Genomic DNA, 72089 nt, shown 5'->3' with positions numbered 1-72089 from the left:
GTTCTCCACGTTGTCCCTGTGGGCCTAGCGGAGGGCTTATCAGAGGCAGCCCGGCCTGGAGCTCCCTGTGTGGAGACCGTGCAAACCTGATCTCATGGAGCCTTGGCTCCCTGGGGTGGAGGGTGACCCAAGAAGGGGACAGGCCCAGGAGGCCCCAGGGGATTGGAATCAGAGCCAGGCTGACCCAACCCAGAGCCTGTGCCACCTGCTCCCCATCAGGCTGTCCCCTCACCCCACAGCCTGTCAGATCTGCTCATCTATTCCTCCTCCTTCTCTGGAGTAACTTGGGTCCTCCTCCCGATACTTGTTCCAGATCCCACCCCCACCCACTGCCAGACCAGGTTCCAGTCTGCCTCCCCCAGCTGCTGCTGTTCCTTGGTTGTGTATGTGGGGCTCTCCAGCCAATTCCTGTGAATCCTGGTTTTCGCAGAAGTCAAATATAAACCACAGAAAAAAGAAAAGACCCAGAAATAAATCTATAAGAGGTCAGCCGTGATCAACTCATTCATATAAAACCTTTTCTTTGTAGCCATGTGTGCGGGTGTGTGTATTTACACCTATATTTATATAATTTTATGTATAGTTTTATGCAGTTGAATCTTGTTTCCTTAGCCAGACTTTAATTGCTTTGTTTGATATTACTATGCCCACTCCATGTGCCTAGCACACTGTAAAAATCTGTCATGGGCTGGAAAGAAATCACAATCTAAAACCTGTGCATGTGCCCATCTCTGCAGGAAGGGGAGGGGAGCTAGGTGGGAGAGAGAGGTTTTCACACTTTACCTTACAGACTTTAATGGTTGTATCTGTATTTATTGTACAGCAAGCAATCTCAAACTCTTGTAATCTTCTCTGTGTTCTAGGTTTGAAAGGACTCAGGCAATGCCCAAGGATGGATGCCCCCATGGAAATCCCTAGATTCCCAGCTCTGGGATGACCCCACTTTACTAGAGTCAGTCCTGCTTTGGAAGCATCTGATACTGACTCTGCATGAGCCTCTTGATGAGGGTGAAAGAGGAGAGTAAAAAAAAATAACTTAAAACTCAGCATTAGAGAAACTTAAGATCATGGCATCTGATCCCATCACTTTACGGCAAATAGAAGGGGAAAAAGTGGAAACAGTGACAGATTTTATTTTCTTGGGCTCCCAAATCACCGTAGATAGTAACTTCAGCCATGAAATTAAAAGACACTTGTTGATTGTAAGAAAAGCTATGACAAACCTAGAAAGGGTATTAAAAAGCAGAGACATCACTTTGCCAACAAAAGTCCATATAGTCAAAGCTATAGTTTTTCCAGTAGTCATGTATGTGAGAGTGGGACCATAAAGAAGGCTGAGCGCCGAAGAATTGATGTGCTGGAGAAGAGTCAAATTGTAGTGCTGGAGAAGAGTCTTAAGAGTCCCTCGGACAGCAAAGATATCAAACCAGTCAATCCTAAAGAAGATCAACCCTGAATATTCATTCGAAGGACTGATGCTGAAGCTGAAGCTCCAATACTTTGGCCACCTGATGCAAAGAGCTGACTTATTAGAAAAGAGAAAAGACGTTGATGCTGGGAAAGATTGTGGGCATGAGGAGAAGCAGGCGACAGAGGATGAGATGGTTGAATGGCATCACTGACTCAATGGTCGTGAGTTTGAGCAAGCTCTGGGAGACAGTGAAGGACAGGGAAACCTGGCATGCTGCAGTTAATGGGGGGACTTGGATGAGGAAGGGCTGACTGAGCTGTTTGGGGAGCACCCGTCTTAGACTCTAAAAGGTCACTCCCTGTGTTAGCCCCAGCTTTTCCTCAAAGCAAGAGTCAGTTCAGGAATATTACTGGCTGTATTTGAGTGTATTTGACATCCTGGAGCCAGATAGGGGTGACACTCTGGCAGGCAGTCCATCTTCATGACTGCTCCCTCCTTCCCACACAGTCACTAAAGTTCCTAATCTGAGTTAGATGGCCTTGGGTTCTGTCCCACGTAGAAGTGTGGTATGAACACCCGAAAGGAGTGCTGAGCGCAAGACCAAAGCCCCTGCTCCCAGCCCTCCTGTCTGCATGTTGCCTGGGATGCCTGACTAAACAGCCACCTGCCCTGGGAGACTGGCAGAGCTGGATCTGACTTACTCGCCACTCCCTCAACACCAGCCTGGTATCTAGCACACAGCAGAGGCTCAGTGCACTTTCCATCATGATAAACACCTAGCAGGTCAGGGCACCTTTGGAGCTGGCACACTGCACAAGCTTGGGGGTCTTGCCCGCTCTGGGTCAGGTTACCAGCCCCAGGAAGGGTGCAGATTCTTGCTTTTGTTTTCACTTTAGTCTTGATTAGTCGTTGGACCTTGGGCAAGGGCTTTAACATCTTCCGGCTTTGGTTTTCTCCTCTGCAAAATGTGTCCATGGAGAAGAGAGGCCCTTCCCTCCCCGCCACCCGCTCCCCACCTAACAAGAAGGCTTTTTTTTTTTTTTTAATATTTATTTATTTGGCTGCACCGAGGTCATAGTTGCAGCAGCTGGGATCTAGTTCCCTGACCAGGGATTGAACGTAGGTTCCTTGCACTGGGAGCCTGGAGTCTTGACCACTGGACTACCAGGGAAGTCCCCCGAGAAGGCTTTTTAAGCTGGGTAGCACAGGCCATGTGCACGCCTCGGCTGGCATGGCAACGGACATTCTGAAGACTGCCCATGGAGCCTCTGGCTGGTCCGTAGGACATTTCTGGTGGTGCTGCAGATGGAGTGAGGCGGAGGGACCCTGTGCACTCGCTTTGGCTCTGCCCTCGCGCCCGCCCACCCCCCGTGACCTCCGCTGCTGGGTCTCACATCTCACATGCTGCTTTGCAGTGTTTTTTCAGGTGTTCCATCTCGGCTCCCATCTGGCCTGTGAGCTCCCAGAGGGCAGGTCCCCTGGGGTCTGCTGAGCTCCGGGGCTAACTCCAACGTGGCTGCAGGGGCTGTAGTTGTACGAGGCTGTGGCCTTCGGCTCCTGAGGGTACAAAAGTAAGGGGGCGCAGCACCCACCCCAGATGCCGAGACACAAGAAGACACGGGAGGCTGTCCAAGCCAAAGTCACTGTCTAGTCCACCAGCTCTTTCTGGAAGACTCAGTGGGGTTTCTTTCAGCGCCTGCAGATTTCTGTCAACTGATTTATCTCAAGAGGAACTAGAGGGCTGGGGGATGAAGAGAGGGGGGCAACTGACAGCTTCTTCCAGAGCCTCAGTTTTGCCAGCAGTGAAATGGGGAAAGTGGTACCTGCCTCCTACCTTCTTCCTGGGGGTTCTTTGATAGTTGAAACTTTTCACTTTTAAAAGGCTCAGATGAAAGGCACTGATGGGATGAAAGGGTCTTGGGGCCACATTAAGTTTCTCCACAGTTTTTGAAGCCTGAGAGGAGCGGCTGGAGGAAGTGGTCAGCTGACAGGTACTTGTGAAGCCGCCCAGAAGGTGATGCTGGGCAGAATTAGCATGCCAATCAGCCACACCTAGGGCGTGAGGGCAGCAGGGAGCGGAGCCCTTATCTGGGGCAAAACCTGTCATTTCCCTGAAGAGGGGGGTTGGGGCAATGTGCTGAGGGAGGTGGACAAAGCCCAGACAGGCAAAGCCTCGGGCAAGCCCTCCCCTCTCTGGGCCTCAGCTTCCTAAGGTGCAAAAGGAGGAAACCGAGGACAGAAGTGGCCCCCAAACCGGGCTGTGTTCACACTGTGATGTCATCTCCTGGGGACATCTTTAAAACCCTGACTCCAGATTGTTCTTCAGATGGAATAAACCTGAGCCTCTGGGGTGGAACCCTGGCATCAGAAGTTTTTAAAGCTATTGGGTGATTCCAACGTGCAGTCCAGTTTAAGCTCTGGAATAAAGGATTTCCAGGAGTCTAAGGTTCGCTGAGCATAACTTTCCCACCACTCAGAGAGTCTCTGAGGGATTCTGGGGAGGATTTGAAAATTTAACTCACATGTCTGAGTCTTTGGAGCCCTCTCTGTGTGGAGAACTCAAGTTATTAATTTATTTCCAACCACTTCTCAAATATAAAACTTTCCTAGTGTTCTTTTTAGTCAGGTTTCATTTACTTCCTCCCAATTCTTTTTTTAAAAAACAGAGGACCTCCCTGATGGTCCATTGGCTAAGACTCTGTGCTTCCAATGCAAGGGAGCAGGGACTTGATCCCTGGTGGGGAGCTAAGATCCCCCATGCCTTGTGGTGTAACCAAAAAACTTTTAATTTAAATTCAAAAAAAGAAAAAGAACAATTGCAAGGGGAGAGGAGCAATATAGGGGTACCGGAATGAGAAATACAAACAGGGGTAAAATATGCTACAAAGTAGATAACCAATGGGCTTCCCTGATAGCTCAGCTGGTAAAGAATGCCTGCAATGCAGGAGAACCCAGTTCAGTTCCTGGGTCGGGAAGATCCACTGGAGAAGGTTTAGGCTAGCCACTCCAGTATTCTTGCCTGAAGAATTCCATGGACAAGGAAGCCTGGCGGGCTACAGTCCATGGGGGTGCAAAGAGTCAGACACGATTGAGCAGCTAAGCATAGCACAGCACAGATGACTAAGAACTGACTGTATAGCAGAGGGAACCCTACCCAATACTCTGTAATGACCTATATAGGAACAGAATCTAAAAAAAGAGTGGATATGTGTATACATATAACTGATTCACTCTGCTGTCCAGCAGAAACTAACACAACACTATAAATCAACTATACTGAATAAACATTAATTTAACAAATAAAGTGGAGTGACATGCTTTGGACCTTGAAAAAAAAATAAAAATAAGCTACAAGGTTATATTGTACAACATGGGGGATATAGCCAATATTTTATAGTAATTAAATGGAGTATAATCTTTTAAAAATTGTAAATCACTCTATTGTACTTCTGTAAAACATAATATTGTACAGCTATACTTCAATTTAAAAGAAAAGGTTTAATCATTAATTAATTTAATTTTAAAAACCAGAGTTGCAACCGCACTAGACTATTTGAGTTTTCAATCTCCTGTCATTTTTCCTGACCCTCTTTGGTAGAAACCTCGGTCAGCAGTGAGATGGACTCCAAAAGCCAGCAGCCAGGAGAGAGGGAGCAAGAATGACAGACTCTCCAGGCATCACCAGTAGGAGGGGTTTCTGCCTGATGCCAGCTCCTCTCCCTCTCTCTGCCACAGGGACTCCATCCCCACCCAGCAGAAACTTGCGGGGCAGGGACTGGTTTCAGGGTCTCACTGAGTCCCTTGAGGGGGCTCTGGACCTACCCCAGGGTCATGGGTACAGAGAGCAAAACTGTAGTGCCTGAAGGTGACGAGGATCCTGTGTTTGGCCTAACTTTAATCAGATTCCTAAAACTTTTCCTGGGCTCATCTGTGCACTTGAATCCAGTTTTAGCAAGACCCGGGTTCGATCCCTGTGTTGGGGAGATCCCCTGGAGAAGGAAATGGCAACCCATTCCAGTATCCTTGCCTGGAAAAATCTCATGGACACAGGAGCCTGGTGGGCTGCAGTCCTTGGGGTCTCAGAGAGTTGGGCACAACTGAATAACTAACACTTACTTACTGCTAAGTTAGTTTAGCAGGAACCCCCCCACCCACCCTCCATGTCTGATCAGGTTCCCCATCCTTCACTGTCCCCAGGTGATATCTGGTCACCCTGGCCTGTCTTCAGCAAGAATCTTGTTAGCTTGACTAGCCAGAATACCCCTTTCCCCTGATGTAATTTTAGTAATTACCTCTTAGTAATTTTCTGTCCACTGATTCCCATCCTGCTCCTTGCTTAAGTTGTATTTGGAGCTGAGACCAATCTCTCTCCTTCCCTTGCAAAATTCGGTGATTGTGGTCCCTATATCTATCAAGATGTTCTGAATAGAATCGACTCTACCATCTTTAACAAGTAGAATGAATACATTTTTTTTTCCTTTAACATGCAGGCTGTTCAGAGGGGAAAGGACCTCGGAGGTGTGCCCATGACTGCACACTATGCCGGGCCCTCGGGACTCACAGCAGCCCGCAGGCTGTCACCCCAGACATCACGGGAAAAGAACAAAGAGCTAGTGCTGTGTTTGGAGTTGCAGGGACCAGAGTGGCCAGATATCCAGTGGACTTTTCATCTGTACCAAGTTCTCTGGCCCTTGGTCCCTCATATGCTAGGGTCACTGCCTGCCCCCTCTGCTGACCCAGACACTCCCCCACCCCACTGTCTGAAGCTCTGTAGCAGTCCCTGAGTCTCATCCTGCTTGTGTATCGTGTCCACCAGAAGGCCTGGCAGAGAGGAGGCAGCAGCCCTCAGCCCCACCCTTCTGTTGGGAAATGCAGCCATGGTTTTATTAGACTGCTGATAACAACCCGTGGGACACAATATGTTGTTGTTGCTAAGTCAGTCCAACTCTTTGCAACCCCATGAACTGTAGTCTGCCAGACTCCTCTGTCTTTGGATTCTCCAGGCAAGAGTACTGGAATGTGTTGGCATTTCCTTCTTCAAGGGGTTTTCGCAACCCAAGGATCAAACCCAAGTCTCCTGCATTGTAGGCAGGTTCTTTACCGCTGTGCCACCTGGGAAGCCATGGAACACAATACACTGGCCTTTTATTGCAAATCTTTTCATAGCCTCTGACCAATAGTGTACTTCATGTGTGTGCATGCTTCAGTCATGTCCGACTCTGTGCGACCCTATGGACTGCAGCCTGCCAGGTTCCACTGTCCATGGGATTCTCCAGATTCTCCAGGGCAGGGTTGCCATGCCCTCCTCCAGCGGATCTTCCCGACCCAGGGATTGAGCCCGCATCTCTTATGTACTCCAAGTAGACCCACATTAAACCCTCTTATGAGACTTCGCTCTCATACATATCTACTTAGAAACAGAGACTCAGTACAATCCAGTTAGGCCCTCTTCAGCCCCACTGAAAGGAGGAGGAAGGAGTGAGTATCCATGCTAGGCCAGGACCTTTTCTAGCTGCCATGCACCTATTACCTTAATCCATTCCTCAATAATCCACACTTTTTGTGCCTTTTCTCCCATTTTTCTTTTCTTTTTTTTTTTTTTTTTTCTGTTGCCTTTTGGCTTATTTAATAGATAAGGAAACCAAGACTCCAAGAATGTAGATGATCAACCCAAGATCTCACAGCTTGTATGTGGTGGGGATGGATCTGCCTACACCTCCAAGCCCCATACAGTTCCCACTACCATCCTGCAGCTGGTACTCCTCTGGAGACAATGGGAAAGTCAGAGCCTTCTTCCTCAGCTACCCTGCCCTCTTTCATCCATCTAGGAACAGCTAGGCGTCAAGCAGATCTCTCGCAGGAACTCGAAAGGGACTGAGGCTTGAGATGACAACCCTCTCTTTCAGACAGCCACTCAGGACAAAACAGATGTTCCCCGACTTTTCTAGAGCCTGTTCTCTGCTGAGGGTGCCCTCGCTGCAGTTCTTTCTCAGCACACTCACCTCAGAAGTTTAGGATTTCTGAACCCCCGACGTCCCTCATGAGCCTCAGATACTTTCTGGCCCTGAGCCCCCTGCCCTGACACAAATATCAGGGGAGGCACGCTGGCCTCCTGCCCTGACTCATTCAGAGGGGTTCCAGGGTACCTTCAGCCCAGCACTGTCCCAGGTGCTGGAACACAGCAATGCACCAAACAGCAAAACTCCTGCCCCCATGGGGTCCTAACTGAGAGGAGACAGACAATGAGCAAAAGAAGTGATTGATCAGATATGGATTTGGGATGGTGTAACTACATAGTTTGGTAGAATTGGTATAAAGAGTAAGCTAGGAACATAGGGTGGGACATCTCTGATGGTCCAGTGTCTAAGACTCCATGCTCCCAATGCAGGGGGCTCAGGTTCGATCCGTGGTCAGGGAACTAGATCCCACATGCTGCAACTAAGACCCGGTGCAGCCAAACAAATAATTTTTTTTTTTTTAAGAAGTCACTGTGTAGCAGACTGGTCATGGAAGCCTGAAACAAACAGTGAAGATGATGGCTGTGAGTGTCTGGAAGGCCAAAGCTAATGCAGAGGCCCTAGGGAGGCAGTGTGGCTGGTAGGTTGCAGGAACCCTAAGTACAGTGTATGCAGTAGGGGAAACAGTAGGAAAACAGGCCAAGGAGGCAATCGGCCCACATTAGGTCAAAGATGGAGTAAAGACTTTGGCTTTTCCTGGGAATCCAAGCCCTGGAAGGCTTTGTTCAGAAGAAGGGCTTTGTAACCACAGCTGACACTAATTGAGTTTTCTGTGCTGAATTCTGCATTCAATGCTTTCTCTTCTTTATCTCACTTCACTTTCACAGCCTCCCTATGTGGTAAGTACAGTTACTGTGACCATTTATTTTAAGGAGTGAAATTCACATAACCTAAAATTAACCACTTCAAAGTATACAGTACAGTGGCATTTAGTGCATATACAATATTGTGCAACTATTGCTTCTATTTCCAAAGGATTTCATCACTCCCTGGGGGAGATGTCGTGTCCACTAAGCAGTTACTCCTCCTCCTCTCCTCCCCCAGCCTCTGTAGCTATCAGTCTACTTTCTTTCTCTATGCATTTGGTTATTCTGGATATTTTATAAAAGTCAGATCATTCAGTATGTGATCTTTTGAATTTGACTTCTTTCACTTCAGTGTAATACTTTAGAGGTTTGTCTAACGTTGTGGCATGTATCAGCACTACATTCTTTTCTCACAGCTGGGAAATATCCCATTGTATGGTTATCACTAGTTATTTCATGGATGAAGAGACTGAGGTTTGGGCACAGGACCGAATAACTTACTCAAGACCTCCTTACCCAAGCTGCTTAAGTGGCCCGGCCTGGACCCAAGTCCAGGTCTGCCTGACACCACAGTCTAACTTCCTCACCATGGCAACACGCCATCACTCTATTCTCTCAATTCAGGCACATTTATAACCTTCAGCAAAACGATGCATGGTCTCCTGTCATTCTCCCCACCCCATACACCACCCCTGCCAGCCACACAGTGCTGGCATTCAGGATCTTAATTCCCCCACCAGGGATGGAACCCACGCTTGCAGAGTCTTAACCACTGGACTGCTGGGGAAGTGCCTCCTCTCATTCTTGATCAGCGTTTGCAGATGTTTGGCTTCCGGAGGACAGGAGCTGTGACCAGCATTCTGCCCTTCCCTCAGCACATGCTGGACTCAGAGAAGGTACAGGAAATATGGACTGGGTGATAGCTTAACCCCTTTACAGTTGATCTGATTACAAGCCAGCCCCAGCAGAAGGTTGGCTGGATAAATTATGGTACATTCATAATATAGAACATGATGCAACCATTGAAAATTGTGTTGTGATATAACATTTATTATCATGAGAAAATGATATATAGCCCCCTCCACCACAAAGGGGGAGAAACAAGCTGTGTGACAAAACTATGGAAAATATATCATTTTCTGAAGATAAAAAGCACACATACACATATAAATTCACAGAAAATTTCTGGTGGGCATCTTTGAAAATATTAATGCTGCTTCTTTTAAGATAATGAGATCATAGGTTGTATTCACTTATTCAATATGGGGGGAAATACTCCAATAAATCTGTTATTTTAAAAATTCATCAGTCAGATGGATTCACTCCCCAAAGAAGCTACATCAAAGGCCGCTTGCTGCCCTGACCCCTAGTTCTTAGAAAGGCTCCTCTCAGCAGTTTTCAAAGCTCTTCCCAGACTGAGAAGAGGAAGAGGCCAGAGTGGTGGAGTGTGGGGTGGGGGGATCGAATCCATAGGGAGGGGTGGTGGGTCAGCTGCGCTGGGGGACTTTGGGTCAAGTACAGGCATCCCTGGTAGCTCAGCTGGTAAAGAATCCATATGCATTGCAGGAGACATCAATTTGATTCCTGCATCAGGAAGATCCGCTGGAGAAGGGATAGGCTACCCACTTCAGTATTCTTGGGCTTCCCTGGGGGCTCAGCTGGTAAAGAATCTGCCTGCAATGTGGAGACCTTGGTTTGATCCCTGGGTTGGGAAGATCCTCTGGAGAAGGGAAAGGCTGCCCCCTCTAGTATTCTGGTCTGGAGAATTCCATGGACTATACAGTCCATAGGGTGGCAAAGAGTCAGACATGACTCAGCGACTTTCACTTTTACTTCTCAGGCTTTTCCATCAGCTGGTGCTGGCTTGGGTCAACACACCCCTCAAGTTTCTCATCCATATGATCTGTGCACTGGACTCTTTGTTGTTGTTGATGTTTAGTTGCCAAATCACAGCCAACTCTTTTGTGACCCCATAGCCCACCAGGCTCCTATGCCTGTGGGATTTCGTACACAAGAATACTGGAGTGGGTTGCCATTTTCTTCTCCAGGGGAACTGGAGTCTTAGGTCCCTTGCGATTCCAGGACTCAAACCCCTCCCCGGCCTTGCAATGGGAGAAGAGATAATGACACACAGCAGCCACCTTCTGGAAGGCGGTCCCTCCGCCCCACCCTTCCCTGGATGGGTGCAGGGCTGCATGCATCTTGTCAGGCTTGCTGTGCCCTCCACCGCCCAAGTTTCCAGACGGTGCCTATAATCCCTGATTTAATAAACTGGGGTACATTGCTTCAAAGGCGATCTAGACCCAAGCAAAAAGAATTTGTATGAGTTGGCCAAAAAGGTTGTTCAGGTTTTCCCATAACATGGTTTGGACAAACCCAAATGAACTTTTTGGTCAACCCAGTAGCTCTAAAGGTACTGTCTGGAAAGAACTGTGAAATGAAAAAAGGAAATTGCCAAACAAGTCTATGTGTGCTGTGTGTGCTGTGCTTGGTTAGTCGTGTCCCACTCTTTGCCACCCCATGGACTGTAGCCACCAGGCTCCTCTGTCCATGGGGATTCTCCAGGCAAGAATACTGGAATGGGTTGCCATGTCCTCCTCCAGCGATCTTCCCAACCCAGGGATCGAACCCAGGTCTCCCACATTGCAGGAGGATTCTTTACCGTCTAAGCCACCAGGTAAGCCCGATGCTACTTTAAGCACATGTGTATGTTTCTAAAGAGGTTCTAGACTGTATATACATGAATATATTCGCGTATGCATAGAAAAAAATTTCAGGGAAGGATACTGGAGAAACTCTGACCTCTAGAAGGTGGGACTGGGGAGGAGAGGGGAATTTAACTTTCCACTTTATATCCTGCAGTACTGTGTGAATATATTTTACCACGAATCTGTGTTATTTTGTGATCAATTTAAAAGTAAATATATTAGAAAGAAGTCAAGAGAAATGAAGAATATTTCTTTAAGAATTAATAACTATTGGTATTTATATAATTATTTTAATGATTATATTATAGCAATATGATGTATTTGGACTTCCCTGGTGGCTCAGTGGTAAAGAATCTGCTTGCAATGCAGGAGATGCAGGAGATGCAGGTTTGATCCCTGAGTCGTGACAATCCCCTGGAGGAAAGTATGGCAACCCACTCCAGTATTCTTGCCTGGGAAATCCCATGGACAGAGGAGCCTGGTGGGCTACAGTCCATGGGGTCACAAAGAGTTGGCCATGACTGAAGTGCCTGAATATGCACACACGCACATGATGCATTTATCTTTTTAAAAATGCACCATATATTAAAGTTTATAAATTATAATTAAATATTAATACATAAACTTCATAAGAAATAAAAATAATAAGAAAATATTGCCTGATCGCACTGTCTGTTTTTTGACCACTGAAATGTTCTCTAGGGCTCTGAAGAGTTGCCAGCATCACTCTGCTTCTCAGGCAACTTAAAAAAATTTGCGTTTTTAAATAAATAGATATAGGCTGGCACACAACCCTATGACATGGGGAAGGGCATACGTAGCTGGCATGTTCTTGGTACTTATTTTAAAGCCCTTTGTGATGGGGGTTTTATTTGATTATCACCTTTACATCTGCCTCAGCCAGAATCCTGCTGTCTGGCACCTGGAAAGCCTACACCCGGGTCCCAGCGCTGGGGCTTGCACACCACATTTTTCCTGGGTGTCGGGACTTCCTGCAGCTTGAAGATATGCAGTGTGACTGGGCTGGTTCTCTGCACCCTCCCGTGGCAGCTTCTGGACCTGGTGCTTTTAGTGTCTTCCCTTGAGCATTTCTGCTTTTGTCACCCAAGCAGACAATGAACCTGGCAACTCCTGGGCAGGGCGGGGACACTCCACGTCCTTCAGCTCTCGGTCAGGTCACCCAACTCCCACGTCCCACTGGGTGGTCATGAAGACCAAATGCCAGTCTGCATTTATCCAAGCACAGACCCTGACTTTCACAAAGAATCACAGTGAACTTTTGCACCAAAATTTCCAGGATAGTACCTATGCATAATTTCTTTTCAAGAGTCATTCATAATTTCAAAAAGCTTATTGCCAATAGCAACAACGTCGTCCATCTGTATTTATAGCAGATGTTTTCAAGGTGGTACTATGTATGCATGCAAGTATCTGACCACTTCATTATTGTTCGAGAAGTCATGCTTAAACAACAACAGTTTTATTATTAATCGCTTTCCCTGCATTTCTCCTTTATATTAAATTTAAGACATAAAAAATGACTGTATAGATATGCCATTTTATCAATGGATTTCCTTCAGATAGGAAGAGGGATACTAAAAATGATTTGTTTTAAGAAGAGGCGTGGGGTCTGATAGAGTTGAGATTCGTGGCCTTTGACCTCCAGGTCCTTTAGCGCAAAAACCACGTCTGTTTTGCCCCTGCACCTGGAATACATGATAGATCCTCAGTAAATATTTGTTGACTAAATAATAAATTATCAAAGTAATTGAGGGAAGCTAACACCAGCCCCTTGCTCTGCCTTGTACATACAGTAAGTGGCCAATAAATAGTTCCTAAATGAATGTGTGAAAATGTACTTTTGGGTAGAATACCAAGGCTGCAAAGGTTACATTTAAGATTACTTGCTCTGGGACTTCCCCAGTGGCCCAGTGGTTAAGACTCCATGCTTCCAATGCAGAGGGCATGGGTTCAATTCCTGGTTGGGAGACTAAGATCCCATTCACTGAGAGAAACGCACTCCCCGCCAAAAAAAAAGAATAAAATAAAAAAGATAACCTGCTCTTCAGAGACTATGGGAGAGCTTGAGGGGCTTGGCTCCATAAGTGCAGGAATTTAACCCAGGAAATGTTCTCTGAAGGTAAACAAAAGTCAGAAAGATGGGGCTTCCCTAGCGGCCTAGTGGTAAAGAATCCACCTGCCAATGGGGGAAACACGGGTTCGATCCCTGGTCCGGGAAGATCCCACATGCTGAGGAGCAACTAAGTCCATGTGCCACAGCTACTGAGGCCCACCCACTTAGAGTCTGTGCTCCACAAGCAATAAGAAGGCCACGCACCGCAACAAAGAGTAGCCCCTGCTGGTCACAACTAGAGAAAAACCCTCGTGCGCAGCAACAAAGATCCAGCACAGCCAAAAATAAATAAATAGTTTAAAAAAAAAAAAAAAAGTCAGAAAGATATGCCTCCAACATATTCATCGAAAGTATTCATCCAATGAATAGTTTACTCAGTATCTACTATCCGCCAAGCACGAGGAGGGGTGGTAGTCGTGCTAGCAATAATGGCTATCACCTCAAAAATTCCTAAAATGGTCTTTGAATAAATGTTAATTTTTATGAATTCTATTTTACTGAAGTATAGTTGACTTACAATGTTGTGTTAATTTCTGCAGTACAGCAAAGTGATTCAGTCAAACATATATGCATGTGAAAATGTTAATTTTTAATATACAAGAATAGATTATTTGTAAGAGTAGAAGAGCCATGTATTTTGACACAAGAATACACAACAGATAGGTTTTAAAAAATAAGCCATTATCTTCCTTCCCAGATGACCCTCAGTGGTATTTTAAAGTAAAGCCCATATAAGATTAGAACATTCAAACAGGACAGAAAGGTAGAAAATGAAAGGTTAAAAACCTCCCTCGTATATCCCATATATATCAATTTCTTTAGCCACATAAATATTTTAATCTAAAAGAACCATGCTATAAATGTGGCTCTTAACACAGTAATATATTTTTGAAATCTTTCCATATTGGAACATTCTTTTTAATAGTTACTAGAACTCTACTGAATGGATGTACCATTATGTATGTTGCTTGTCCCTTATTGCTGGGCACTTTGGTTGCTATTAATTTTTTTCTACTATAAGTGCTGTTGTAATAAACATTCCTGTGCCTGTGATTTGGTACTCTTTTGAGGGACTCTGCACCTCTTGTCAAGAGGCCAGACTCACCCTGTATTCAAACAACCTTAACTACACCTTATGTCTTCTAATATTGAAAGATAAGCAAGGTTGAACCTGATTAATACCTGCATGGGAAGCCAGCTTCAAATCTTGTCTTGCTTGGCCTGCCCCAACCAAAATAAGGGCACTGGGAAAGGGATTTTTGTCCTGGAGGGAGGATGTGCCAAAAAACTTTGCTGCTTCCTTTTTTAAAAAATAATTTATTTTTATGGAGGTAAGTGGATGTGGGTTCATTCCCCAGATCTGGAAGATCCCCTGGAGGAGGAAATGGCAAACCACTCCAGTATTCTTGCCTGGAAAATCCCATGGACAGAGGAGCTTGGAGGGCTACAGTCCATGGAGTCGCAAAGAGTTGGACACAACTAAGTACCTAGCCATCCACAGGTGATTTACAGTATTATACTAGTTTAAAGTGTACAACATAGTGATCCAAAATTTGTATAGACTATACTCTATTTAAAATCACTATATTCCCTATGCTGTACAGTATATCTTTGTAGCTTATCTATTTTAAACATAGTAGTTTGTATCTCTTAATCCCCTACCCCTATCTTGCCCTTCCTTGCTTTTCTCTCCCCTCTCTACTGGTAAAAAACCACTAGTTTATTCTCTGTATCTGTGAATCTGTTTTGTTATATTCACTCATCTGTTTTATTTTTTAGATTCCACATATAAGGGACAACATACAGTATCTGTCTTTCTCTGTATGGCATTTCACTAAGACTAATATCCTCTCGATCCATCTGTTTTGTTGCAAAATTTTTTGTTCCTTATGTTTGAATAGTATTCGTGTGTGTGTGTGTGTGTGTGTGTGTGTGTGTGTGTGTGCACCTGTGTGTATCTTCTTTATCCATTCATCTGGTGATGGACACTTAAGTTGCTTCCATATCTTGGCTATTGTAACTAATGCTGCTATGAGCATTGGGATGCATACATCTTTCTGAATTAGTGTTTTCATTTTCTTTAAACACATACCTAGCAGTAGAATTGCTGGATCATATGGCAGTTCTATTTTTAAGTTTTTGAGGACCCTCCATGCTGTTTTCTTTAGTGTCTGCACCAATGTACATGTCCACCAACAGTGCACAAGGTTTTTCTTTTCTCCACATCCTCACCAACATGTGTTCCTTTTTATTTACTTTTATTTTGACCATGAGGCACGGGTTGCAGGATCTCAGTTCCCTGACCAGAAACTGAACCCGGATCAGGATAGTGAAGTGCTGAATCCTAACCACTAGACCACCAGGGAATTCCCAACATTTGTTATTTCTTGACTTTTTGATAATAGTCATTCTTACAGATGTGAGGCGGTATCTTGTCGTGGTTTTGATTTGCAAAACCCTGATAATCAGTGATGTTGAGCACGCTTTCCTGTCCCTGTTGGTAGAGCTTACCAGACAGAGCCTCTTCAGGGGAAAGGCTGTGCATATTCTGCATATGAAATGCAAGCGTCGATGGGCCAGCAAGATGCAAGAGATACTGGCAGAGAGGGCCGGAGGAACTGGCAAACCTCTAGGGTGGGGTCGGCTGTGGCTTTGGTGTCAGACAGCTTTGGGTACAAATCAAGGCTCCTCCACTTGCTCTGAACAAGGGTTTGTGACCCTATGCATGTGACTTAACCTCTGCAATTTTGTTTCCTCATTTTAAAATGAGGACAGTGATGCCTATTTCAAACAGCTACTGACTGTAAGGCTTCAATGGGAAAGGTACATCAAAAGTTTAACCTAGTCCACAGCACATACAACATGTTCAGTAGCTATTATTGGTGTTATTCAGCTGTCAGTTCTAATTTTTAGAAAGTCCTTCCTGTTATTGAGCTGAAATTGGTCTCCTGTAACTTCTTTGCATTGCCATGAAATCTAATTATGCCCTTTATGTTTTTTTAAAAAAATATTTATAATGTTTTTTATTGTGGTATGTTCTTTCAGTCATTCAACAAACATGGATTGGTTGTTTCTTGCCTGCCAGGGACTGGGCCAGGCCTATGAGCACAAATGAGAAAAAGGACCGGTCCCTGTATGTGGGAGAAGTACCCCTCCTCCACATGAGAGTCACTGGAATATGTGAGGAGAACCATCACTTCTTCCTTGACATACCTTTTTCCCAGACTCAGCCCCCCTCTCCCACATCTATTTAGCTGTACTTCTTGCTCTTGTTGCTTGTTGATTTCAATCAAGGCTCAAAATCATCCCTTCTCCAGGAAGTCTTCCCAAACTGCACTCAGCAACCATATCCTCCTGCCCTAGTTACCCTAGCAGCACGTGAGGACCCAGTTTCCATTCTCCCTGTTTGTTTGCACTTGCCAGTTTTCTGGTGTATGCCCACTTCTTTGGAGAGCAACCTAAGGCTCCCAGGCACGGTGCTAGGGAGGGGAAGGCAGCAGTCACAGCCAGTGTCCCTCAGGAAATCTCAGGTCAGTCTTCGGCTTGGCCACCAGGGAGCTGAAGCGCATGTGCAGGTAAAGTAAGTTTTCGCTGAGCCGAGTGTGTTGTGAAGCTGGAAGGAAGCACAGGTTGGATCCGAGATACAGGACAAGTGACCAAACCATCCCGGAAGTTGTGTCTCCAGCTTCAGTTCTATGCTCTTTGAAGAGCAGCCCTCCAGTGCAACAAGCAAGGACACATCCTGGCCTGAACCTTCTTCAACTTTGGGGGGACAGGGAACTCTTAAAGAAAAAAGATAAACAACTAGGTACAAAAGTGAATGCTTAATTATACTGAGAAATGAAATCACAGTGAATCACAAATGTTAAAAAAACTGACAAGCAATGACAAAATTCAAAGGACACACCTACAACAAAAGTCAACAACAGCTATTACTATTATTACTACTAATACTGTTATTTGATTCCCTGACACATCCTACATTTTTTTGGCTGCATCCTCCTTGTCCTCCATTTGATAACAGTTTCATAGTTTAATTTTTTACTGAGAGCATGGAAAGTCTTTTCCTCTAGCATGGCTGATCAAATTTTAGGTTTTATATTCATCATTTTGAAGTGTCATCATCTAGGCAAACCTGCCCAGGGCCCCAAACTTCATCCTGGCTCTGCAGCTCCCAGGTGGGGCCCCAGCAGCTGCTCCACTGTGTGTGTTAGCTGCTCAGTCGTGTCTGACTCTTTGTGACCCCATGGTCTGTCCATGGAATTCTCTAGACAAGAGTACTGGAGTGGGTGGCCATTCCCTTCTCCAGGGGATCTTCCTGACACAGGGATTGAACCCGCATTCCCTGCATTGCAGGCAGTTTCTTTGCCGTCTGAGCTACAAGGGAAGCCCAGCTCCTCCCCATGACTGCCCTCATCTCTATCCCCCAACCTAGGAGATGGTTACAGGGCCGTGGATGCGGAGGCAAGTCTGGCAATCCCAGGAACACCAGGTGTGGACAATGAGCCCGGCTCAGGCAGCGCTACCTCCTCCCGCCAGCAGGTGGGGCTGAGGGGCCCTGAAGCTTAAGCATTAGCTTCGCATTTTTTTAATAGATCCCTTGCAATCAGGGCATCGATCTTCCTGAACGTTTCACCTCTCCTTACTATAAGTGGAGAATATTAGTTTATAATCATCACCATTGTTATATGAATATTATTATTTGCAAGACAATGAAATAATGTACCCCACATTGCTAATACTGGTTAGATCTCAGTAATGGTATTATGGAAGAGTTATATTTTTACATACAAAAATCTATGTCTTTGACTTTTTTTTAATGGAGCAAAAAAATGCTCTTTTATTAATCCAATGTCCATTGAATATCTTTGCAGCTGTTCATGAATATTAGGTGTTTGGCACATAAATATATACACACTCCACAATTGAAAGATTTGTGCAGTACACCAGTCATCATTGTCTTTGACTTCTTTTATTAGACTCACTTTTACTTTTGAACCTGAAGAAATATACATTATTTCATAATGGAAAGTGGCCCTAAAGTGTTTTGGATGTGGAGGCCTAGGAAGAATGGTAGCAGCTGCCAAGCTAATCATATCTTATCTGTTCAGGAATTTTACAGTTTCTAAAGCACTTTCACAGTATAATTTAGGCCTTTTCACATCTTGATGGATTTTGAAAGGCCAGAGCAGAAACAACTTCTACTTTTTTAAAGATAAAGAGACAGAGGTCCAGAAAATGGCCCTAAGTTCACAACACCTAAAAAAGTGATGGATTCGGGCCCTTGCCCATACCAACTCTGACTGGCTCTGTTGTACATCTCTTTGGAATCTGTTTCTTCCTTGCCATCTCCTTAAGCTACTCCTCTTCAGGACGACCTGGGCTTCACCTGGGCTAACAGCAGCTTTTTTCTGAGCTCCCTACAGCCTGCCTCCCCTCCAGGTTCTCCTTCCACCACTGACTAAGTTATTTGTGAAACTCCCTTGCATAAAATCCTTCAGTGACTCCCCACCAGCTTCAAGACTGCCTCTGACCTACCCTTCTAAGCTCTGCACATCTGACGCCTCCTTTCTCTTCAGGCTTTTCTCCTTCACTTCTCTGAGGCTAACCAAATCTGCCAGCTCTCTTAACCCTCAGGAAGTTAGCAAATGGTATCCCCTCTGCCTAGAATGTCGTTTCTACTTTCCTCTAATGTAAGCATGCACAGTGATCATACTTATCTCCTCTCTTAGGCCATCTCTAAACCCTCCTGGAAATATGTCATTCTGCATTAGGAAGTTCCAAACACAAATGCCTACAACAGCCAGGCAAGTAGCAATATAAGCAGAGTCAATATAAAATGAGCAGTAGCCCAAGCTACAGGCCCACACTAAACACCAAGAACAGTGTCTGTCCCAATGAGCTGGTGGGATTGCTGCAAACTTGAGAGCTTGTGTCCCTCCTTAAGAAGGCAGCTTGTACAAAGTTCTAGCTCATGGTTGTCTAGCACCAGTGCCAGGCCAGTGCCGCCAACTTTCTTAATTTGTTCTCCAGGTGCTTCCAATCAAGGAGCACAAAATAATTACCACTGGTGGCTCAGATGGTAAAGAATCTGCCTGCAATGTGGGAGACCCAGGTTTGATCCTTGGGTCAGGAAGATCCCTTGGAAAAGGGAATAGCAACCCACTCCAGTATCCTTGCCTGGAGAATCCCATGGACAGTGGAGCCTGGTGGGCTACAGTCCATGAGGTTGCAAAGAGTTGGACACAACTGAGCGACTAAGCAGCAGCACTATAGTATTTATCATTAACAATTTGTTTTATTATTTTTATTTTTTTGCACTGGGTCTTTGTTACTGCTTGTGGGCTTTCTCTAGTTGTGGCGAGCAGGGGCTATTCTTCATTACAGTGTGCAAGACTGTCTCTGACCTCCGGGAGACAGGATTCTCATTGCAGTGGCTTCTCCTGTTACAGAGCCCAGGCTCTCGGCCCACGGGCTTCAGTCGGTGCAGCACTTGGGCTCAGTAGTTGCAAGCGCGCAGCTCTGAGGCATGCGGTCTTCAGTAGCTGCAGCTCTTAATCTCTAGAGCACCCGCTCCGTAGTTGTGGTGCACAGGCTTATTTGCTGTGGAATCTTCCCAGACCAGGGATCGAACCCATGTCCCCTGGACTGGCAGGTGGATTCTTATCCACAGGGCCACCAGGGAAGTCCTTAATTATCATTACTAAATAAGACTAACTCCAAAATTTCACCAAGGACAAATAATGAAGTCACCAGATGAAGCAGGAAACATACAATTCAACCTAGTCTCTGTCTGGTGATCTAAAAGCCTACAGAGAAGATGAAAATATGTGGAGAGAACAAAGGGAAAGGTTGATTTTAGGGAAGAAATTTCAAAGGCATTTGAAATTTTTGGTAAATTTCAAATGGTAATACTTCATCTAAATGTGATGGTGCTTAACTGAAATCCACACAACAAAGTTGGTTGGTTAAGAAGCACTCTTTTGTATAGAAACAGACTTAGGGAAGATATTCGAAAGGTTTCAGAAAATATACCTTTTTGCTAAGTCTGTGTCTCCTCATATATAAAGGACAGGAGTGTGGAAATAGAGGTAGTTCCCTTAAACTGTTTATAGAAATCAGATTCCACTGTGACGAGCACATCCTAACAACTATTTACTGAGATGTCTTGGGGAGGGAGGCGTTAAAGAAAGGGTGATGGACATGTGTGTCATCTTCATTGTGGTAATGGGTCTGACAGTTATTTGCATATGTTGAAACTCATCAAATTGTGAACTTGGAATATTTGCAGTTTATTTGATGTTAATTATACCTCAATAAAGCTATGAGAAAAAGTTTCCTAAACACTTGAGATGTAGTCGACACCAGCATCAGCCCAGAAAGCTTATGAGAAATGCAGACTCTTGGGCCTCCCTCCTAAGTCAGAATCTGCAGTTTAACATGACCTGTGTGTGATTCTCATACATGTTAAATTTGACCTCTTGTAGTGAATGTCTGGAACTCATTTCCCACCATGAGTTGTTAACGGAAAATTATAGTCCCTACTCTGTCACTAAGAGCAACTCCCTACTGGGCATTCTTTGATGGTTACATTAAGAGGATTACATGTTTGCTCTAGAGGATGAGAAGATTTTCAAGAATTTTCAATATGTTAAAGTCCAAACCAATTTTAAAAAGTCAGTAATTACTAGTGTATCATATTTTACCTGTCCATCTTTCTAGGTGTGTTCTATAAGCTTTAATATTTACAGTGCTTTGGAAAAAAATTATTTGCTGATTATGAAAGAAATGCTTATTATAGTAAACTTGGGAAACAGAATCTGTAATTCTAGGAAGTAGAGTTATAGTTAACCATCTCATTAGGTTAACCTCAAAAGTTACTGAATACTAAAGGTAGACTACAAAAAGGTAATGTATATATGACTTCTTGGAGGCAACGCCTTATATTCTAACATGCATATTTTTTAAATAATTAAAGCTAAATCTAAAGATCCCAGCTAAGTGGAAAAACTCACTGGGCTTGGAATAGCAGAATTCATTTTGAGACATGGGTTTACCATAGATTAATGAAGCTTAAGCTTCAGGGTGCCTCACTTGCACGGGTCACTTCCAAAGCCCTTGGAGAGATCCTGGCAATATATTCACTAGGTCAAAAGTTTCTGTAAAAGTTTCTAAATTAAGATATTTAAGACCATCATCACATTGTATTCAAACTTCCATCATTTCTCTTCTGCAGTAAATGGTGCAGGAATAGCTACTGGCTTTTTTGAGACCTGGCTAAGGGAACAATGATTGACTTAGGGATACATTTCATTTGGGTTTAGAGACATGCATTTATGGTTTGCAGTCATTTCCGTCTACTGTTAAATTATTATTCACCGTGGGTGTAGGAATGGCTTTCTGGAATTCACCTACTGCCCATTATGCCAACTCAGCCAGCACCATGTCACAGAGGTACAGGGCTAGAGGCAGAAGAGTTGTGATGCCGGGCACAGGAAATACATGGGTGACAGAGGAGAAACAAGGTTTGAAAGAAAAGGAGAAACTAGCCCATTAAAAAATCCTTCCCACTCTCAAAAGTAAAAAACTCTTAAGTGGAGGGATCAGTTTTCTCAATGCCTAACCTAAAATGAAGGTTCTCATTCATCAGGAATCTAAGTAATGTCATATATTCAATTGTAAGTGCACTGTATTTTTGTTTTTGTGTGAATCATACAAAATGGAATATATTGGAATTCTTATATCTGTGGAAAACAAACTTGCAGTTGTTTTGCCGAAAGGTATGCGTGGGGAGTCCAGCTGCTCGGCACTCAAAAGCCAATCAACAGGCCAGGTTGGTAGAAAAGAAAGTTTGCTTTATTTCAGATGCTGGCGACTCAGGGGGAGGGTGACAGACATCTGTCCAAAGACTGACTCCCCCCCTAACAAGCAGGGGGTGAGAGCATTATAGACAGAGTGGGCGGGGGCTGGGGGGGCTACATGCAGAAACAGCACAGTCATCTTCAAATTGGTCATCAGTGGTCTGACTAGCATCATCTTGGTTGTTTTAGGTACAGTTAATCTTCAGTTCTGGGGTGCACTTGTTCCCATTTCTTTGGGGACATTTCTCAGAATTGTGGCAGCTCAAGCCCTAGGTGCAGTCTGGTCATCATGTAGTTAACTTCTCCTGGTGTTTTAGTATCTATAAGACAGCTCACAGGATATGGCTCAGAATATTATCTATAGCCCTTGAGAAAGAACTAAAGGTCCTTGAGTGTGCTTGATGACTACATTATTATTATTTAGTCTCCTTATACTGTTTTCCTTTGTTTCAGCATTTCTCACTTCTCAGATTAAACTTATTCTTTGACTAAAGTTTTCCACAGAAAAAAGGCAGGCATATGGCCCTGCTCCACTGCAGTTGTACTATAGTAAGTCTGTATGTGAAGTCACATGTTTTATTCATCTTGATTAAGGAGACCCTGTCTTAACATAGATAAATCTTGCCCTGAAGAGTACTAGAGATCCAAGAAAAACTAAGCAATAAATTGCCATTGAAACAGCCAAACAGTCCTGAAATATTATAGCTCATATATGAGAGACGCTTCATACATGTTCTCCCAAATTTCACAATAATCCTAAAAAAGTAGTAAGTTGTGAATCTAAAATTTATAAACAATAATAAAAAACAAATTGTGATCACCATGTTAAAAAGACAATACTGATTTTTCTATTTTCTTTATAGAAAGCATTAAAAAATAACTGTCATAGGAAAGTGATCAAAAGTATACAAAAACAGTGGGAAAAATGATTGTAAACGGTGCCCCAAAAATCTTCATTTCAGTTCAGCTCAGTCGCTCAGTCGTGTCCGACTCTTTGTGACCCCCATAAATCGCAGTACGCCAGGCCTCCCTGTCCATAACTAACTCCCGGAGTTTACTCAAACGCATGTCCATGGAGTAGCTGATGCCATCCAGCCATCTCATCCTCTGTCGCCCCCTTCTCCTCCTGCCCCCAATCCCTCCCAGCATCAGGGTCTTTTCCAATGAGTCAACTCTTCGCATGAGGTGGCCAAAGTATTGGAGTTTCAGCTTCAGCATCAGTCCTTCCAATGAACACCCAGGAAAGTCTAGAGACATAGGTAAGTAAATATACGTAGTTGTCAAGAGCATTTTTAATCTTAAAAAAAAAAAACTACGTTTCTGAATTTTTTGACACCCTGTAGAAGTGCATCAGGCAGTTACTAAAAAATTTTATGGTTTATCTGTGTGACGTTTGTGAGTTTTGCTAACCTTTCAAATGTCACTTGTGAATTCTTTCTCATTCTATATATTCACTTCCCTAACTCTCTGCTTCTAACTTTTTGCTTTTTAACTAAATAGGGACCCCACAAATTGTATGAGCTTCAGTTCCCGCAAAACCAGGATGTGCTCTACGCGTCTCAGAAACCTCGAGATTTCTTTGCAGCCTGTTTCTTGCTCAGAAAAAATAAAAAAGGCATTTGCTCGGCATCTCCTTAAGAGTTACCAACAGTTTCTCCAACCAAACCACACAACTCTACAAATGGGGAGGGTCTGACCCGAAGGGTAGGGCGCCCGCCAGGAGTCACCCTCTTCGCACAGACTGCACGCGGGTCCCATCCGACCCCGCCCCTGCTGGACACCGCGAGTTGCGGCAAAGAACCGCAGGGCCGGGGCCTCTGGGCGTCGCACCAGCCCTCCGGGAAGAACGAGGGCCGGAAGGGAACCGGGTGAGGCTGGGGGGCGTTCGAAGGCCGCCGGGATGGTGGGCGGGGCGGGTGGTGGAGGAGCGCAGCCCACCGACGACCCCCGGGTTGGGGGCGGGGCACCAGGCCGCAGCCCCTCTCCGGGAACTCTATCGCCTACTCAGCGGCGGAAGTTCCGGTGTTGGTGAGCGGAGGTCAGAGGTCAGCAGGAAGTCGATACGTGGCCGCCGCCTGTCCCCGCCGAGGAGGCGCAGCAGGCGGAGATGGCGGCGGTGCTAAACGCAGAGCGACTCGAGGTCTCCGTCGACGGCCTCACGCTAAGCCCGGACCCAGAGGAGCGACCCGGCGCGGAGGGCGCCCCGCTGCTGCCGCCGCCGCTGCCGCCGCCCTCGCCTCCAGGGTCCGGCAGGGGCCCGGGCGCCGCAGGGGAGCACCCGGAGCCTGGGGAGGCGGTGGCTGGGGGCGCGGCGGAGGAGGCGCGGCGGCTGGAGCAGCGCTGGGGCTTCGGCCTGGAGGAGCTATACGGCCTGGCGCTGCGCTTCTTCAAAGGTGAGCTGGACAGGCCCCACCCCCGCCGCCTCTGCCGGGCCTTGGAGAGACTGGACCCGAGTAGCCCTGACCTACCCGTGCGGGACCCCGGCGACTGGAGCTGGGCTCTGTCCTTGGGGGTACTCGAAGTTTGTCACTATCCGCTTGGTCACTAGGTCACACCCCTAGGGGCCTGGAACCTTGGTTTAGCTTTCCGGGTCCTGCCTCCCGGAGGTTACCAGGCATCTTACCTGGATTTAGCTTCTCGGTTTTCCAGGATCCTGGAGGGAAGAATGAGTTCTCTTTCCCAGAGGTTCCCTGTGTGGGATTTTTTTTTTTTAACCGTCGCATTCCTTTTCTTTTTTCTTGTGTATTTGGCACGTCAGAACCACCGGTTTTTGCCCTTCTATAGTGGAAGAAATTTCTTTATGGGTTCCATTCTTAAGCTCTCCATTCATTCTGGGGATCCATAAACTCGAAAGGGCTTAATCACCTGGCAGTATTGATGTGGCAGAGAGAAAGAAGTTAAGTATTCAGCTAATCCCTTCTAACTTGTCAAACTCTTAAATTAGAGAAGGGATAGCTGCTGTGGCCTAGCGACTTCTAGATGGTTAAAATTTTTCCAGTGTCCAAGAGTGGATTCTCAGATTAAGGCCTAAAAGTAGCCTCTGTATTTCTCACCAAATTTGTTGTAGTAAATCTTGTCTTAGAGCAAAATTGTGGTCTTGGATTTGTTTTGTTTTTTTTTGGGGGGGGGGGTGATTCACTTAGTCAAATGGTGAGTCACATGACCTTGTCAGTGGGAAAGACTGATGAGATATTTAGATCTCGTGGGGCAGACGAAAAGGGAGAAATTTCGGCAAATGAAACTTTAAAAGTGGTTGCTAGGTTCTGTATACATTCCAGAATAGCATATTTATGACCTTTTCCCAGAGGGAGTACCTTTTGGAGTACATATTTTACTAGCTGAGGTTGAGTCCTTGAAACTAGTGATACATTCAAAAGTTACTTGTTTTCTCTGAAAATAATTGTGCAAACTGATGATAGTCTTTCTTGTATAAATTTTACAGAAAATTTAGTTGTTCTCCATTCATTGCATTTAAAAAATTTTTTTTATTGGAGTAAAAAATGGTTTTAAAAATGTTGTATTCGGTTCTGTTGCACAGCAAAGTGAATCAGCTGTTCGTGTGCATATATCCCCTGGTTTTGGGGTTTTCTTCCCCTTTAGGTCACCACAGAGCATTGAGTAGAGTTCTCTGCTCTACAGCAGGTCTCGTTAGTTATTTTATATACTGTAATGTGTATGTGTCAGTCCATTCTCCTAATTCATCCCACCCCCTAGCTCCCCTTCTGGTATCTATACTCCTTTTTCTATTAAAAAGTTTACCCTTTAAATATTCATGGTCGTTGGGCCATGAGTTCAGCCCTCTGCTAGTTTGGGGAATTGGTAATGGCTACTGAGTTTTGGAACACTTGACCCTTAGATCACTGGCTTGAATTTAGAGTTTCCTGCGGTGAGGATGTACTACCGCTTACGTAAAAACCTGGTGGTTTCTGTACAATTTATGTAACTATATTTTACTTTAAATTTTTATTCTTGGTACTGATTTTTCCAGTGTATGATAAGATTAAAGTGTATCTTAGCAGAACAATGTGTAAGAATAGAGAAGAATGAACTTCTAATCCTAACTTTTGCCATATGACTGACAGAGAAATAAATGGATAATTTTATCTTCTGAGTCTGTATTATTTGAAGGTAGTAGTAGTAATTTTTCTTCTTTGAAAAATTAAAACACTGTTAATGTGCAATAAATCTAGCATTATTTGGAAGTCAAGAAGCTCTGGACTCTTTTTTTTTTTAAGTCGTTCAGTCACGTCAGACTCTTTGCGAAACCATGAACTATACAGTCCGTGGAATTCTTCAGGCCAGAATACTGGAGTGGGTAGCTTTTGCCTTCTCCAGGGGACTCTTTTTTTATTTTTATTTTTTAATAACCTGCGTGATCCCAATTCCCCAACCAAGGATTGAACCCAGGCCACAGCAGTGAAAGTACTAAGTCCTAACCACTGGACCGCCAGGGAAATCCCTCTCAATTCTATTAACCTACTCCTAGCCAATTAACTTTTTTCTTTCAGACTCAATTTGTTTATAGATAAAGATACATATGGCTGGATTAAATGAAATTTGACATCTCACATTTACAATTTAGGACTCTAAACCTCCCATTATTTTAACACGTTTGTCAGATGGAAAGACTCCTAAGGGAACCAGTAATTTAGGAACCTAGTTATAGTCACCTTAAAGGGAAAAAGCTGCATTAATAGATAACGGTTCAGGAAGTTCCAAAGTTAAGCTCTCAAAGTGGAATCCAGGTACTTAAAAGAGAAATAACAGTCTGGCGATTAAAAGCTACATTTTTGCATGGATCATTACATAGTTAGCAGTGAAGAAGCTATTAGTATATGAGGTTCCTGATATAGGTTGGGGGGGAGGGAGGAAGGATCTTAAAGCAGTCAAGGGTTATGCAAAGTGGGGTGAGTCAGGTGTTGCTGCCTTTAAATTAATGGGTGAAAAACCCTTTTTCCTGCATAATACTTGACATTTTTATCAGTCTTGGGGCCTTAATAAATCACTATTTTATGGTTTTGTATCTCACATGGATTAGAAATTAACATTACAGTTTATCTGCTGTGGAATAAATATGAATCTTGAAAGCATGGGCATCTTTTTCAATTGAAAATAACTTGGATTAAGAATCAGGAACCCTGTTTCTTATTCTGTTTCTATCACAGTGATCATAGGCCAGTGACTGAACCCATTGTGTCAACTGCCTATCCTCTTAGTTTTTGATGGTAAAAGTGAAATAATAGGTGAAAATATCGGCAAATGTAAGTTAGCATTTTATCATCTAAGCTGAGTTGTTGAATCCTTACTATGGATAAAGTTTTATCCATAATCTGTTCTATCCATCACTGTAAATGAATAGTATATTCCCTTTTGCTATTACAAAATTTATAGTCCAAGGAATTAAAGCCTCAGTGGCAACTACAACACAGTGTGGAGGATCCAGAGGGCAGATGCCCTTCCAGGGAAGGGAAAGTTCTGTGTGTCTAGGAAATGGCAAGTAGGGATTAGGTAATTTGATGGAGAGAACTGGGAAGCTAAATTGGTGTCATATCCATGTAAGAACTTGAATGGCATTGTAAATAGCCTGTTTGTCAGACCGTGAGGAACCATTGAAGGTTTTTAAAAGGAGGAGCAAAGTTGCCCTACTCTAGGTTAGCAAGATTAAGCTGATTTTCTTCTCTCTTTGGGTTAAGGACTAAATCTGTTGCCTTTACTGAAGCCTTTATACTTCTTGGATATAGTTAACCTGGGAAGTTGTGTTTTGGTTTTTAGAATTCTTAGAAGTGAGGTTTTCCTTCTCTAATAACTTTATTACCTCACTCCATTAGCTGGTAGGTGGTTGCATTCATTTAAAATTCTAGACTAATAATTACCACCAGTTATTGAGCAGATGTTTGCTAAATATCAGGTACTATTTTGAGAGCTCTTACTATTGATGCTCAAATTGTACCATCTTTAGCAAGTGGTAGGTCTCTTCAGATTGGCTCCTAAATTCCTTTGACATGACTAGTAGTCTTCCATAGCTTCTTTGCTCTCTGGTGTAATGAAATAGTTCAGATTCATCATATGCATTTCCTGCCTCCATTGGAATCAGCCATTTCTCCAAAGAGACTTGGTTCCTTTAGTGGAAAGTGGCATTTGAAGAGCCGTAATCAGGATGTTAGCAGTGGGCACTCATTGCTACTAGATTGGTCATTATTTCAGTAGACAGGTCTAGGGAGGTGGGTGCGTGGAGTGATAAGTTTTTGAGAGTATGATATGTAAAAGGAAGCTGTAGTCGAATTTGGAGGGAACTAAAGTTTTAGACTCAGCTTTTCTATGGAATTGTTAATACATTTCCACTAACATTGCTATCTATTACATGGTGTTATATTGCTGATAACAGAGAAGCAATTATATGGACATACTGAATGGTTCCATTTTCTTTTGTCCTTAAACATACGTACTTGCAAGAACTTTTGTAAATGGCTCCATTAATGTTTTACTGTAAAGCTGTAATTTATTCTTCGGTGACACATATAATTAATGTCTGCCTCCTGGACTTAAGTGGACTAGCCTCAGATAATTTCAGGTTTAATTGTTACTACTGAATATCTGTTAAATTTTGAGTATATTTTCCTCTTCCTTATTGTCTTTAGGTATAAGTGTATAGCATAGGAGGATGTATAGACGAGACAAAGAAAGAAAATTATAACTACCAGGAATATAATGCCTTTTAAACATCTTCTTATTTGCTATTTCATATTAGATTTGAACTGAACTAAAATTTTCCTTTGAATATGGGGTATTCAAGGATATATGCATATACATGTTTATACTTATGGATGTTTTATTGTGATTTTAATATTTACCTGAGGCCTCCCTTTTGTTTACTACCCTTGCAGAAAAGTATACAAATCATAAGTAATGCTTGATGAATTTTTGCAAATGAGTACACTTTGGGAACCAACCCTCAGAAGGAGATAATGTTTACTTTTATCAGTTTGCTAAAATGAGAGCTTCTCTGCTTCACTATTTAGGAAGTTGAGCTCTGGAGTGAATACTACTGGGATTCAGTTCAGTTCAGTTCAGTCGCTCAGTCGTGTCCAACTCTTTGTGACCCCATGAATTGCAGCACAACAGGCCCCCCTGTCTATCACCAACTCCCAGAGTTTACTCAAACTCACGCCCATCGAGTCGGTGATGCCATCCAGCCATCTCATCCTCTGTCACCCCCTTCTCCTCCTGCCCCCAATCCCTTCCAGCATCAGGGTCTTTTCCAGTGAGTCAACTCTTTGCATGAGGTGGCCAAAGTACTAGAGTTTCAGCTTCAGCATCAGTCCTTCCAGTGAACACCCAGAACTGATCTCCTTTAGGATGGACTGGTTGGATCTCCTTGCAGTGCAAGGGACTCTCAAGAGTCTTCTCCAACACCACAGTTCAAAAGCATCAATTCTTCGGCGCTCAGCTTTCTTCACAGTTCAACTCTCACATCCATACATGACCACTGGAAAAACCATAGCCTTGACCAGACGGACCTTTGTTGGGATACTACGTCCTAGTTCTGTCACTCAGTTGTTTAAATTCTGCCTTCCTTTACTCAAATTATTTATAAACTCTTAGCAGAGTACCTAGCAGTTGGTATCCTGTGACTGCTTATGTTGTTGAAGAGGAGAGGTTACCAAGAATTTATTATGGAGTGTGTTGAATTTAGAGGAGGAAATCAACTTTTATTAAGCACTTCATGCAGGCTAGGCAGTTTACAGGGTTGCATATTCATTAACTCAGAAATACTGCATTTATTATACTTTTTTATAAGTAGTACAAGAATATATCTGATATATAAAAAATATATCACTTTTTTTCTTAATTGAACATGGGAGAGATGTGGTTTTAATTTTAATATTTCTGAAAGATGGCTTTTATTCGATGTGTATTCTCTGCCAGGCAACAGTGATAGGGCCACAAAAGAAAACAGGTTTGAGCTTCGGTTGCTTTGGTGGAAATACAGTATCTGGAGTGAGAGAGGAGAGAGATGGTCCTGCTCTCATCCACACAGTTCAGACAATCGCTGGTTGCTGCTTTCAGCTTGAGGTATCATTCATAGAGTTAAAGACAAAATGGAGCTAATTCAGAAGAGAGCAACTTCTGTATTGTGGAATTTGAATCCCCCCCATCATCACAATAGCTGCTGCTTAGTGAATGTCTGCTCTGTGCAGGCACTGTGTCAAGACTTTGGAACACGTTATTTCCACCCCTCACAAGAAAGAGAAGTTATTTTCTTCATTTTTTGATGGCAGAACTGAGGCTCAGAAAGGTTGTCTGTATTTTGTACTTAGTAAGTAACAGAACTGAGATTTAAACATAAGTCTTTAAAAGTTACGTATGAGTGAATAAGCTGAAAATATTTTGCCTAAAGAATAGAGAACTCGGGGCAAGTATGATATGTGGTATTTTGTGGTGTTTGTTTGTTTGTTTTTGAGGTCTGATCTGTTAGATGTGTTTTATTTAATGCCAAGGACTAGAAATAGACCCTATGGGTAAAATTGAGAAGAATCTCATTAGAATAAAGAGCTAAAAATTAGAGCTATCCATCCAAACATGGAATAGACTGTTTGAGACAATGAATTCCCGTCACCAGGAAGTGTTCAAGCATATGTTAACAATTGCTAGGTGGCTATGCTTTTGATTGCTTTATCATAATCTTTTATGTATCTACCTCATTTTTTTCTTTGCTATTACTGTGAGGCATATATAAAATATTTTATAGTTACACTGTCTGTAACTTCCATAGCATACAGAAACTCTATACTTTCATTTCTCCCTTCCTCACATAAGTTATATAATATGTCCAATAACAAATTATTGTAGGCCAAGTGGTTATGTAGAGAGGATTTGAACTTTGATTGTGCAATTCAGTCATCTATCTTTAATATCCTTTTCAACCCATAGATTTTATTAGCTTTCATTTCATAAGATAAAGGCTAGAAAGAACATTGAAATAATTTGTTATGTTTCTCTCTGTTTCCCTCCAGAGAGAAGAGAAAAATATTTCTCAGTAAACTTACTCTAACAATTGATGTGTGAGACTAATAATCTTTTGTATAATTAATTTTGGGTGGAAGGGTAATCATTCAGTGCTTTGGGCTTGGTGGCTGTGATTATAACACTATTATCAAAATTATTTATGCTGTCTTATTAGAACTGTAAAGTTAAATAGTTAAAATTTAATAGGAGTGTAATCTAGAAGCCTTTTCATACTGTCATGGGGTTCTTTTGATGAGGGTGAAAAAGCTGGCTTGAAACCTAACATTCAAAAAACTGAGATCATGGCATCTGATCCCATCACTGCATAACAAATAGAAGGGGGAAAGGTGAAAGCACATTTTTATTTCATTTTCTTGGGCTCCGAAATCACTGTGGACAATGACTGCCGCCATGAAATTAGAAGACGTTTGCTCCTTGTAAGAAAAACTATGAGAAACCTAGACAGCGTATTAAAAAGCAGAGACATCACTTTGCTGACAAAGATCCATATAGTTAAAGCTATGATTTCTCCAGTAGTCATGTGTGGGTGTGAGGGTAGGACTGTAAAAAAAGGCTGAGTCCAAGAATTGATACTTTCAAATTGTGCTGTAGAAGACTCTTGAGAGTGCCTTGGACTGCTGTCAAAACCTGTCAATCCTATAGGAAATCAACCCTGAATACTCATTGGAAGAACTGAAGCTCCAATACTTTGGCCACCTTATGTGAAGAGCCTACTCATTGGAAATGAACCTGATGCTGGAAAAGATTTGGGGCAGGAGGAAAAGAGGGTGGCAGAGGATGAGATGGTTAGATAGCGTCACTGATGCAATTAAAATGAATGTGAGCAAATTCCAGCAGATAGTGGAGGACAGAGGAGCCTGGCATGCTGCAGTCCGTGGGGGTCACAAAGAGTCAGAAATGCCTTAGTAGCTGAACAACAACAAATCTAGAAGCCATTTCTGTCTTTATTAACTTGGGAAAATGTGTTACCACAAATGTAGTGGCTTGAAACAACACATACTATTTTGTAGTCCTGGAGGTTAGTAGTTCAGAGTGGGTCTCACTGGCTTAGGATCAAAGTGTCAGCTGGGCTGTGTTCCTTCTGGAGACTCTAGGGGAGAATCTGTTGCCTTGCTTTTTCCACCTTCAGAAGACCAGCTGCATACTTTCACATATGACCTCCTCCTTCCATCTTCAGCGCTAGCAGTGTAACGTCTTCATGCTTCCTCTGTCTGTTCTTTCTCTTCTTCCATTTACAAGGACTCTTGTGATTGCTTTATGCTCATATGGGTAGTCTAGGGTAAGGTCAGCTACAACCTTAATTCCCCCTTTTCATGTAAGCTAATATATTCACAGGAATATACTATAGATTGTGGGGATTTGGATGTGGATTCTTTTGAGGGGAGTAGTATGCCTACCACACGTTGTAATTGCTTGTGAACTGATTACTGAAATGGAGCAAATGTGTTTATTCATTTTACCTTTTTATCAAAGTGGAAACCAAGGCAATTATGCCAAGTTGTCATATAAAATTTATAATGAAAAATAGCCATCCCCTGTTTCTTTTCCCATCTCCAAGACCCTCTCCCCCAAGGCTGCCACTTTCCATTATTTTAACTGTTTCTCCTGGTATTTTATTTGTCTTCACTTTCCTGCCTTTTTTTTTTTTTTAAAGCAACTTATATATATGTGCCTCTCTCTTCCTCCTTCCCAGACACCCAATTTTATGATACCACGTTTGTGATTAAATCAGAGTTGTTTCTATTTGTGTTATTTACAGCTGAGACAGATCACGCACTTTGATTATATTTTGGTTCTTATGCAAACTCTTTGTCTTTTGTGTGGTTAGAAGTAATTACCATTTGTTTTCTTTGTTCTTAGGTAAACTCTTTTTTTAAAAAACATCTCTCCTAGATGTTCTTAAATTTTTGATCCAGTCTTAGCTTTCTCCTTTGTTGAGTCTCTGCTTCTTGTCATCCTGAAAATTTCTTTCACCTCTCTGTGATGTTGAAATTTCTTCTGGAATGCCTTTTCTTTTAGACTTTTTTTTTTTCCTATTGGAAAATTTCTTTTACACGCCCCCCACCCCCCCCACCATGTTCAGAGCTTTCTCAAATGTTGGGTGATCCTTGGGCATTCATTCTTGTTAAAGAGTTAGGCATTGGAGAGCCAACTGTAACCTTGAGTACAGCTTTTATTGTAGGTGATGCGGCGAAAGTTTCATTGAGATCTCTAAATATCAGTACTTTTCAAACCAGTACGTGCCGGTCTTTTATCTTAGGCCAGTTTTTTTTTTTTTTTTTTCATGAAAATATTCCTTTCTCCTGCCTGGAGTGTATGAATCTAGCTGCCAATATTTTGGCAGTAGACAAGAGAAGGAAGCATGGGTGGAAGTCGTTTACCATTTACTAGGGTAATGTTCATTTCTTTTCTCTTTTTAGTCCTTCAGCTTACCCTTAGGCTGATGTCCCCTCACCTGAGTATATGTGATTTGTGTTCTCGAATATACCCGTCTGCTATATATATACTGCCTCTGCTAAAGTGAGGGCAAGGAGGCCGTCTGCCTGCTTGGGGTTGCCAAACAAAATGGGAGGTAGGGGTACCTGCTCTTTAGATAATTTTTAAGCCAGAATCCTTATTTTTATCTAGACTCCAGCTTTTAATGAACCTGGTGTCTTCAATTCCTGAGCCCTTTCAGTGTTCTCTAAATTAGCTTCCTTATTCTTTTAGTGGGGTATCATTGAGGATCAGATGTAATTGTGTATATTCAGTTCACCAGGTTTAACGGAAGTTTGTACTCAGTTGCTGAGTTGTGTCCGACTCTTTGCGACCCCATGTACTGTCGCCCACCAGGCTTAGACTTTGTCTATGGGATTTCCTAGGCAAGAATACTGGCATGGAAATTTAACTGTATGTTTTCTATCCTTTATTTTGAGTTTTTTAAATTCAGTATTTAAAATATTGAAGTTAGTTTGGCTTTTGCATTTCTTCCTTTAGTCCAGGGTCAGCAAACATTTTCAGTAAAGGTCAGATATAAATATTTTAGACCTTAAGGACCGTATGTGGTCTGTCTTCGTATTCTTTGTTTTTTGTTTGTCTGTTTCTGCTTGTTTTTAAAAGATTTCTTTTAAAAGATTTTTTAAAAAAAATTCTTAGCTCACGGGTCTTAAAAAACAGTTGCGGGGCGGAGGAGAACGATGGCTGAGTATGACTAACTACTAGTTAAAGTGGATATTACCCAAACCGATGGGAAAAAGTTAAAGATATATGAATTTAAATAACTGTGGGCAGAGTTGGTCTAGTTAGCCGGTCCCTGCTTTAGTCTGTCTCCTTTAGGTAAAATAGATTTTTTTTTTTTTAAATATGGAAAGCTTCACGAATTTGCATGTCATCCTTGTGCAGGGGCCATGCTAATCTTCTCTGTATCGTTCCAATTTTAGTATATGTGCTGCCGAAGTGAGCACGGTAAAATAGATTTTTTACCTGACTTTTGGTCTTCAATTTTATTGAAAATAAACTTTTTCTAATATAAGTATTGCTGGACAGATGCTAACAGGTGATCCCTTTTAGTCCATTTGATTGAAAATGGCCAGCTTTGTGCTCAGCTTCTCCAGGTAGTAGTAGTCATTTTCTGCTTTTCATTGATGTGTTTTCACACGCTTGCATCTGAACAATAGCTCTGCAGCTTCTTTCCAGCATAATTTATATTTGTCTTTTTGGTAGAAGGCAGTTTTCCAAATTGATAGGATTAATTAACTCTACAAATGCAGGGACCAAAGGTGACGGCTCTCTTCCTTAATGGCAGGACTGAAAGAGCTTTCCTTTAGGACTGTGGCCCTCGCTAAAGATTTTTGAGTTTCAGCAAGACTTTTTCTGTCTATGCAGTTATGGTAGTAACTTCTTTTCTGCTATGTTTTAATGCCTTTGGAACCAAAAATAATTTAGGAGAGAGAATTCCCTGGCGATCCAATGGTTAGGATGTGGTGTTTTCACTAGTCAGGGAACTAAGATCTCACAAGCCTCAGGGTACAGACAAATTTAAAATAAAAGTAATAATAAATAAAATATAGTTAAAAAGTAATTCAAGAGAAAATTATTTTCATCTAATGCAGAAAACCTAAATAAACCCTCCTAATGTGTGAACTAGAGCCATCTGAAAAGTGAGAGGTAACTTTTTTGTAACACTATAATAGTCTGCCTAATGTTACTGACCTGGGTGGGGGGGGTTCACTTTCTGTTCTCTTTGAGATTTAGAATGTCAACATGATGTGGGTTGTCCTATACTAAAGGTGGTTGGGATTCTTGGTTTATCCTCCTGGGTTTTGTATAGTTCTCAGGATAAAATAAATGATCTGTTAGTCTCATCTTAAAGGCTGAAAGATTAAGTTGCCTTCACATTTTAAAAATGTTTGCTATAAAAGGAAAAAAGCGTATGTGCATTTGATATAAAAGTACATATGCATATTGGAAATCAGAAAATAAAAGTGAGAGAAGAAAAAAATCTGTAATCCAATCTTTTAGTATGAACTTTTGGTATCCCCGCCACCCCCCCCCCCCCCCCCCCCCCCCCGCCCGCCCTGCCCCGACGTGGCTGGGCTTTTCCCTGGTGGCTTAGCATTAAAAAAGAAAGTATCTGCCTGCAATGCAGGAGCCACAGGAAACACAGGTTCCGAGCCCTGGGTCAAGAAGATCCCTGGAGAAGGGCATGGCAACCCACTCAGTATTCTTGCCTGGAGCATTCCCATGGGCAGAGGAGCCTGGCAGGATAGAGTCCGTAGGGTGTCTAAGAGTTGGACAGACTGAAGCAACTTTATAAATTTTGGAGACTAATCCCTTAGCGGTCAATATAGTTGCTTATAGGAGTCTCTTAGGATCCTTGGTATTTCTGTGGAGTCACTTGTAACTTCTCCTTTTTCATTTCTGATTTTATTGGTTTGCGTTCTCTCCCTTTTTTTCTTGATGAGTTTTTCAAGGTTTATCAATTTTGGTTGTCATTTCAGAGAATCAAATAAGAGGGGAAAAAAAAGAAAAATTAGCAAATGTATAAAGATTCTGTGGAAATACCAGTAAAATTCATGAGAATGGATGTACTGTTTTATTCTCACAGAGATTGACCTTTACAGTCAGTTTCTTCTTTAGAGAGATTTATTGGGCATGGTTTTGGTGTGGTGAATGCCTATTAACAAAGTTTGTGCTTAGCACTGGCGTTCATGGTGGTGAGCAAATTTGAGTGCTTGACCAGAACTTACACACTTAAAAACATATTCCTCTTTTAAAAAATCCTTTATGGATTGGCAGTATATTCTTAATCCTGTCTGGCATATAAAGGGCAGATGTTAAAATGGCATCTAAATATCCTGAAACCCCCCCTCCCTCTGTTGATGAGTCACCTTTTAGGGTCAAGGTTAGACTAACACCTTGCTGAATAATGGGTAGTTTCCTTGTTGACTCACCCCCTCCTGTGGCCCGCTAATTCCAGTTTGCATTGCCGAATATTTGAAGTAAAGGAGCAGATTTATCTCTTGGTAAGAAATGGACCCTCCCTCCATTAAAGTAACTTTATAGTAGCCATCTTTTTAAAAAATACGTGCTTTTAATTTTGATTTTGTTTTTGGCTGTGCTGGGCCTTGGTTGCTGTGCGGGCTTTTCTCTGTTGACAGAGCGAGCTCCTCTCTAGCTGCTGTGCCCAAGCTCCTCGCCGCAGCGGCTTCTGCTGTTGCAGAGCAGGGGCCTCGGGCACACGGGCTTCAGTAGTTGCGGCTCCTGGGCTCTAGAGCATGGGCTCTTAATAGTTGAGGCACATTCACTTAGTTGCTTTGCAGCGTTTGGGATCTTCCCAGATCAGGGATTGGACCCATGTCTCCTGCATTGGAGGGCAGATTCTTTACCACTGAGCCACCAGGGAAGCCCTAAAATACTTTTTTCATACCCACTAGTCCTATCTGTTAGCTTCAAATCATCTCCCTGAAGCAAATAAGAATTTGTGTGTGTGTGTATTTGAAAATTGCTGTATTACGTGACTGATCAGTAAAGTGGTCTTCCAGTGAATAAAGTTTCCATTTGATGTTATCTTTATTGATTTTTATCTTTATTGAGGGAGTCAAAGCAACCACTTTAACAGAATTTAGGCTTTTTTTTTAAGGAGAAACAAAATTCCAGGGATCCTGATGGAACAAAGCAAAGAGTCTACCCTTGAGGGTATGCTGTCTACCCTCACTGTTTCTCAGGCTCACTGTATCTTCTTTTTTTTTTTTTCTCTCAGATCACCAGCAGCATATTTTTCTTTTGTAAGGCTCAAGATAACATGAACAGCTAAGTTGGCACCTTTTTGGTTTATCTTTCAACTCATAAGCTAAGATCAAGGTTGGGGTTGTTTTTCAAATCATCACTTTCGGGGGGTGTGGGAAGAAAGTTGTCTGGGCTATGTTTCTCTGAGAGGTAATTAGCATAAGAAAACTTTTGGTGACTAAAATGTACAAAATTAAGGTAGATGCTAAAAGAAACTTACGAGCATCTTGAAAATTGAAAAAGGCTTTTTGGTTAAAAGTTGCCACTATTTCACATTTTTTAACACTATTAGAATACAGAGTTCTGGCAGGCTAATTTTGTTTTTAAAAAGAAATATCTATATGTGTAATCACCCATTTTTGCATGGTTGTAAGCATAAAATTATTTTTTAGTATCTTTTTATTCTGCTTGTTTTCATTAATACATCATAAGTATTCTCTGAAATGAGATATAGTCCTTATATTGTCATTTTAAATAGCTGTATAGTCTGTTCAGCGGATTACTGTAATTTAAGTATTGTGTTATTGTTGAATAATTAGATTTTAAATAATGCAGCAGTGAACAGGTGTAACACCGTTTTTCTTGCTAAGATAATTTTTCAAGGCAGTATTTAGAAAAGAATTCATTAGACTTGTTGGTTTTTTCATGAGAGATATGTAAAGATGTATCTTGGTTTTCTACACTTATCTATTTTCCTCTATTTTTATTATATATTACCTTGAAATTAAACGTAACTACTGGTCCAGCCTAAACAGTTGGAACAAGTCATGTTATTACCTTTTTGACATTTTTTTCCTAAACTCTAAAATAATTGTTCCTTTATCTCAATATAATTCTTAATAATTCATTTGCAGTGTATTTATATCAGAAATATACACCTGGACATAATATATACTGGATTGCCAAGTTACCCATTTTTAATTGAACTCAGTGATTTGTAAACTCCAGGAGGGTGATGAATCCTGGTGTCTAGCACTATGATTTGCATGCAAGGGCTCAATAAATATTTACTAAGTTGAACGAATGAATATACAAAAGGTCTTGTAGTGTTCATAATTGAAACAGACTTCTAAGAGTTAGATTTTGAAATGGGAACTGCCTTTTAGTTGGTATATATAGACTTATGCATAATCCTGTTCTGAAAACTTTAGAGGAAGTTCCTACTTCTGGTGCTAATTGTTTAGTGACACTGTTTGCTCAGTAACGAAGACAGATGGCAGGTCCACAGGTTTCTGAGTTGTTACAAATTTTATTAAATATAAATAAGGTCAGTGCCACAGTTTTGTCTTTTTTCAAGTATTGATGAGTTCTTACTGAAAAAAAATTCAGATTGAAGTATAAGTATATATAATTATATAGCAGTACATAGATGTAATTCTTTTCAGTCCCCACTCTCTTTAACAGTTTGGTTTGTTCTTCCGAATATTTTCCTCTGAAAGATTAAAATATTTCTAGTTTTAAGTTCTCTGATCACTACTCCTCATCTTCATCTTTTTAGTGTGACTCCATCTAGATCTTTTTCTTTGCATTTACATGCATGTAAATGTACCCATAGAATATATATGTGGGTGTGCTACATGCTGTATTTCATCAATCCTAAGACTTACTATTACGTACTGTAAAGAAAGAAAAACTGCCAGTTACAACTATAAAATACAATAGATGTAAAAACGAATCTGATTTTAGAGATGTTAAAGTGTGGGTTGGGGGAGTACTTAGAATTGAAGATAATATATTTTGTGCTGTGTGATTGTATATAGTTTTCTGCAGCTTGATTTTTTTCATTTAACTGGGTTTCCTTTGTGCTCAGTCACTCAGTTGTGTCTGACTCCGCGGCCCCACGGACTCTAGCCTACCAGGCTCCTCTATCCTGGGGTTCTCTAGGCAAGAATACTGGAGTGGGTTGCCATTTCCTACTCTAGATATTTCCTTTACTTCATTTATTCCATAGACTGACTATGCCACATTATTTAGCTGTTTCCTTATTGATGAACTTTTAAGTTGTTTACAATAATAAGAAAAGAGTGCTGCAATGAAAATGCTCCTGTGTCCACCTCCTTCTGTGTATATGGGAATGCTTATCAAGAGTAGATGATTAGAATTGGCATTACTGGACCATAGGGCATCTGTATTTACAATTTTGGAATTTATTGCCTGATTTCCCTCTAAGATAACTAACAATTTATACTTTCAACATTAGTGTATTGAGCTTGGGTACCTGTTTGTCCTGTTCTTACCAACTCTTGATGACCTAACTTTTTTGACCTATCTGATGATGGTAGACAGCATCTTAAGTATCTAATGTTTTCAGTTTCCATTTCCTTGACTGGTGAAATTGAATGTTTTGGGATGCTTATTGGCAGGTTGTATTTTTTTTTCTCATCTTAAGATTCCTTGAACAGTATATGAACTATTCTTTAAACCATATTCTTCTCTTATCATGAGTAATTTTCTTTTGGTGACTGCTCTGTACATGGATAAAATTTGTAGGCAATAGACACTACTTTTTACCTCCTTTTTTGTTTTAAAATTTGGAACCAACCAGTAACTAACACTTCCATTTATCACAGAAGTAGGATTTCCTGTTTTGTCAGCACCCAGTCTCATACTACTTTTAAGTGTTCTGGTGGTAGTTAAGTCTCTGTGGGTCATACTGGCTTCACTGTAATTGCCCATTGGCAACCTGCCAGAGCAGCAGAAAGATCCAACAGTTATTACCATTAATACTGTCCTGCTATCTCTGAAGTAGAAAAGACTCTATTGATTAACAGACTAAGAGTTTCAGTGGTCCTGTAGCTAGGAAGTGTCTGAGATAAGATCTAAACCTAGGATGTCTGATTCCAAAGTCCCTTCCACCACATTGTACTGTTTCAGTGGGATGGATACATTTTGAATATAGTCTTTCAAATTATATGTAATCTCCTATGCATATATCTCTTATTTAAAATGCTTGATATAAAAAATTTTGAACTTATTTTAAAAAATGGTTTCTGAACATTTTTAATATTTGAAAAAGATGTTAAGTGGTACACTGGTGTGTGTATGCCTTACTGTTGCTTGACATTGGTTTCTCTTTAATAGTGTTTTTTTTTTTTTTAATTGATTTACTCTTTGTAGTAGTTATAACATAAATATTAGTATTTAACTTTATTTTAAAAATTTAACTCAGCATGCAGTTTTTTTATCTTGGCTTTGATTATTAAAATTTAGTACTTGAAATAAAAATCTTCCTACAGTGGTTTTTATAAGCAATATAAATTTCACAGACAATTTGTGATATACTTTATACCAGAATTTCAACATAGAGTGCTGAAAATGTAGTCTTTTGCCAGTGCTAATTGTTTTTGTGTTTGTTTTTGTTATAGAAAAAGATGGCAAAGCATTTCATCCAACTTATGAAGAAAAACTGAAACTTGTGGCACTGCATAAGCAGGTTCTTATGGGCCCATATAATCCAGACACTTGTCCTGAGGTTGGATTCTTTGATGTGTTGGGGAATGACAGGAGGTAACAGTGTTTTATTGTGTAATGAATTCAATGAGTGAGTGCATGCTAAGTTGCTTCAGTGGTATCCGACTCTTTATGATCTTATAGCCCGCCAGGCTCCTCTGTCCATGGAATTCTCCAGGCAAGAATATTGGAGTGGAGAGAATGGTACAGAGTAAATTGGTTCAGATGTAAATAGCTGGCTCATTAGCTTTAGAATAAAAGCAAAGCAAACATTTTTGCTTGCAGCTTCTGGAGTCGTCAGATGTTTATCTGTTTTTGGTTTGGAGATGTTTATGGCTAAATATTGTGAAAGATGTTTACTCATCTGATTATAAACATAAGACAGCTTCATTTGATTCTTCCAAAATAATATTACAACAGCAATTTACAGTATGATGGTTGATTCCCTTGTTGGGACACGTATAGAGTTGTGACAGGAAAGAATATATTAAGCATTTTATTCAATTAAGGCTAAACTATAAGAAAAGTAGAACTTTGATACCCTTTTACTGATATGGAAATTATCAGCAATGCAGTTAAATTATGGTGTAGGTTTGGTTTGTATGTAGGCTATCTAGTTTAGTAAACCAGTCCATACATGTTGAAGTTTTTAATCTGTATAGTCGAGTCATTCTTCATTTTAGTTATAATTGAGACTTGTTTATATTTAGGTTTAAATGAAATCAAATTCTTACTCTTTTAAGAGTAACAAGTAACTTTCTTGTTGTTCTTTACAGGAGAGAATGGGCAGCCCTGGGAAACATGTCTAAAGAAGATGCCATGGTAGAGTTCGTCAAGCTCCTGAATAGGTGTTGCCATCTCTTTTCAACATATGTTGCATCCCACAAAATAGAGAAGGAAGAGCAAGAAAAAAAAAGGTGAAGTTTGAGAGCACAGAATACTTGATCCTCGTGCAGCCCGTCTGCTGCGTAGTATCCTGATGCTTTTGCTTTATGGAGTGTGTGTTCTCAGTCAGCTGTCTTTCCTTCTTTTGGGTCCCCACTTCTTATGGCAGTTGCTCAAAATTTTCTGATGGGAGCAGGTGCTTTTATTACAAGTTTTGAAGGGAGAGGGTTTACTGCTTCCGTCTGGCTATACCTTTAAAAGGAACCACCCATTCATCACGGCAGCATTCCTTTTGTGTTACTGCACTAAGTTTCTGAGCAAACACAGTAAGCTCAGCCACCCCTCCTCCTACACTCTGGTCTCACACACCCTTTGCTGCTGCCTCTCTTGTTTTTCTAGAATATTCATACTCTATATCATGGTTATCAGCTGTGCTACATGCCTTATGTAGGCATTACATATTGGCTGTGACTTCTAGGTAGCTCATTAATTACTTCCAGAGATTGCAGGGGGTGCTGTTGAATGCACTGTTTATGCTTATGGGATTTTCTGTCATGATTGTGAATTCAGCAGAATTATAGTTAACACTTACAGAAGTTATATTTTCAAGAATAATCTGAAATTTCTAGGTAATGAAAATAATGCTGTCAAGGCCTCTGAAACAGTTCTTTGCTCAAAAAGAAAAAGTTTTGAAAAGGTGAAATTATGAAGTTGCCTGAAAAATGGCAGAAAGTCATAGAATAAAATGGTGAATACATTGTTCCAAAAGTTCATGATTAAAAGGAAAAAATGAGGTGCCATTTTATAGCAGTCACTGTGAGAACATCCTGAAACGAACATTTTCACATACTATTGTTTGTAGTGAGTATAAATGTTTACAAACAATTGCAAATAATTACAAACTTTTTAGGGGACAATTTTGTAGAATTTATTAAAAGTTCAAATGCTACCCGGCAATCCCACTTAAACTCATTCTACAGAAATACCAGAATATGTTTGCAGACACTTATCTTCAAGGGCTTCCCCGGTGGCTCAGATGGTGAAGACTCTGCCTGCAGTGCAGGAAACTTGGATTCAATCCCTGGGTAGGGAAGATTCCCGTGAAGAAGGAAATGGCAATCCCCTCTAGTAGTCTTGCCTGGAAAATCCCATGGTCAGAGGAGCCTAGCGGACTACAGTCCACAGGGTTGCAGAGAGTCGGACACAGCTGAGCGACTAACAGTTTCACTTCTTTTTCGAGGATGTTCATTGTAATTCTATAGATAACAGCAAAAAACAAAAAATGCTAGCAGTCAGCATCTATAATGACACAATGGTTAGATAAACTAAGTTACCTTTAAAGGAAAATTCTATAAAGCTGATTTTCCCTCAAATTATGTTTTACTTGCTTTAGAAATAGTCAGTTCCCTGATTTCCCAGGGAACATAATAAAATATATTATTTTATCCTGAAAATAACATAATAGAAGGGAAAATAGCCTGACAGTGAAGGAAAAGACAGAAACCACAAAAAATAATTTTAAAAATTATAAAAATATGGCAGTCAGGGGTCATTTAATGTGAAAGTAAACTGTCACTGTTTTATAACATGTACTGTATTTATGTTTGGAGTTATAACTCCTGAGTTTTCAATAGACAGAGCACTGGGTATAGTTTGTCTGCCTTTGCAAGTATAGAACCAAAAAAAATAAAATAAAATAAATAAAAGGATAGAACATATCCTAATATATTTCCAGAAAATATTTATCCAAAGGAATATAGTTGTTATCCAAAGAAAAAATTTTCTTATTAGAATGGAAGGAGATTCCTTTACTGGAGACTTGATCTATGTGCTGTAATCCATTGTGTAGTGATTTTGGATCATTGAGGTGCAGCTGTGACTTTGAAAGGAGTATACGTTGCTTTTTAAGTTCTTTTATAATGATAAATTGAATATTTAAGTTACTACTGAACATGTAAAACTGTGTTTTTCCTTTTAAAAATATACTCCTGTCATGAGATGAGGTCCATGTAGAATTCTTTTAAAGCATTTAAGATAAGACTTCCTCTATCCTGAAGCTTACCCTTTGGCTTTTGGAACATCTTGCCCTGTGTACTGTCACATATTGAAACTAGGTCATGTTACTGCTGTATTTTGAGTCTTGGTTGGTTGTGACTCAGGTGTGTTAATCACTTACAGGAGTTTGGGGAGATAAGTGGGGTAATCCAGACATTTCTCATGGTTGGACCATGAAATGGTGTTTTCTCTGAGAACTTCAGAAGTCTGCTCTTTCATCATATCTTCATCCTCCCTGTCCTCCTCTTCACTCTGTTACCTATGTGGCATTCATTCATAGTGTATCTTTTCTCCCTTGAGAAAGGAGTTGCAGGAGTGGGTGAGAGCTAGGTAAAAATCTAGCTGCACCCAGATGTCCAACTGTTCTTTTCTTTTTTTTAATTTAAAACTTTATTTTTTTTTTAATTTCAGAAATTATACATGAATATATAAACCCTGAGACTACAGTTGTGTGAGACAGGCAGTCTCTGCCCTCATGTAGCATGTACTTCGATGAGTAAGGCAGATATATTGCTAAATTTATCACATAAATTTATTTGCAATGACAGCAGGTAGTATGAAGGAAAAGCTTGTGATGCTGTCAGCATATCTTAGATATGAGCCTTCAAGGTATTGTAATGGTTTAAGTGGTACCTTACTGATAGACTCCTTTTTCTGTTGCCGTGTAGCAGTCATAGTTCTTGTCGTGATCTGTACAGTTAAAGGTTGATTCCATATGATAAATTTCTCCTCTTGGAAATGTTCATTTCAAATTGTGATAAAATTATCACATGTTTCTCCAAGAAACCTGGGTCAATCTTGACTGGGAAATAGTCTTAAATTATTTTTAAATAGGATTCTTTGTTTAGGGTTCATTCTCTGTCCGTTACCTCGTAGGAAGGAGGAGGAGGAGCGAAGGCGGCGTGAAGAGGAAGAACGAGAGCGTCTGCAAAAGGAGGAAGAGAGACGTAGGAGAGAAGAAGAAGAAAGGCTTAGACGGGAGGAAGAGGAGAGGAGGAGGATAGAAGAAGAGAGACTTCGGCTGGAGCAGCAGAAGTACGCTTGTCATGTATTGTTTAAGAATGAGAAGTGGACCACCACACTGTTGTGCTTGACAGTTTACCTTGCGTGCCTTGGAATAATTCTCTGTTTGTTCGCCTGGGAGGTAGATCAGCATTAGCTGTTGCCATTTGTACCAATGATGTGTTACCAAGGTGAGGGCCTCATCTTAAGCATCATTTGGTTGCAAAAAGAAGAAAGATGGGGGATTTGCTCCCAGAACCCAAGACGCTAGAAGAGAAGCTGAGGTGGCTTGCTTGCTCTCTGTCTCTGGGTCCATAATGATCTCCTGTCCTTGCTTCTCTCAGCTGTGTCTCTGATGAATTCTTCCTCTTCTCTGCAAACTGTCACTATGCTTCGGTGTATGCAAGGCTGTCTCAGGCTGGATTTATGTGGTCTTTGTTTTCATGCATCTGCTAGAGACTGGCTAGAGTACGAGAAATCCGGTTAAAAATTCCCAGGCCAGAGAATCTCTTGGTTCAGCCTATGTCAGATGTCTATTCCTAGTGCCCTAGAACAGGACCTGGGAGCTGAAGCCATTTCTTATTCAGTAAGGGCTGTGAGAACCTCTGTCTCAGCAGGGATTAGTTCAGGAGGGAGCTGTGGGAATAAGGAGGAAGGGATTAATGCCCATAAAACAAAGAGAAGGCCTATGGTTCTAGAGGTGGGTAACGTGTAGATTCAATCAGACAGCATGCAAGTCCTTTGTTTTCTTCCCATTGTTTCTGAGTACTTTCTCAGAAAAACTTCAAACTGACTCAGAGTCTGTGTCTACCTTGGAGAGAGGCTAAGGATACTACTCTGTTTTGGGAGAGAGGAGTGCCCTGGTTGGACCCAGTGTCATGTTCTGTTTGGGACTTTGTGAGATTTATCTTTGTTATTACCTATTAACAGATGGCTTAGAGGGCGTTACTCTTGATCACATGACTGAGTTAAGCACACGGTTCCTCTGTGTGGGAAAAAAAGGAATAGTAATAGTTCACAGAAATCAGTATCTCTAGACCAGTGTACCCAGATATTGTCTTCAGTGTTCCTGTTTAAGACTGGCTTTACATTAAATACCAAGGTGCTCAGATTTCTGCTGGCTTTATTTGTACTTACCAGAGCCACCTGTAACATCTTTTAGCTATTATTCACCTTCTACTACTTTACATATATTTATGTAGAAAAACCATGGCCAGCAGTTAAATATCTGATCTCTGTAATAAATGACAATCCATTTTTCTTACAGCAAAAGCTATAGGCTGGAGCCAGACTGCCTAGACTTGAATCCTGGCTCTGGCGTCTACTGTCATCTTGGGCAAGTCACTGAAATCCTCCATTTTCTGCTTTGTGAAACCCTGCCTCACAGGGTGGTTGTGAGAACTAGGTGGGTTAGCACATAGAAGCACCCTGAAAAAACTGCATGGCACATTGTAAGGGTGCAATAAATGGTGATGACGATGATGGCAGTGACAATGATATGCTTATTTTTCTCCTTCTCCATCTCAAGTTGGCCTTGAAAAACCTAAGTGAAAAATTAGAAGCCAAGTTTATTTTCTTAAATCTTTCTCTGAACCTTGGACACGTGCTGCTTGGTATACATTACTACCTTAATCGTTTTTAAGAGGTATTCGTTATAAAACGAAATAACAAAGACATTTTATTTTGTCATGAACAGTCAACCTCCTGTAGTCAGACTAGTGTATATTTTTTAATGTTTTTAGGCAGCAGATAATGGCAGCTTTAAACTCCCAGACTGCCGTGCAGTTCCAGCAGTACGCAGCCCAACAGTATCCAGGGAACTACGAACAGCAGCAGATTCTCATCCGCCAGTTGCAGGAGCAACACTATCAGCAGTATATGCAGCAGTTGTATCAAGTCCAGCTTGCACAGCAACAGGTATGATAGCTAACACCCAAATTCAGCCTGAGAAAGGGTTTTTAGTTTCACTGGAACAAAAATTCTTTTTTTAACAGTTGCTGATGACTTTTGCATTAGTTAGCCTCTCAGGTATAAAGTAACTTTTAGGTGACCTTTATTAAAAGAGATTTTTAACATTGCAGTGGCAGTTATGAAAGAAAGTATATAATATCAAAGCAACAGATGATGTGGCCTCTGTTATATTGTCATAAGTGTATTTGGAATTTGTATGGACCTAGTGTTATCCCACTGTATAGTCATAAGGGATTTGATTCAGAGAGTGAAGAGGAACTAAAAAGCCTCTTGATGAAAGTGAAAGAGGAGAGTTAAAAAGTTGGCTTAAAGCTTAACATTCAGAAAACTAAGATCATGGCATCTGGTCCCATCACCTCATGGGAAATAGATGGGGAGACAGTGGAAATAGTGTCAGACTTTATTTTTTTGGGCTCCAAAATCATTGCAGATGGTGATTGCAGCCATGAAATTAAAAGATGCTTACTCCGTGGAAGGAAAGTTAGATAGATAGATAGACCAACCTAGATAGCATATTAAAAAGCAGAGACATTACTTTGCCAACAAAGGTCTGTCTGGTCAAGGCTATGGTTTTTCCAGTGGTCATGTATGGATGTGAGAGTTGGACTGTGAAGAAAGCTGAGTGCTGAAAAATTGATGCTTTTGAACTGTGGTGTTGGAGAAGACTCTTGAGAGTCCCTTGGACTGCAAGGAGATCCAACCAATCCATCCTAAAGGAGATCAGTCCTGGGTGTTCATTGGAAGGACTGATGCTGAAGCTGAAATGCCAGTACTTTGGCCACCTCATGCGAAGAGTTGACTCATTGGAAAAGACCTTGACGCTGGGAGGGATTGGGGGCAGGAGGAGAAGGGGGCGACAGAGGATGAGATGGCTGGATGGCATCACTGACTCAATGGGCATGAGTTTGGGTAAACTCCGCGAGTTGGTGATAGACAGGGGGGCCTGTTATGCTGCGATTCATGGGCTTGCAAAGAGTTGGACACGACTGAGCGACTGAACTGAACTGAACTGAGTGTTATCCCAGTGAGTTTGACGTAGCTCTACACGTGGTCCCAGAACCATGGAGACTTGGGTGATTAGTGTTAGTTCAAGGACAGCCTTCAGGCCACCTGCTGTCCTAATCCTGGACAGCTTCTAATTGGAGGACCCGCAGTCCCTAGGGTGGAGCTTGGTTGGGCCTGTCTTGCCCCTTTTGCTGGGTGCAGTAGCAACACTGCCCGTCTGCAGCACGTTGGTAGTCCTCCTTGGCTTCCTGCCCCCGCAGTCTTGCTTCCACATGGGATCAGGTGGTTGAGGGGAAGGACACAGCACTGGAGGTCACGTGCCACTTGGATTCTGTCCTAGCTTTGCCATTATCTTGTTTGATCTCAGTCTAGTTACCTATTGCTCTGATATTTCTGCCTTTTCTCCCAACCAGTAAGAATGGGGTATGAAATCCTGTTTTGTAGTCTTGTTAACCTCACAGGACTATCAGAGGAATGAAATGAGAATAGTTACTCTCTGAAAGTATTTGATACATAGGAAAGATAGCTGATTTTACATTAATTTTTTTATATCTTGCAGAGGCATAAAATGCCTCCTTAAAGTTAGCCTTTAACTTTAAGTTTTACTTTAAGGTAAGTTTTCTTATTTAATTTTCAGTTACAAAACAGGTACGACTTGCCAAAATATCTGAGTGAAGAAAAGTGTTGTGAGGAAATTCCCTGGTAATCAGTCCAGTGGTTAAAACTTGGCACTTTCACTGCCAGTGGCCTGGTTTCCATCTCTAGTCAAGGAACAAAGATTCCTGCAAGTCGCCTGCCTTGGCAGCAAGGCCAAAGTAAAAACCAAAATGCAAACTATGTTTCTCTATAAATTTAATAAAATGTCTTAAAATTTAAAAAAGGAAAAGTGTTGTGTTTTAGCTGCCCCACATTTCTTGTTAGGTGAAGTAATCTTTGTTATTTTGCCATGCTCTTTAAAACTTCTTGAAAATTCATATCCTTACCTAAAATATGTTTTCCCCTGAGTCTTTAGCATTAGTGAAGCAGTTAAGAGGCACTGCAGGTTTTGTGTAATTCATGAGAAGAGGAAAAGGATGTCAAACCAGAGTTACAGGATAATAAGTGGTATTTTTGAGGGATTTCTGTCCTCCAGAGACTGTTTATACTTAAGCATTTCACTCCCTTTTCCTGCTGCTTTGATGGGTATTGAGAGAGTTGTCTATTAGAGTAGCCTATTAGGCTAGCTCATACACTCTGTCCTGCTTATAGGTTGCTATCATGTAGTGAGAACAGAGTCAGTCAAATAGGTTAAAACCAAAAATCTTTGAAATAGAATTGGAAGGCCATAGTTTAGAGTACAGTGATCAGACTCAGTTTATCAGATTGATTGGTTGTCTCTGGTAAGAAAGAATAAGAGGAACTGGGGGAGGAATGAAGAGAACCTCAGCCCCATAAAGTATTTATTTTTATATTTGAGCAAAATGACAAAAAATGGGAACACTTGTTAGTTTGGGATGTGGTTACACAAGTGTTTTATTGTCCCTGTGCCTTTCTGTGCTTTTAAAAACTTCCTGGAGTATAGAAGAGAGATTATGTAAATAAATAGTGGTAATCTATTATGTATAATAGATGTATACTCATATTCAGTGGGATCACAGGGTAGGGAGTTGTTCATTCTGTTAGAGAGTTTCAACAAAAGCCTAAAGTGAAGAGGGACCATTTGAGCTGACCAATTGATATCAACAGAAATTCCTTTTTTTTTTTTTTTTTTTTTGCTTTCCTGTCATGCAGTGAAATGTTCAGAGTGTGCTGACTTGTTTTGGTTGTACTTTTTTCTAGAAACTGGTACTCTTAGAAAACTGATGTGGAAATTACTGAGAATCTAGGCTTTGGAAGAAGGTATTTCAAAATGTTAAGTGTTTTGGTAACCAGCACTAGCAGCAGAGAGAGGTGTTGCTGTTTAAGTAACTGATTTGTAAATAATCAGTAATGTAGTGATTTCATTAAATGAAATCTATATTCAGATAGGCCAAAATGTATCATCATCCCTAACCCATGAAATTATACAGGCTTTTTTCCCCTATTTTCTTTAAACTGTTGTAAGTATATGCTCACTTATTATAACTTAATGTTTTAGTTTAAAGTTACTTAAATGCCCTAATGCATAACAGTAGATTGGGTAAATTTCCTATTTTCACAATAATATATTCTATTGCGATGCAAGCAAACAAAATACAGTTATATACTTAGGACTTTATAGATAAACCTCTCAAACAAATGTTGAGTAAAAGAAGCCAGACAGAAAAAAGAGCATATAATATACAATTTCATGTATATTAAAGTTCAAAGACAGGCGAGCCAAACCTGTAATTTTACAGGTTAGATTCGTCATTACCCTTGAGGGACTTTCTGGCAAGGGGCACCAGGAAGGGTTCTGGGATGCAGATAATGTCTTGATTTGGGTGTTGGTTTTATGTGTATGTTCGTCTAATGAAAATTGGTCAAGCTGTACATTTGTGATTTGTATACTTTTCTATATGTTTGTTATAATTAATTTTATTTAAAGTTTCCCCAAAAGTTATGTAAGTAATACTTAGGCATTTCTCATAGTGTTAATACTAATACTGATTCATTTTAATATGAGAGGAATGTCCTAAAGTAGTTGTCCTTTGGATTTAAGCTGTTTCTATTTTCCATTTTTCAGAGGACTTTTTAATTTTATGTTTATGAAAATATATATTTTAATTATAATTATGTAAAGTGATGCATTTTTTTAAAGAAATTATTTTGATCTCAAACTCCATTTTATAAGCCTATTTAATTTTTAGGTCAATATTTTTTTACTTGATTAGCAGTTTTTAGTTTGTGATAATTTTTATGTGTATAAAGATGTGATTTATTAATTATTTTTGTCCATATTTGATTGTTGGTTACTTTTGGGGCCATTTCCAGGTTTCACAATTTACAGCTTCTGCCTTTGTGAATTTTCTTCTGTTACTATTTATTTCTACCAAGTTTAATTTTTCTGATGAAAATTTTATGTATCTGAATTTTATTAAAGTTTTTTTTCTATCAGTTTTAAGGACAGATGTTTCCGTGTTCAGTTTTTACCTATAATAATTTTATGTGGGATGATTATTTCTACCTACTTTAATTTTTTCCTAGTTTTTCTAGTGATCCTCAGGTCACAAGAAGGTGGTCCTCAGAATATTATTATACTAATATTCATTATAGGTAAGATAAAAACTGATATAAAAGTTTATTAGTAATTTCTTGGAGCTACTTGATGAGGCAAAAATTCTGATGGGATCAGAATGCATCTCAGGGTAAATGTCACATTTTTAACCTTCCTAGTCAGTGTGTCTTCACTTTTTCTTGACTTACAGGCAGCATTACAGAAACAACAGGAAGTAGCAGTAGCTGGGGCTTCCTCTCCTACATCATCAAAAGTGAATGCAACTACACCAAGTGATATGATGTCAGTTAATGGACAGGCCAAAGCCCACCCTGACAACACTGAAAAAGAGATTGAACCAGAAGCTGCCGAAGAAGCCCTGGAGAATGGACCAAAAGGTGTGGTTGTTGTATGTGCACTTCCATCCAGATACTGTAATTCAGACTCATGAAAAGAAAAGTCAGGAAGTCAGATTCATTAGCTTTTTTGAGAGCAATTACATATTTGTGAGAGTTGAATGCGTTTTCACTCTTTTTAGTCTGAATCTGATGCTTCTGGTGACTCTTAGAATAGTTTAGAAGGGCAAATCAGATGTCCTTTGGGTTGTCTTATTTTATATACTGGTTATTTGTTGCTGTGTAACACATTGTACCCAAATTTAGCAGCTGAAAATAATAATTAAACATTTATTATCTCTCAGTTTCTGTGGGTCAGGGATTGAAGAACTGCTTAGCTGAGTGGTGGGCTTCCCTGGTAGCTCAAATGGTAAAGAACCTGTCTATGATGCAGGAGACTTGGGTTAGATTCCTGGGTCAGGAAGATCCCCTGGAGAAGGAAATGGCAGCCCACTCCGGTATTCTTGCCTGCAGATTCCCATGGATAGAGGAGCCTGGCGGGCTGCAGTCCATGGGGTCGCAAAGAGTCAGACACGACTGAGAAACTAACACACACACACTAACCGGTGGTGGTTCTGGTCTCTCATGAGGCTGGAGTCAGGACGTCGTCTAGGACTGCGGTCATGTGAAGGCTTGACTGGGACTAGAGACTGCTTCCCAAATGGTTCCCTCACATGACTGGCGAGTTCATGCTGCCCATTTGCAGGAGGACCTCAGTTCCTGCCCCATGGAGCCGCTCTTAAAGGGCTGCTTGAGTGTTCTCAACACAGTGGCTGGCTTCTCCAGAGAACACGATGCAAAGGAAACCAAGGCAAAAGTAGCAGTGTTCTTTATGCCCTAGCTTTGGAAGTAATACGTCAGCACTTCTGCCATATTCTGTTGGTGCTGGTGAATTTTGAGTGGTGACTTTACAAGTACATGAATACCCAAGGTGAGGATCACTGGGGGCCAACTTGTAGGCTGTTTACTGTATATTCACAATACATTTTTTGAGACAGAAGTACCATGTTACCAGTAAGATAACTTCGATTTTCAAAGGTCTACTTACCCTTTCACGGGCAGCTCATTCATTCATTCATTCATTCATTCAACAATTGGTTCAAGATTCTCTGGGTGTTGGGCTACAGGTGAAGCAAAATAACACACATACAATGTGAATTGTGGCTGTGGTAAGTACTGTGTGGAGAGAAAGGTCCATTACAGTGTGAAAGCACATAATATGGAGATATGATAGTTAGGTCACCAGAGATTTTCCTGGAGAAGGAACACTTAAGGTGAGCGGTCTGAATCAACAGTACCAGTTCCCAAGTAAGAAGGAATAAGAGACCATTTCAGTGACTGATCAGAGATGGTGGTAGCATGTTTCATAAGAAAGTTGGTTTCCTTGTCTTTTTAAAACAAATAATAAATAGGTTCAGAAAAGACCTTGAAACACCTTGATTCATTCCTCTCTTCCCCTTTTTTTCCTATTACAAGTTTGCCAGTATTTTCAAATAAATCTTTTGTCAAAGACTCTGAATAATTCTGGAAAACCTATTGAGTGCACATAGATATTTCTCAGTAACAAGACATTACCCATTTTTCCTCAGTTGCTAGCAATTCCATTCCTATCCAAGTTTTTCTCTGAGTTTCCTTAGAGTAACCCCTCCCTTAGAGCTTTGGTTTACTCCAAGGTCAAGACTTTTTTCTGACAGAGAGTCTGAAGTCAAAGCCCAGCCTTCTTTGTTCACATCCAAAAATGAATTTATTTCAAGTTCACATCTCTCTTTGTTTGACTGTTTTCCTGTTTCCAGCTAGGAAGTTTCCAAGGTCATTGTTCCATGCCCATATGCAGTTAGAGTACTGGGAAAAAATCCTTCTTAAGAATATGGTTTGCATTTTTACTTAAAATGGAATGTTGACCTCTGAATACCTGTGGTGGTATTAAGTATAGGAGTTTGGGGGGAGACTTCCATGGGGAGGCTTTTAAAGTCCTCAGTCTAAGGTAGACCAGATTGCACTTGGTGCCTGCACATGGCTGGGCAGGTGGTCCTATGCAGGTATTGCTGCCTATAGGTGAAGGCTCATCCTCTTTATCCTTTGTAATTCCTGTTGCCTTTAGAATCTCTTCCAGTAATCGCAGCTCCATCCATGTGGACAAGACCCCAGATCAAAGACTTTAAAGAGAAGATTCGGCAGGATGCGGATTCCGTGATTACAGTGGGCCGAGGAGAAGTAGTCACTGTTCGAGTACCCACCCATGAAGAAGGATCATATCTCTTTTGGGAATTTGCTACAGACAATTATGACATTGGGTTTGGGGTATATTTTGAATGGACAGACTCTCCAAACACTGCTGTCAGCGTGCATGTCAGTGAGTCCAGCGATGACGACGAGGAGGAGGAAGGTAGAGCCATTGGTCCATATGCAGTAGCTGGGTTGTGCGTTGGCAGAAATGGTAGCAGTTACGATGTCAGCCAACCTCATGCTCCCCGATTAACTAACTGGACAGGGATCAAACATTTCAGTGGTGGGACCTTAGGCTGAGAAGCTTGTGAGAGAAGCTAGCCTCCCAAGTGATGGGGACCTGAATTTTTATGAATGCCAGGGAAGTCTGTTTGACAGTTTATTTTACTGCTTTCTGAATGCTTTTATACTTTTCAGCCTTGTGTGTTAAAAGCCAAATGTGCAAGGTCATTTTGAAAAATTACAAAAGAGCAAGCCAGAAATTCTGCCAGCTCTGGAATTTATATTTCTTACATCAGCTTTTTAGGTTGTTATTCTAAGATGTATTTTCTCTAACTAGACAAAATCAAATGTTTCCAGTGACAGTTTCAGCTGTCTTGATTTTGGGACTTCCCTGGTGATCCAAGCTTCCAAGGCAAGGGGCACAGGTTGAATACTTGGTTGGGGAACTAAGATCCCACATGTCTTGTGTGGGCAAAAAAACCCCACAAAACTATCTTGGTCTAGGAAGTAGATTGTAAAATGTATTGCTTACTGATTGAGAAGATAGTCGTCTTAATTTTGTCATTATCCAGAAAAGTTAGAACACAGGGCTTTTGTATCCACCTAATAAGCACTTAAATATTTGTTGACTTGATTGGGAGTAATATGGAAGGAGTGCCCTAACTGGGAGAATGGGACAACACCTTCAATTCTTGACCATAACTAACCTTTCAGGTGACTTATAAGTGAACTGCGTATTGAAGAGTGTAGGTAACCACAGAGACTACACGGGGATAAGTTTAAAGAGGTAGTTGTTGAAGGTACGTGGAGAGAGGCTAAAAGTTCAGTCCACTTTTGATAGACAAGCTAAATCTCGGTGATTCAGTTATATCACCAAGATACTCTGGGCACCTTCAGGTTGTGTATGGCAGCACACACACGGGCCAGTGTCATTTAGGAGCTGCTTTCTCTTTTAGCATTTCGTTCTCAGCAGTCTTTATTCTGAGTTCCACCAGCAAGGGAAAGCATTGCACATAAATACTGCTGACTGAACCAGACCAAAAAAGGTCAGAGTAAGGAGGAAAAAAAAAACTAAGGCCTGAGTTTACAGGGCAGGTGCCACTTCTGTTGTCTCAGCTGTCCCTCAGCAGCATCAGGACAGGAACTAAGCCCTTTACTAGTCTTTCTGATGCACACAGGGACTCATTACAATCAGGTGATTTGCACATGCTTGGGAAGAGAAGTTTTTAGTATGTGCAAATTACTGTACTTTTAAAGAGCTTTGTGAATAATAAGAGAATTCTCTATTAAGTGGGTTGAAACAATCTATTTCTCCTGGTTTGTAAGCTTGAGAGCTTTTAAAGCAGGATACTTCGAGTCTGAGCCCTCAGCTGATTATCATTGTGTTATTGCTGTTGGGAAGAGCACTGATCAAAATGGCTAAGGTTCAGTGCCTCACTCGAGGTGAGAAACTGGATGTCTTTGATCTTTGCACTAATGTATGATAGCCTCAAATGGAAAATGGCATTACCTGTCATGATTACCTGTAACATGATTTGCAACTAAACTGACCCATTGAAGCCTGTGCGCTCATGATATAACAACGGTGAGGGGAGTTCCTCGGTGGCCTAGTGGTTAGGATTCTGGGCTTCACTACCATGGCCCAGGTTCAGTCCCTGGTCAGGGAACTGAGAATCTCACAAGCCACATGGCATAGCCACCCCCGTCCCCCACCACCCAAAGAAAAAAAGAAGTAACAACAGTGAAGATTTAACTCAAATGGTTTTATTTGCCATCTGTCTCCTTATGGAGGCTACTGTGCCACCAGGTCTTGTCCACATTGTGTATTTTATTTTATGTGGGGTCCTTTTAGCTTGGTTTAAAATGGAAGCAAAGTCCAGTTTTTTTGTTTATTTTTTTAGTTTTTCTTCATTAGGTCTTGAAAGATGGAGGAATTTGTTTTCTCTGAGGAAAACATGATGGTAATCCATCCTTCTGCTGTAATTCTCCACTTGATTGTTTCTAGGTCCCAATTCTTTGCTTAGATTGAAGAAAGATGCATCAATCATCTCTCCTAATAACCTTTAATTTTGTAGATTTTTGAGCAAAATTTGGATCTTGAATTAATGGGCCCAATAATCTATTTCATGGATATCCTTATGGTTAATAATGTGTACTTAGAACGACTTGTAATCTCTCATTTGCAAATGAAGGACATTTAATTTTAAGTAGTATTGCTATGATAAAACAAATCTGATTTGGGCCTGTTTGTCATTTACTGTTGTTGAATAAACTTTTTATTTTAGAATAGCTTTAGATTTACAGAAGTATTACAAAGATAGTACAAAGAGTTCTGAAACCCAGTTTTCCCCTATTGTTAACATCTTACCTTGTCCCATGGTATATTCATCTTAGCTAATGAACCAGTTTTGATATATTATTAACTAAAGTCCATATTTCTTAAGATTTCCTTCATTTTTCTGAATGTTCCAGGATCCCATCCAGGGTGCCACATTGTAGTAACAAATCTCTTTAAGCTTCTCTCAACTGAGAGTTTCTTAGACCTTCCTGGTTTAAATTCCTAATAGTGGCCATTGACAGTCATCACATAATTGACTCATGTGCCTGTAAGTCATTCTACCATGTTGCAAACCTGAAAGTCTTTTAAAATCTATGCTGAATATTCCCTTGATCTGTTTTCCTTGAGGGACTTCCCTGGTAGCTCAGTAGTATCAAGTCTGCCTGTCAATGCAGGAGATGCAGGTTCAACCCCTGGGTCAGGAAGATCCCCTGGAGGAGAAAATGGCAACCCACTCCAGTATTCCTGCCTGGGAAATCCCATGGACAGAGGAGCGTGGCAGGCTGCAGTCCATGGGGTCTCAAAAGAGACTAAACAACAGCAGTTTTCCTTGAGCCTGTTGATATTACTATATTAAACAAAGACTTTTCAGCTGGTTCGTAAGTTCTCATTCCTACAGGTTTCTACAGGTATTTTTTTTCCTAACCTTGTATCACTACAGTTCAGAAAACTATTAACCTGGGGCAAACCTAGAATCAAAGCCTATGTTTTGCCACTGGGATCATCCCTAGGTTACACAGGCCTAGTGAAAGTGATTGCATTTTCAGAGTGTCTCTGAATGTCTACCTCTTTTCTGTGTCTTTCTTATTTTACTCTTTGTATTTTAGATCAATAGAAAATAATAGTCCTCATAAGCTCCCTTCTCCCCATTCCTAAAACAAGAGAGAACTTCCATATTGTTGGGAGGAAGAGGGTCACAGCAGCATTTTCCGTGGTCTTACTCAGCTGAATGATATCCTGCCTGTTGGGAGGAATTAGGAACTGAGTGGATGTGGACGGGGCACGGTGGGGGAGGAACAGTGGCTTATGTACAGAGGGAGAGAGGTTGCTGACTGCTGCCGCCACCAGATGCTTGCCACTGGGCCCCAGGGCCCAGAGAGTGCTGCGCTTGGTACAGAGCAGCTGCTCAGATGTAAGGAGGAATCAGTACGCATTCACATGCACGTAAGTTGTAGAGTGGATTGAGAGAATTCCTAATGAGCAATTTCTCAAAGGATGGAGTTTAAAATGCCTAAGGCAGACGTGTGGTTTTCCTGAATCTCTCCGCTCTGACGTGTCTCTGTTTTCTCCACAGAGAACATCAGTTCTGAAGAGAAGGCCAAAAAGAATGCCAACAAGCCCCTGCTGGATGAGATTGTGCCTGTGTACCGGCGGGACTGTCATGAGGAGGTGTATGCCGGCAGCCACCAATATCCAGGGAGAGGAGTCTACCTCCTCAAGTTTGACAACTCCTACTCTTTGTGGAGGTCAAAATCAGTCTACTACAGAGTCTATTATACTAGATAAAGATGTTACAGAGTCTGAAGTCTAGGTTTGAGCGGAAGATGGCATTTAATTTGAAAATTTCTTTTGACTTTTGTGGAGCATTGCAGTCAGTGTTTACCCTGTTGATTTTGGTCTGATGGTTTGTGACTCTTGCTGGGAATCAGGATTTCCTTGAAACTCTTTTGAGCATTAGTACTTTGGGGTGAAAGGGACTCCTCAGACTCGTCCAGCCCTTCGGTGCTGACCAGCAGTGTCACGAGTGGATGCTGGTGTCACACGAGCTACGTGTTAAATCTTTTAAAGCCTCCAAAATAAAGCAGCTCAACATTGACCCCACCTGGCTGATGGTTAGTCCATTGCTGCCTGCTTTGTGTGTTCTGAGAGCCCATAGCTACAGTGCCCTCTGATTTGAAGTCCTGTAATAGTCTACATGAGGAACACCTCACTTTCATCGAAGGTTTTTTAAACTTAGGATGTCACAGATTATAATAGAAAAGAAATTGCCTCAATTTGATCTTATTCTGAATGACCCAGATTGTTTTGCTTTGGGTTCGACTGTTTAGTTAAGAGCTGTGTTACAGATAATTATTTTCTGAATAATCTTAATATAGAATGTTCAAACCTAATTGATAATAGAAGTATCAAGACACATAGAACACTGAAAACATCCATCTTAGCAAGCCTCCACAAACCCTTGGCCCTTTTCTCCTCATCTGGTATTTATACTACCAGTAGCAAAGCAAAAAAAGTAATTCATTTTTGTCTTGATTTGGCTTTATAGAGCATCTCAAATTGAAACTGTTTTCTACACAAGCATATAGTTAGAGATTTTGTAAACAAATTGACACCTACTGAATTAAAATATATAAGGTCATTTAAATATAATTCAGTGTATGGTGAATAACATTGCACTAATATGGAAATCACTGCCAGAGATAGTCCATTTTCTTTTGATTTGATACTACTTAGGCACATATCCTACATGATCCCAGTTGGGAATTACTTAATAGAAAGAATTGGAAATGCATATGGCCTTGCTTAAATTTTTTTATAGCTTTAATCTGTATTATGTCTTCATTGATGGAAGGAGGTACATCTTTGTTTTCCTTACTGGAATCAAATATGGATTAATTGCCTCAAATTTGTGTAAGTGATTGACTAGTGTAGAGATTCTTGTTTTCAGAAGGGTGGTATAGATAGAAAATTATAAAGATGACAATATACACATAATGTTATTATATGTTCTTACTGAAATACTTAGATTTTTAAAATTTTTGATCATAAATCACTTCTTGTAGGAGGGTTTCCATTGATTAGCTGCAATGTATACAGTTCACTACATAAGGGGCTGTTTGTTTTTTTGTGTGCTGCATTTTTTTCTGTTTTTTAATACCTGGTTTTGTACATATCTAACTCTGTTCTCTTTTGATTATTTGGAAACTGGATTATTTTCTCCTAAGCAGTGCTTAATTTGTGTTTTTTAATTTCGATTCAGTAGTCCCAGTTTATAGGTGTTCATTCTGTTACACCCAGAAGCTTTGTCACATTGTCCATCAGCTCTCGTGTATATGGTATAGAAACCATGGGGTTAGGTACCTCCTGGCATTTTTTTTTTAATGAGAAAATACTGTATTTAAAATGTAAAATAAACTTTTAAAAAGCAGGCACTAATATATATTTCTTCCAGCCTTTGATTACAGATTTGTCCTTGCACATGTTAAGATGAATTATTCTCTAAAAATATTGTCCTGGGAGCAGTGTATGTTACTTCACATAGCAGCAATTCCTGTCACATGTTCATGTCAGAACATTTTTGGTTTTAAACTTTTTTTATTGCCTTTGGCTGTCGAATAGAATATACAAGTGCGATTTCCAAAAGATCTTAAAAATAATATATTTAATCAATTAAAATGTTTATCTGTATCTTGTTGACGTTTCATTAATATAGTTATTCTCTGAAGCATTAGTTCTGTATTTCATCATTTGGGTAGGAGGAGGAGAAATGTTTTAAATGATCTGTTTTAAAAAGTTAAACAATATCAAACTCTTGTTGGCTGATTATTTTGTTTCTGCTGTGGTTTACCCTAGTTTGTTACAATAGGTTAACAGTTTTTCAGACTTTTTTTTTTTTTTTTTTGAAAATGTCCTGTAGCTTGTGAAAGTGTTATTTGCTCAGTCATGTCCGACTCTTTGTGACTCTGTGGACTCTAACCCATGAGGCTTCTCTGTCTATGGTTTTCTCCAGGCAAGAATACTGGAGCAGGTTGTGTCCCATCCCGGAGATCGAACCCAGGTCTCCTGCACTGCCTGCGGAATCTTCACCATCTGAGCCACTAGGGAATCCCCAGATTTCTTGATGGAAGGGAAGACAACTGACTTTTATTTAAAATGACTTACTATATTTCCCCTATCAAACTGTTGGTATAGCATATTCCTTGCAGCAGTGTGAGACTTGCCACAGTCAGTGTGATGTGAAATGCCACAAACTGTTCTTAAAATGACCCAATTGAAATGTCAGGAGACTTGGACATTAAATTTTTTTTCCCCTTTGGAAATTCGGAGAGGCTCAGTGAGGTTACTACCTATTTTTTACCCCCTGTGTAGTTTGTTGCTACCATGAAGACAAATCATGGAACAGTTAAAGAGAGTTGTTGATATGTGAGCACATCTTGGAAACCGTGCTATGGAGCCTGGACCCTAAAAACATCTGTGAATCAATAATGGACTTCGTCTCCATACATTTGCCTAGGGTTCTTCAGCTTCCTTACTGAAAGTTTTTTAAGACCAAGTTGATTATTGTTCCTTCAACACCTTTGAGTATATTACATTTTTCAGATGCTTATTATGTTAACTGATTTGTTTTGTAATTGAAGATGGAAGCACTGACTCTATTTTTATTAGTTGACATGCCACTTGTAAGATGCGAATTGATTAGGGTGTTTAATTTTATACCAGAAAACTAAGTGGATGACATTTCCAGAACTGACTTTGGCATTTGGACTCAGGCAGTCCAAACATAGGTAAAGTATAAATTGAGCAGTTACTCATCTGTGATGAAAGCTTGTGTGTGGTGGCTCAGTTCAATCCTGCAGTGAACTGGTGACTGGAAAGTCTGTTTCTGAAAAGAGCAAGTACAAATTCGGTTACAATTGCTGATTTTTTTTTTAAACCTTTATGGCATATCTGTACAATTACAACAATTTTTACCCTTTTCTAAGATCATTAATATGACCGATAACATGACTTTTTTGAAGGGGGAGCATGGCAAAATACAGAAATGTAAACATGTTTCCAAAAGGTCTACACTTTGCCGCTTATTTCTTCAGGTTGTGTTTGGAGAATGTTTCCTGTTGGTTAGTATGGGTCTCCTATGTTCTTTCAACCTGCTGTGTGTGCTATGGAATGACTGGCCGTCTTTTGTTAGTGAACATTTTTCAGTTACTTCTAATTTTTATTATAAATGATGTTCCAGTGAACACTCTTTTATATGTCTCTGCAAATGTGCATGACTTTTTCAAGAGTAGATACCAAGTAGTGGAATTGCTGGATAAATTCTGTGCATTTTTAATTTTAATAGACCCTACCAATGGTCTTTCCAAGTGGCTGACTACTTTCCCCTCTAGTACACTATGGGTGGTAATGTATGAGAATACTGCTTTTTTCTCTTTTATCAGACGTAATTTTGGTTAATCTGATGGAGGGAAAATGAAATTTTGTGTATTTCCCAGTTAACTAGTAAGGTTAAGCATCTATTTTTATTGCTTATATGTATTTCCTCTTCTATAAATTGCCTGTTTATGTCCTTTACCCATTTTCAGCTGGGTAATTTTATATTGACTTATTAGTATTTAAAAATACAGTTTATATACTGATCATACATTATATCTAAGTGTTTTCTCTCAGTTTATTGCTGGTTTGTTAATTTTGTTTATGGTGTTTTTGTGTGTGTGTGTATGTGTCTGGTCGTAGATGTTATAAACTATGTTGTCAGTTTTATTGAGTTTTTTCCTTTATGTTTTGCTTATTTCCATATATATATGAGTTTGTTTCTGAATTCTGTTCCATTTATCTATTTGGCCATTTGTGTGCTAATACTACACTTTACTATAGTTTTGAAATACATTTTGATACATGGTAAATCTCCTCTGTTCTTTTGATACTTTTTCTTGGCTATTTTTATACCTTTCTTCCATATGAATTTAATCTTTAGGTGGTTGTATTTCATGAAAAATCTTATTGGGGATTTACATTGGAAATACTTCATTAATTTCTAGATTAATTGGTAGAGATTTAGCCACTGATTTGTTAATGTAGTTTTTGGATGGCCTTTAAGACAGTTCTTTGTTCTTAAATGGTAACTTCAAGAGAAGAAATGGAAGGTACAACCCTTAAAATTGTCTTTCCTGCCATTATTAATTAGAATACTGGCTAATCTGGGACAACAGAGACTCAAAAATCAAGTAGTTCAAGTAAGATAGTCTGCTGTCTCAAACAGGCCAGAGGAGGCGAATGTTGCAGGGCAGGTGGGCTCCAGCATTCCCAGAGCCCCAGATCTTACAGTGTTACTGCCCCACTGTCCTGAGCAGTGGTCTCGTTTCTGTGTGCGTGGTTGACTCAGGCTGCAGGGATCACATTCCTGATTGAGCCAGGGGAGGAGGGTGGGACTCATGCCTAATTTGAAGAGGAAAACCCTTATTTCATGGTTCATTTTCTATTAGCAAGTACTTAGTTACATGGCCTCCTCGACCTGCAGTGTCTCTTGCTGGGCACTCTTGTCTGTGGCTGTTAGGAAAAGGAAATGGATTCTAGTGGACAGTTAGCAGACTTGAGTTTATCAGGTGAGTTTTAAAGTATATAGCTTTCATTGATTTTTTTCCCATTATAAAAGCCATACCCATTTATTATAGAAGATTTAGACAGTTTTCATAGGGTAAGAGAGTAAAACTATAAACCTACAACTAGGAAATAATAGTTATCATTGGGGAATTTTCCTTCTGATCTTTTTTTCTCATTTTCAGTTACGACACAGTTCTAGTGTACATTAAAGTGTAGAACACAGTCCCTTTTGGTCACATGTGCCCTTTTACCTTATTTGCTTCAGATCTTGCCAAAGTAATAAAACATGAATGAAAGAGTTGAGCTCTGTGTATCTTCCCTGATTACCGTTCCTCTTTCTTGCTCCCAAACATAATCATTATTCTTATTTTGGTGTTTACCATTCCATATGACTTTTATAATTGTGTGTTGCCAGAAAAGTTTGATTGCCAAAATAGTGTGCTTTTGCAGAATGCTTTTGATTTTATATAAAATGATATCATTTGATAGTTTGCTTTTTCTGATCTGCATTTTTCTTTTTTTAGTGATTAGCTTCATATAGCTCTATGCTGAGAGTAATTCATCATGTGGATAACACCACGGAGTCATTCTCCTGCTATTGGATATTTAGGATTGTTCTCGGGTTTCCACTATTATAAATATTCTTGTATGTGTCTGTTTATGCAACAAGTTCCTGTGTATATATCAAGAAATAGAATTAAGTCATAGGCTGCATGGATCTGCAACTGTTCTAGATGATATGAAATTGTCTTCAAATGATTGTGTCGATTTAAATTCCCAAAAGCAATATACAAAGGTGCCTTTGTTTCACATTTTTAGTGACAATTGTCAGATTTTGGTATTTTACCAATTGGATGGAGGTAAAACTAAAACCTTTTGTGTGGTTTAACTTAATAACCTTAAGTTATTAAGGTTATAATGTCCTTAATAACCAGTGAGGATAAGCATCTCTTTATGTTACTGGCCATTTATGAAGTACATATTTATATCCTTTATCTTGTGCTTTTATTTGTAAGAGTACTTTAAATATTCTGGATCCTACCATTTATTTTTGGTCATTTGCATACAAATAACTGATGCCAGACTTCAGATTGTCTTTTTACTCTATAATGTCTTTTACTATTTAGAAATTTTTACTTTAAATTTATTAAACTTTCTTGGTCTGTCTTTTCCATATCCACTTTAAGAAGTTTTCCTCAGCCCAGTGGATATAAAGATTCTCTTTAAAATGTGTTTTGTGTCTCAAGTATACATGAAATTTATTTTTGGTGTGAGGTAGGAGTTACTAATTTATTTTTCTATAGGGATAACTAAGATTATTCCACTGCCATTCATAGACTAGTTACCCTGTGTGTATTTTTATATTTATTTGTTTATATCAGTCTGATATTTAGAGACAGAAAGCATATGTATGTATTCGTACTGTGAGTGTATTTGTCTTTTGGGACTTTTCTTTGTTTTTTGGTCTACTCTTACACAAGTCTAAATATCTACAAGAATGAAGGTCCCATCTCCCGTTAATTTTCAAAATTGTTTTGATTAGCTTTGTACTTTGCTTTTCCATGTTAACTTTATTTTTTCTCTTAATTTTTTGAATATTAATGCATTTACATGGTTCAAAATACAAAAGGTACAACAGTATATAGGTACAAGCTTATATAAAAAATAGCTTCTGCACTGTCCCCAGCCACTCACCTTACTCTCTGAAGGCAAGCAATATTACAGGTTTCATTTGTGTTATGTAAAACCAAGTACATAAGTACATATTTATAAATTCTCCCCTACTGTATATACTCGACAGCTTTTTCAACTTAAAAATTTACTTGCGTAATCTTCTATCAATACATAATAGCCTGGCTGCTTCATGGTTCTCAGTCTCCACTGAGCCATAGGCAGAGCTCAGAATGCTGTTTTAAAATGTAATTAAAAACCCTGGTTATCAACAACAACAACAAAAATACATAATAGCTTTACTCTTTTTTATAAATATATATGTCATTGGATAGACCAATGCATTTTTTCTATTAGATGAAGATCATATACAGTTAATCATTTTTAAGTAATTCAGTGACATTTAATCATTTTAAAGTGTGTGATTCAGTGATGTTCACAGTGTGCAACCAGTGCCTCTAAAATTTTTTCATCTGCCCAGAAGAACACCCAGAGCTGTTAAAAAATGAGCCCATTCTCTGCTCCTTGCATCCCTTGGCTTGACGACCACTAATCCATTCTGTCTCTATGGATTTGCCTGGTAGATATTTCGTATATAAGGAATCATACAATATGTGATGCTTTGTGTCTTTCACAAAGCATGTTTTCAAGGTTCAGCCAAGTTATATATAGGATGTATCAGTACTTCAGTGTTTTTTATGGCTGAAAGCTAATCCATTGTAGGGATATACCACAGTTTATCTCATTTTGCTGGACCTTTTGGCTGTTGTGAACCTTTTTGACTGTTGTGAATAGTGTTGTTACGAACATTTGTGAACAAGTATTTATTTGAATACTTTTTGGTTCTTTTGGGTATATAGTAGAATGGCTGCATCACGTGAGAATTTTACGTTTAACTTCTTAGTTCAGTTCTGTCGCTTAGTCGTGTCCGACTCTTTGTGACCCCATGAGTCACAGCTCGCCAGGCCTCCCTGTCCATCACCAACTCCCGGAATCCACTCAAACCCATGTCCATCGAGTCAGTGATGCCATCCAACCATTTCATCCTCTGTCGTCCCCTTCTCCTCCTGCCTCCAGTCCCTCCCAGCATCAGGGTCTTTTCCAGTGAATCAACTCTTTGCATGAGGTGGCCAAAGTATTGGAGTTTCAGCTTCTGCATCAGTCCTTCCAATGAATACCCAGGACTGATCTCCTTTAGGATGGACTGGTTGGGTCTCCTTGCAGTCCAAGGGACTCTCAAGAGTCTTCTCCAATATCACAGTTCAAAAGCATCAATTCTTTGGTGCTCAGCTTTCTTTGCAGTCCAGCTCTCACATCCATACATGACCACTGGAAAAACCATAGCCTTGACTAGATGGACCTTTTTTCGCTTACTGAGATATAAATTACAAGCTTTGAAAATGCACCCTTTTAAGTTGCTGTCAACATTCATGTATAGGTATCTGTGTGGACATATGTTATTACTCATGGGTTAATATCTAGGAGTGGGTGTGCTAAGTTGTATAGTTAGTATACACGTAGCTTCTTATTTATTTATTTTTTTTTTAGCTTCTTAATTTTTTAACAAAACTACCAGACTGCTTTTCAAAGTAGCTTTACCATTTTGCATTTCCACCAACAATTAAGATTTCTAGTAGCTTCATATCCTCACCAGCACTTTGTCAGTTTAAAACATTTTGACCATTTAACAGGTAGTATCTCATTGTGGTTTTCATTTGCAGTTCCGTATATGTTGAGCATCTGTTCATGTGCTTATTTGCCATCCATGTCTATCATTTGATGAAGTATTAGTTCACACTTTTTGCCCCTTTTCTGGCTATTTTCTTACCATTTACTTGTAAGAGTTCCTTCTATTTCAGGATGCAAACCTTTTACAGGAGTGGGTTTTGCAAATATTTTCTCCCAGTGTCTGACTTGGTTTTTCATTTGCTTAACAGTGCCTCTTGATGAGCAGACATTTTAATGTAATGAAGTTCAGTTATCAGTTTTTTTATTTTATGGTTTCTCTGTCCTAAGAAATCTTGGCCTAACTCAAGTTTTTCCTTCTGTATTTTCTTTGGAAGTTTTATAGTTTAGGTTTTACATTTTAACTTTATGATCAACTTCAAGTTGGTTTTTGTACATAATGTAATAATTTTTGTTTTGTTTTTGTACATAAATGTCCACTTATTGTTTTCCTCTTTTGAATTGTTTTGGCATCTTTGTCAAAAATCAGTTAAAAGAAAAAAATCGTTGACCATATCCAGGTTTTTCAACTGAAGGTAGAGCATTCCTCCAAGACCTTTCGTAAGCTGAAGTGCATAAAAGTAAAGCAGCAGTTACATTAGGACATACCTTGCTAACAGCTGTACAAAATAAATCAAGATAAAGTCGAGGTGCTCAATATGATAGCTTGATGCTGAGTGTAGTTCTCAAGGAAGGAGGTCGGCAGTTCCACCCTCACTTCTTGGGGTGCACACTGTCTAAACAGCTCAACACCCTGCAGAACACTCCTTTTCAATGGAGTGGTAAGAGTGAGACATCTTTCTTGACTCCATCTTAAAGAGAAGACATTTAGTCTTTAACCATTTAAGATTATGATAGCCATAGGTTTTTCTTTATCAAGTTGAGAAAGTCCTCTTCTGTTGGTTTGCTGAGAGCTTATATGTTGAATATTGCCAAATGTGTTTCTTCATCTATGGAGATGAGCTGTACATGACTTTTCTTTATTGGCCTGTTGATACAGTGAATTATATTGATTACTTTTTGAATATTGAACCAACTCTGCTGCATTTCCAGGATAAACCCCGCTTGGTAATGATCTTTTTAAATATATTGCTAGATTCAATTTGCTAAAATTATTTCTATGTTTATGAGGAATATTGAAAAGTAGCTTTGTTTTCTGGTGATACTGTTGTCTGGTTTTGGTATCAAGAGTAATGGAGGCCTCCTAAAATGAGTTGGGAAGTATACTCTGTCTTCTGGAAGAATGTGTGAGGATTGTTATTTCTTTCTTAAATGTTAGTGGAATTCTCCAGAGAAGCTATCTTGGTCTTGAATTTTCTTTTTTCTTTTTTAACTGTGAATTTGATTTCTTTGCTATATAGAGAGAGCTATTCAGGTTCTCTTTCTTTCTGAGTGAGCTTTAGCTTTCAGGCTTCCCTGGTGGCTCCTTCCAAGCAGGAGATGTGGGTTTGATCCCTGGTTCAGGAAGATCCTCTAGAGAAGAAAATGGCAACCCACTCCAGTATACTTGCCATGGGCCAGAGGAGCATGGCAGGATACAGTCCATGGAATCGCAAAAGAGTCTGACATGACGTAGCAACTAAACAACAATGGGTTTAGTAGTTTGATACTTTCAAGGAATTTGCCCCATTTTACCAAACTCTCTTTGATTGGCATAAATTAATGTCTCAGGATCTATCTTTATAAAGAATCAGCTATTGGTTTCATTGATTTTTTAAATGTAATTGATTTTACCTCTTATTATTACTTCTTTCCTTTGGCTTGTTTTGGGTTTGATTTGTTTCCACACACAACCCCCCAATTTCTTAAGGTAGCTTAGTTTTGTTTTGTTTTTTTAAAGCTTAGGTTTTCAATTGGAGATCTTCTTTATCTAATTATTTGAAGCTCTGAGTTTTCCTCTAAATGTTGCTTTATCTACATTCTATAAATTTGATATATTGGAAGAATTTTTTGCATTTATTTAAAATATTTTCTCATTTCCTTTGTGATGTCTTCTTTGATACATAAGTTATTAATATTTTAAAGTGCTTTGTTTCATTTTCTGATATTTGGGAATTTTCCAGATGTTTTCTGTTGTTGATTTCTAGTTTAATTCCATGTAGCTAAAGAACATATTTTGTATATTTCAATCGTTTTTATTGAGACTTGTTTTAGATCCCAGAATAGTCTCTCTTGGTAGATGTTCCATGTTCCACTTAAATAGAATGTGTAGTCTACTGTTGTTGGGTAGAAGGTTTTGTAAATGTCAAGCAGGTCAGGTAGCTTGGTAGTGGTAGTAGTGTTTAGTTGCTAAGTCTTGTCCGACTCTTTCACCACCCCATGGACTGTAGCTCTCCAGGCTCCTCCATCCATGGGATTTTCCAGGCAAGAATACTGGAGTGGGTTGACATTTCCTTCTCCATGATACTGGCATTAAGGTCTTCTCTATCCTCACTGATTTTGTGTACACTTGATCTATCAATTACCAACAAAGGAGTGTTGAAACCTATAACTAAATTCTGAGTTTGTCTATTTTGAATTTTTTTTTTAATCAATTTTTAGATTATGTATTTTGAAGCTCTATTTTTGGGTATCCACATTTATGATTGTTATGTCTGGATGGATTTAGATTGATTGACCTCTTTTTTAATTATTCATGTCTTCATGCCTAAGTTACATTCCTTGTCCTAAACTCTGTTTCTTCTGGTATTGGTACTACCACTTACGCTTTCTTTTAATGTCTACAGGATATATCGTACTCCATGCTTTTACTTCTAACCTGTCTTATGTCTTTAAAGTGGGTTTCTTGTTGATAGCATATAGATGGATTTTTTTTAATCCACTCTGATCATTTGCTCTTAATGGGAGTGTTTAGGCAATTTACACTTAATTGTTGTTGGTAGAGTTGTATTTACATCTGTAATCTTGCTATTTTCTCTTTGTTGCATCTTTTCTATGGATGATTTTGCTGCCTTTTTGGGAATTCTCATGTTGACTTATTTATATTTAGCTTTTTTGGTTTATTTAGTGTTTGTGCTAGGGTTCATAACATATGTCTTTAATATATCACAGTCTACTTTCGGATATATTACACACTTCATGTACAGTGTAAAAACATTACAGTGGTATACTTCATGTCCTCCCTAGTAGCTTTGGAATAGCTTTTTGCCTGGGCTGTGCAGGAAAGCTTTCCTTCGAAGGAGGTGGGTTTTCACATCTGTTTCCCCCAGAGCTGTCGATCCTTATGGCATGCATGTGCTGCCAAGGGTGGCTCTCTCTTGCTCTGTACTTTTGGAGAACCAGCCTAGAAAACAGTTTGCACGTGAGCGTTGAGTTCTTTTCTGGTCCTCCTGACTGTCATAACTGATACACTCACCCACACTTGGCTTTTAAAACCTTGTTAAATTTTAGTTTTTCTTCCTTATCTCCAGTGGCACCCACCCTTTTCTTCCATGTTCAGCGTAACGTAGCATGCTCACTACAGCCCTTCTCAGCTTGGATGGGTTTCTTACTACTTTGAATTCAGGTTATTCAGGTGCTTTGTAATAACTCTGAGATGGGCTCAAGGAAAGTTACTATTTTTCTCATTGTTAATGCATTTCTACAACTTAAGAATGGTGAATTGGGACTTCCCTGGTGGTCCAGTGGGTTAAGGCTCCGCACTGCCGGTGCATGAGGTCAGGGAACTACGATCCCGCATGTTGTGCTCATGGCCAAAAAAAAAAAAGGGTAAACCTAGAAAATACATGGAATCCCCCAGACCAGGGATTGAACTGTGTCCCTGCATTGGCAGGTGGGTTCATATCAACTGCACCACCAGGGAATTCCCATATTACCCATTCTTATGTGTACATTTCAGCGGCATTAAGTATATTCATGGGTTGTGAAACCACCACCAGTGTCCATCTCTAGAAATTTTTCATTATCCCAAACTGAAACTGCATTCCCATTAAACAGTAACTCCCATTTCTTCTCTGCCCCAGCCCCTGGTAATCACTGTTTTACATTCTCTATGAATTTGACTCTTCTGTGTACTTCATATAAGTAGAATCATGCAATATTTGTTCTTTTTGTTTATGGTGTACTTCAGTTAGCATAATATCTGTCTTTAAGGTTTACGCACGTATGTCTTCTTTGGATAAACGTCTGTTCATGTCTCTTGCCCACTTTTTAAATTGGGTTGTTTGATTTTTTGTTGCTGTGATGTAGACGTTCTTTATAATATATATTTTGGGTATCAGTCCTTTCACAGATAAAATGATATGCAAATATTTTCTCTAATTCTTTGGGTTGGACAGATTGATTTTTTTTTTTTTTCCAGTTGAAGGAGTCACTTGGAAAGGCAGCACCTCCTCGTGTTTTTTTGTTTTGTTCTGTTTAATAATTCATTTGACTCCATAAGGCCTTCCTTGGCATCATGTAGCTCTTTCATTGCAGCACCAGGGACTCTAGTTGTGACACGGGCTCGAAAGTGCGTGAGCTCGTAGTGTGGCATGTGGGATCTTAGTTCCCCAACCAGGGATGGAACCCACATCCCCTGTATTGCAAGGCAGATTGCTAACCGCTAGACCCCCAGGGAAGTCCCCAGATTGATTTTCTGAAGGCTTCTGCTTTCTTACTTGCAGCATAAGCAAAATTGCGGAATAGAGGGAATAGAGGGCAATGATGTTCCCACATCCATCCACTGGGCTTCCGGATTTTAATGAGAACTAGCTTCAGAGTCCAGGGTCTGGTGAGGACAAAAATTTGTCACAGCCAGTTGGTGATCATACTTTGAGCTGTGCATTCTGTAAGCCTGTCATCCGTCCGTAGCCTCCTCAAAGACCTTTATTTGACTACCTACCTTCCCAGCATCTTCTTTCTGCCTTTTTTTTTTTTAAAGGTCCTTTTCTCAACAGTCTGTGAGGTTTCTGCCTGTGTTGTCCCCGACAGTGATTGTCAGGGACTCCTCAGAGTTCAGCCTTTGAGGAGGAGGAGCCAAGATGGCGGAGGAATAGGACGGGGAGACCACTTTCTCCCCTACAAATTCATCAAAAGAACAATTGAACGCTGAGCAAAGTTCACAAAACAAATTCTGATCGCCAGCTGAGGACGTCAGGTGCCCATTGTCTTCGAAAGGGGGCAGAGTTCAGCCTTTTTGAATAAGGCAACCACAATAGCCTGAGGCCTCAGTTAACTGTCTCTGAGGACAGCTACCTGTCTCCAGAAACCTTTCACCATGAACTGGCTGTGAAAGGGGAATGGAATCTTTTTAAAAACAGATTCATTTAGCTCTTTAATATAATTAAATCCCTTAAAGAATTAAAAATCCTGTGGCAAACACTGTCCTTATGTTTCATTTATTAGTATTCTATGAATACTATTTCTGCCTGAGGGATTATATGCCTCTATAGCATCTTTGGGAAATCTTCGTATTATACAACAAAGCACTGGGTACACCTATAGACCAGCTACCCATGGAGATCACAGAAGATTAAAGGGAAGATTTGGTTTCTTCTGGCCCCAAAATGGGTGTGCCACAGATCTCTGTAATACATTCTGGCTCCGGGTACTAATTGCTAGTGTCTGAACAGGCTGCCTCCCTCTTTCCGCAGTTTCCCAGTCTTTCTAAGACAGCCCCGTCCACCCACCTACCCTGTCCCGTGTGTAGGGCACACACGTGCTAACACATCTGTGAGGTTCACAAAACACAGCTTTTGGGGGGTGACTTGTGTATCTTAACCTGTGAAATGGGAAGCTTGGACCAGATGAACTAATCACGGAGATGTTTTAGGACAGAGCCTCTTCCCTCCTGGGCAGTTCTTTCATTCTGGGAGGGGGCGTGGTTCCTTCTGGAATCCAAACTATGAAGCTCTTTATCATGGCCAGAAAGGGCCCCAAGTTCTGGAGACAAATTTAAAGGAAAAATGAGGGGCTAAAGCAAGCTCCAGATTCAACCACCTCAGGGAGGAGGTGGCCACCCTGCTGGTGATCTGCTGCCAGTTGCGGGCAGAGCCACCAGACTGAATCCTGAGGCTGTTCCCAGGGCTGCTGACTCATGGAACTTTCTCAGGCTGGAAGCCTCTGAGCCCAAGGAGTCTGCAGCTGTCTAGGTCCACTGCCTTTTAACAATACGTTAAAAACAAAAGGAAACACTGCACCTACCTAAAAGCATATAATCATTTGCAGTAGAACCAAAATTAGGTTTGGAGCTAACCAGTCATTCACACGGAGACCTGTTCTGATACCCAGTTTTCTCCAGTCATTTTGCAAGAGGCATTACTATTATTTCACCATAAATGTAGACCTATTGACACCACCACTGCTCCCAGCTATTTTTGGCTTGTGTTCCAGTCACTTCAGTCATGTCTCTGGGACCCTGTGGTCTGTAGCCTGCCAGGCTCCTCCATCCATGGGATTTTTCTAGCAAGAATATACTAGAGTGGAATGCCATGCTCTCCTCTGGGGGTCCTCCTTACC

General features: G+C 40.5%; 1 protein-coding gene and 1 non-coding gene across 2 annotated transcripts; one reads left to right on the top strand and one right to left on the bottom strand.

Moving 5' to 3' along the window:
* Positions 1–23882: 23882 nt before the first annotated feature.
* Positions 23883–59342, top strand: ACBD3 (acyl-CoA binding domain containing 3). The gene is made up of 8 exons (XM_065935552.1): positions 23883–24330; positions 40597–40738; positions 41458–41598; positions 44498–44656; positions 46366–46540; positions 50965–51151; positions 53250–53534; positions 57229–59342. Exons 1-8 carry the CDS (start codon positions 24045–24047, stop codon positions 57438–57440), a joined length of 1587 nt encoding a protein of 528 aa, XP_065791624.1. The 5' UTR covers positions 23883–24044; the 3' UTR covers positions 57441–59342.
* Positions 34301–34407, bottom strand: LOC136170037 (U6 spliceosomal RNA). The gene has a single exon (XR_010663497.1). It is a non-coding gene; the product is annotated as a U6 spliceosomal RNA (small nuclear RNA).
* Positions 59343–72089: the final 12747 nt, after the last annotated feature.

Source organism: Muntiacus reevesi, chromosome 5, assembly GCF_963930625.1.
Source record: "Muntiacus reevesi chromosome 5, mMunRee1.1, whole genome shotgun sequence".
Lineage (NCBI taxonomy): Eukaryota > Metazoa > Chordata > Mammalia > Artiodactyla > Cervidae > Muntiacus > Muntiacus reevesi.
Note: the sequence above shows the minus strand (reverse complement) of the source record. Positions and strands in the feature narration are given on the sequence as shown.

Excerpts from the sequence above, each read along its gene's own strand:
- ACBD3 (XM_065935552.1), top strand. The coding sequence starts at position 24,045 with ATGGCGGCGGTGCTAAACGCAGAGCGACTCGAGGTCTCCGTCGACGGC. Across the intron at positions 40,739-41,457 it reads GTGTTGGGGAATGACAGGAG|GAGAGAATGGGCAGCCCTGG; the intron begins GTAACAGTGTTT and ends TGTTCTTTACAG. Across the intron at positions 46,541-50,964 it reads TCCAGCTTGCACAGCAACAG|GCAGCATTACAGAAACAACA; the intron begins GTATGATAGCTA and ends CTTGACTTACAG.